General features: G+C 36.2%; 4 protein-coding genes across 14 annotated transcripts; 2 read left to right on the top strand and 2 right to left on the bottom strand.

The window, feature by feature from the left end:
- The first annotated feature begins 15,846 nt into the window (after positions 1-15,846).
- On the top strand, positions 15,847-32,618 carry LOC113112994 (regulator of G-protein signaling 17-like). Its single transcript, XM_026279062.1, has 6 exons — positions 15,847-16,063; positions 18,036-18,254; positions 21,892-22,022; positions 25,047-25,121; positions 25,360-25,591; positions 26,876-32,618. Exons 2-6 carry the CDS (start codon positions 18,252-18,254, stop codon positions 27,059-27,061), a joined length of 627 nt encoding a protein of 208 aa, XP_026134847.1. The 5' UTR covers positions 15,847-16,063; positions 18,036-18,251; the 3' UTR covers positions 27,062-32,618.
- Positions 32,619-33,807: 1,189 nt separating this feature from the next.
- On the bottom strand, positions 33,808-43,767 carry LOC113112992 (pecanex-like protein 2). Of its 10 annotated transcripts, XR_003293523.1 has the most exons (8): positions 43,463-43,767; positions 42,828-43,022; positions 42,563-42,698; positions 42,107-42,204; positions 40,786-41,428; positions 36,729-37,354; positions 35,439-35,629; positions 33,808-35,109 (listed from the first exon to the last, which is right to left on the bottom strand). XR_003293523.1 is itself a non-coding variant. In XM_026279059.1 (5 exons), exons 3-5 carry the CDS (start codon positions 37,315-37,317, stop codon positions 35,609-35,611), a joined length of 513 nt encoding a protein of 170 aa, XP_026134844.1. In that variant the 5' UTR covers positions 37,318-37,354; positions 42,948-43,022; positions 43,463-43,767; the 3' UTR covers positions 35,399-35,608. The 10 variants fall into 10 exon arrangements, 4 of the variants coding, with proteins under 4 accessions (XP_026134844.1, XP_026134843.1, XP_026134845.1 ...); XR_003293526.1 differs by lacking the exon at positions 33,808-35,109 and having other exon boundaries at positions 35,399-35,629; positions 42,563-42,727; XR_003293525.1 differs by lacking the exon at positions 33,808-35,109 and having other exon boundaries at positions 35,399-35,629; positions 40,916-41,428.
- Positions 43,768-46,212: 2,445 nt separating this feature from the next.
- On the top strand, positions 46,213-63,251 carry LOC113112990 (mitogen-activated protein kinase kinase kinase 21-like). Of its 2 annotated transcripts, XM_026279054.1 has the most exons (11): positions 46,213-47,846; positions 51,923-52,103; positions 52,686-52,834; positions 53,377-53,552; positions 54,752-54,992; positions 55,222-55,344; positions 55,725-55,829; positions 56,310-56,460; positions 56,626-56,720; positions 58,353-59,045; positions 60,669-63,251. In XM_026279054.1, exons 1-11 carry the CDS (start codon positions 47,084-47,086, stop codon positions 61,052-61,054), a joined length of 3,063 nt encoding a protein of 1,020 aa, XP_026134839.1. In that variant the 5' UTR covers positions 46,213-47,083; the 3' UTR covers positions 61,055-63,251. The 2 variants fall into 2 exon arrangements, with proteins under 2 accessions (XP_026134839.1, XP_026134840.1); XM_026279055.1 differs by lacking the exon at positions 55,725-55,829.
- Positions 63,252-63,277: 26 nt separating this feature from the next.
- Positions 63,278-65,682, bottom strand: LOC113112991 (interleukin-22 receptor subunit alpha-2-like). The gene is made up of 6 exons (XM_026279056.1): positions 65,611-65,682; positions 65,266-65,398; positions 64,974-65,152; positions 64,569-64,738; positions 64,171-64,340; positions 63,278-63,820 (listed from the first exon to the last, which is right to left on the bottom strand). Exons 1-5 carry the CDS (start codon positions 65,678-65,680, stop codon positions 64,191-64,193), a joined length of 702 nt encoding a protein of 233 aa, XP_026134841.1. The 5' UTR covers positions 65,681-65,682; the 3' UTR covers positions 63,278-63,820; positions 64,171-64,190.
- Positions 65,683-72,089: the final 6,407 nt, after the last annotated feature.

Here is a 72,089-nt window from a genome sequence, read left to right as displayed (position 1 = left end):
TGTATCTGTAACCAGAGCTGTGGGGGTTTCTGTGAAGTTCCTTTCTGGCTTGTTGTTCACACCTAAAGACAGTGGGAGGTGTTTGGGTTCTTCCTGGGGAAAAAAATGGCTGTGCAAAAGTGAGGGTTTTGACGTCTTGACAGGATCAATGTTTGTTTGATCTTTATGGTGTTGATACCTAGGCACCGACAGGCCACATGCTCCCCGTCTACAAACACATTTGAAAAGGAGGACGATGTCTGGTGTCTTTCCAGGTGAGAATTTCAAAGAGTGAGAGAGACAATTATCTAAATCATCAACTAACCAAGCCGCTGAAGAGATAAATAATTGAATGTTATCTGGAATTAATAAAATCAAACAGGCATTCCTTAATGTTAAGAAAATACTATCCATAATATGTGATGTGTAAAAGGAGTTGAAATCTCACGCTAATTTTAAAACCAACTCTAAACACACACACACACACACACACAATTGGTTTTCCATGTTCTATGGGACATCCCGTAGACGTAATGTTTTTTAGACTGTACAAATTGTATTTTGCATCACCATACACCAACCTTACACTTAAACCTACCCCTTACAGAAAATTTCTTTCATTTTAAGATTTTCAAAAACACTTCATTCTGTATGATTTATAAACTTGTTTCCTCACGGGGACAAAAACAATCCCCAAGGATTTTGGATATTGCCATCATTGTTCCCCATAACATGGGGTATACCTGAACCACACAAACACACACACACACACACACACACACACACACACACACAGTAAATCTGAGTAAACTAAATTTTATTTATGAGCAAATTCGTATTTGTTGTTTTTACTTTGTGTTATGTAAGAAATGTTTTAATTTAATAATCTAACCTGTAGTATGTGTACTGTAAATGAACAAATATACATTTAGCTTAAACTCAGTAAAATAATTACACCTACCATTTTAAACATGTTTAAAAGATTACACATTGTGTGTCACTAAAGCAAGGCACACTGTCTATTGTCTTAAAAAATGTTTAAATAACCTGATGACCAGCATTGTTTCTTTAGATCATTTATGCACACAAGTGCTTTTTTCGCACGAGTAGAAAACTCTTTGGATGTGTTTGGCAAAAACATCATTTCTACATCTTAAATGCATGACTGAACTTTTCTCATTCGACAGAAATACTTTTCTAATTATTTACCCGGCCTATAACACTTGGTGTAAATGTTCTTACCTAGAACAGAAAACATACACTTTGACTATTTGACTATTTTGTAGGCATCATGTAATGTTAAATGGTTTACAAAAAAAAATTTAGCACCAGCAGCTGTGATTTTCAAAATGAAAGAAATGTACAAGCTAAGGATGTTTCAACTATTATCATCATTTCCTTTTGACTCTGATAAACTGGTAATGAATTTTCTATGCAAGTGACACGATATACAGTTCTCATACTATTTGTGTAGATAGCTGTGCTAAAACATTTATGACTATTTTTGCATGCCAGCAGATTATGTCAAGGGTGTTTCACATCTAAGAATCACAATGTTTTTTAAATGACATTTTTCTTACACCTCAAGATTTAGCCATATCAAGATTTTGGACGGCCGTTCACAATTTGTTTGTTGGACTGTACGTTTTTAGGTGATCTCTGTGTGGTGTCATCATAATAGGAATAAATGAAAATTAAGAACTTAAGTTACAGTTTTTTCTCTTCGAGATATTTCTTTTAGTGCAACTTTGTGTCTGTCCAAAAAGTGTGATCACATGAAGCATCGACACAACAAAAATTAAGTCTAGCTGTTTTACACTTAAAACTATTACAACCTAAACAAATGAAACGGTTCCACTGAAAGATGCCCACTCGTTTAAGTTTGAGCATGTTAAAGTTTCCACACTCCTGTGTAGAGATAAATTTATCCATAACCTTTTGTGTATTCACGTGACCAAATCACTAAGAAAGAGAGTATAGCAAGAAAGCAAATGTTTACAATGCATATAAAATTCAGAATACAATTGTTAAAAAAAAATTATGTTGATTTGTAAATGGTATTTTTTATTAATCCACTAGATTAAGTCATCTTGTTCAGATAGCAGATGAAACTATTCACATTTTGTTTGTTTGGCCGTTTTTGTTTGAAGACTCCTGTAAGTTCATGCTAACTCTCGCGTGGGAAAGAGAGCAGGGTGAGCACATCCTATTCATTTAAGAAAAAGTATTAAACATTTGACCAAACTTTTTTATTATTTTGACAAAACACAACAACATTAAAGAATGTTATCCGTTCCTATGGCCATCTTCTTTGACTCAAATAAAGCAACATCTCTGGTGTACGCAAGCATCTACAATGTGTGTATGTGCTAAACATCTGTTTCTCCACTTCTGCCAGATTTGTTAGATGGGCTTTTGTTGTAATACAGACACATTTGAGAACTACGATGTTCTCACTTTTGTAATGGTTATAGAAAAATTCAAAAATAACTCTTGCATACGTAGCAAAACTGACTAAAAAAATCACTGAATTATGAAATGCAAAAGTGTGTACGGCATTTGACAAAACAGGATTTTAGCTGTAATGAGCACATAAGACAAAAATTGTCAAAGTGTGACTTGTAAATATATTCTATTTTATTTTATTTATTTAATTATTTTTACCAGAGATAGTCGACTGATCTGTTTACATGTTGTTTTGCAGTTTTCTGATGAAGAGTTTTCTCTGACTGTGGTCAAACATACAGTGCCTGTTCATAGGGACTTTTTACAGCATAAAAATATCGCCCCTACATCTAGAGCTCTTGTTCATATAGCTGATGATGATGTTCACATTTTTATTTGTCGTACTCGTTAGTTTCAACATTTCTACTGGACATTAAAGAGTAGGGCCTATGTGTACTCCCTTTATGTCAGAAGCTATTAACATCTACTGTGTGCTAAGAATTTCTGCTTTCTCCACTTTTGGTGGATTTGCTAGAGGGACTATGTGACCTTGTTGTAACGTGATTACGTTTAAGATCCATAAGATTGCACTAAACCCCTTGAATAGGTTATAGACATACTCTTTTATACAGGAAATGTTTCCACAACAGAAATATGTATCAGAATAACAAATACCTAATAGTGAAATCCTCTCTTCTAAACTATTGTGAAACTTTAATGTTGATCCGGCCCACCAGCCGTGTATCTTTTTCATTGTTTTTTAGATAAAGACTATTCTCAGAGTTTGGTAAACAGGCAAAAACATGAACAAAATGTAGTACAAGATGATTAAATGATTGTCAAGAGACTGTTTAAACTGAGATTGTGATGCACTTTAGAGCTTTTTCTGGTCTACCAGTGTCACAAAGACACAAAATTTCAATCAACTTGAAAATGAGTCCTGCCATTTTCTGTTCTGACTGTTACACTTAATACAAAACCATCTATTACACTTAAAGTTAGACATTAAAAGTCATGGATGCCACAGGAACTATTTCCTTTCTCTGTTTCTCTAAACATCACACTAAATAAACCAGAGATCACATGTAGAAAGAATTCATTGAAAGGGGCATGTTTTAGTCCATTTTAGATGGTCTGCACCAACACATGTTTTAGATGTTTTAGGTATTCATCAGGTTTGATTCGGGAAACACACACAACTGGAACTGAGTGTTGTCATGACTGTCTTTATAATTGATCTACTTTTACTTTTAAAACAACACAGTGTGAAATTATGGTCTTCGACAGCATGGGCCCCTGAAATGTTGTAGTATATCTTTGTTTTCTCAAAATATCTAAACATTTATCTATCTTAAAATATTAGTTATTACGTGTTTACAAAGTTGTCATGTCCGACGTTTACATTTTAAGAACATCTGATATAGTTATCATCTTTTAAATTTTATAACGTATATTTCATCAAACCTTGACGCCTGAAAAACGGGTTTAGCATCAGTCCACATTTCAGTTGTTAGCCAGAAAATGCAAGTGAGCCGATATTTCATTACTGAGATTATCTACATGATGTGAAACTAGCTCACAGTTACATTAGAGTTTTGGGGTTCTAGTTTATGTTGAATAGTGTTTTGTTACTGTTCCACATGTTTAACACCACATTACTCCATTGTGAACATATGTACTGTATAAAAGGTTTTTCACTGTAGTAGTCCAACTCTGAAACCAGACCAAACAAAAATGAGCTTGAGCCTTAGTTGAAGCAGAATTAAAATGTTTTCTTTTTATCTTTCCATGATTTGTGCGTGTTGTTCTGAACCACGGTTTCATTTTAAACATCACAATCGTATTGTATTGTCCCGCATGATTGTAAAGAGTTTTGTGTGTGTCAGTCTCTGGATTTTTTTTTTTTTTTGCAAACAGAAACTGCTGTAATGTTAGCGAGCTCTTTGTGTTGTCTGCTTTACTGTGTTTATATACGTCAGATTTCTTTAAATTTGCTCGATTAAAGTATTTAACACAGTTTTGGGTAATGTGAGTGTGTGTGAATATAGAGGATCTTTACAAATATTTTTTCTTGAAATATCCATCTAACACTCTGAATCGAGACTGCTTCTTTTAAATATAACATTAACACATTTTTCATGAGTACAGACCCATTGTTTCATAAACCACAAAAGATTAAAATGTGATTCAACTTTTTATTTCAACAATAGATTTTTGAATATACATTCATACATTGAAATAGTGAAGAAAATGGTCAAATTGGCATTACTAACAACCAGTAATAATGACATTACAGATGGTCAAGCCAGAAAAGAAAATCTCTACAGGCCAGCATGTTTTGTTCTAGTATGTAGTTGACGTAAGTTTGAACAATCTCACATGTCATGGAACCATAATTTTTTTGAAACCAACAATGTACATAAATCTGTTACACATGTACACAGACAGAGAACCTCATTAATGTCCATCTCATCGTCACATTCAGACATCACATCCAGAATTTTTCTAGTCGTTACACAGACTGATTCTTTACTGGTAATAAACATACTAGTCAAATCAGGCCATGGGTTATTTTCAGGCTTCTTACAACATTCATTTCATTCTTAAGATTTTTTACACACTTGGTATCCCCGGTACAATCATGATTTGGATTCTCTATGACAGCATGCATCAGTTTGATCATTTGTTCTCGGTAATGCTGTTTAAACATAGTGTCTATGTAGTCTGTTACATGACACGCTTCCCCGGGGTGCAGTCGCACTTCATCTGATCATCCGTAGCGGCGCCAGAACTCCAGTTGCAATCCATCTGCTTTTGCCCTGCGTCAGACATCCTTTTCAGAATTTAATTCAAGAGATAGACTTTGTACCCTAATCAATATACTGTAGAATGCTGTCACCATTTCCCAGAATCTGGACTGACTGTATTAATCCACGACGATCCAGGCCTTGTGCAATTTCAGTTTCAATTTCTGGTTTATGGTTCAGATCCGTCGAAGCCTTATTATTTGAAAAATTAGAGAGTGCATCAGTTTCAGACAAATTTGATTGTTGAAGCTGATTCTGTCAGTCCATGTAGATAATGTTTTGATCAACAAGATGTTGCAGTAGCTCCGTTGACCGTGCTGTAAAAACCCTTGTTCGCAGATCTAGGAAAACCTTCGATAACTGCAGAGTTTATGAGGTCAGCCGCTCACAGGGGATGAAGACTAGCCATAGTCACGAAAAAGTAGTGGTGGATCTTCTGTACATTTAAACAAAATAAAATGGGTGGTCTTGTTTCTACGTTTCAAATGTTGCTTGGTTGGTTGTTGAGATGGGGGTGTTGCACTCTAAAAGTGGAGGAGGGTGAAGGGGCCTAATTAGGGATGTGTTTTGACCGGCAAAGCCTAGCTTATGTCACCAAAGAGAATTCTGTCATTTTCACTGGAAGATATTTTGATTATAGATTACGAGGTTTATTAGGATTTTTGTTAAGACACTTGTTTCAAGTAACAGTAATGTATTGTGGCTTGGGAAAACTTAATCCAACAGCCATTTATTAAACATAGAGCAGGGAACACATAGAAGGGTGAGTAAACACTGAAAAAGAAACATTACAACATCATTGTTCAGGTTTGTTATACCGAATACACTATTATCTGACTGATCATTCGGTTTTAAAATAAATTTAAATTGACTGAAACAGCTTGTTTATCATTGAAAAAATTGTGTTCAACATGGGTATGTCACATTGCTCAAAATATAGTCTCTTTTTGCAGCATTCGTAAGGGTTGACCTCAGGAAGAGGCCAGTCACGATCAGACTCATCAGAGTCAAAGTTTGTTTCAAAGTCCTCCCGACGTTTATTTATCTGCATGAGATAATTCTGGTCATGAAGCGTTTTGTTCCAATAGGATGCTATAGATATGTAGTCTGGTGGCTTTCTTGCATAGTACCGCATACCAGGCATTGTACCATCCCATTGGAAAATGTACCAGATGTTTTCATCCATATTAAAGTTTCTCCAAATTTGATTGTAGAAGTATGCCCAGTCTACGGCGGTCAAAAGCAGGTAGGTGCATTCGGATGTATATTCTTCATAAGATTCCAAAACGTAGAGCTTCACAATCTGCAACTCTGTCAAACACAAATCTCCCCACACGATCATATGACACAGTGAAATCTTGTTTCACAATATCTTCATCTTCACTGAGAACTTTTCTTATGCTCTTCCCTTGATTTTTTCCTTGGTACAAAAGTCAGCTCCTCTCTCATTTCAGCAGAACTTCTTGGCGGTGTTACACACATCATTCTTCTAGATGTTTCAGGACTGTTTGGAGCAGCGGCCGCCATTGTGACAGGAGCATGCAGAAAGTCTTCTGTGGTTAACTATATGCCCCTAAAGCTTTTTTAAGTATCACACTTGGAAAGTAGGTAGGACCCCACAAGTGTGAAACAAACAAGGATGTGACACCTTCATTAGTCATAAAACATTGGATGCTTTAGCACATTCAGTGAGATTATTTTCTCTTAAACAATGTATGTTTTCCTTGCGAACAAAGCATTCAAATTATCTTTCTAATAAATCTAAAGCACACTGTTGCAAGGTACTTTTGTTTACACCTTAAGTTTGTGATGATCACTAATATAATTTAATAATGTACAAATCGGCCGAGAACTATAATTATCATGAATGTGTTAATGTTATATTTAAAAGAAGCAGTCTTGGTTCAGAGTGTTAGATGGATATTTCAAGAAAAAATATTTGTAAAGATCCTCTATATTCACACACACTCACATTACCCAAAACTGTGTTAAATACTTTAATCGAGCAAATTTAAAGAAATCTGACGTATATAAACACAGTAAAGCAGACAACACAAAGAGCTCGCTAACATTACAGCAGTTCTGTTTGCAAAAAAAAAAAAAATCCAGAGACTGACACACACAAAACTCTTTACAATCATGCGGGACAATACAATACGATTGTGATGTTTAAAATGAAACCGTGGTTCAGAACAACACGCACAAATCATGGAAAGATAAAAAGAAAACATTTTAATTCTGCTTCAACTAAGGCTCAAGCTCATTTTTGTTTGGTCTGGTTTCAGAGTTGGACTACTACAGTGAAAAACCTTTTATACAGTACATATGTTCACAATGGAGTAATGTGGTGTTAAACATGTGGAACAGTAACAAAACACTATTCAACATAAACTAGAACCCCAAAACTCTAATGTAACTGTGAGCTAGTTTCACATCATGTAGATAATCTCAGTAATGAAATATCGGCTCACTTGCATTTTCTGGCTAACAACTGAAATGTGGACTGATGCTAAACCCGTTTTTCAGGCGTCAAGGTTTGATGAAATATACGTTATAAAATTTAAAAGATGATAAACTATATCAGATGTTCTTAAAAATGTAAACGTCGGACATGACAACTTTGTAAACACGTAATAACTAATATTTTAAGATAGATAAATGTTTAGATATTTTGAGAAAACAAAGATATACTACAACATTTCAGGGGCCCATGCTGTCGAAGACCATAATTTCACACTGTGTTGTTTTAAAAGTAAAAGTAGATCAATTATAAAGACATGACAAAACTTAGTTCCAGTTGTGTGTGTTTCCCGAATCAAACCTGATGAATACCTAAAACATCTAAAACATGTGTTGGTGCAGACCATCTAAAATGGACTAAAACATGCCCCTTTCAATGAATTCTTTCTACATGTGATCTCTGGTTTATTTAGTGTGATGTTTAGAGAAACAGAGAAAGGAAATAGTTCCTGTGGCATCCATGACTTTTAATGTCTAACTTTAAGTGTAATAGATGGTTTTGTATTAAGTGTAACAGTCAGAACAGAAAATGGCAGGACTCATTTTCAAGTTGATTGAAAATTTTGTGTCTTTGTGACACTGGTAGACCAGAAAAAGCTCTAAAGTGCATCACAATCTCAGTTTAAACAGTCTCTTGACAATCATTTAATCATCTTGTACTACATTTTGTTCATGTTTTTGCCTGTTTACCAAACTCTGAGAATAGTCTTTATCTAAAAAACAATGAAAAAGATACACGGCTGGTGGGCCGGATCAACATTAAAAGTTTTCACAATAGTTTAGAAGAGAGGATTTCACTATTAGGTATTTGTTATTCTGATACATATTTCTGTTGTGGAAACATTTCCTGTATAAAAGAGTATGTCTATAACCTATTCAAGGGGGTTTAGTGCAATCTTATGGATCTTAAACGTAATCACGTTACAACAAGGTCACATAGTCCCTCTAGCAAATCCACCAAAAGTGGAGAAAGCAGAAAATTCTTAGCACACAGTAGATGTTAATGCTTCTGACATAAAGGGAGTACACATAGGCCTACTCTTTAATGTCCAGTAGAAATGTTGAAACTAACGAGTACGACAAATAAAAATGTGAACATCATCATCAGCTATATGAACAAGAGCTCTAGATGTAGGGGCGATATTTTTATGCTGTAAAAAGTCCTATGAACAGGCACTGTATGTTTGACCACAGTCAGAGAAAACTCTTCATCAGAAAACTGCAAAACAACATGTAAACAGATCAGTCGACTATCTCTGGTAAAAATAATTAAATAAATAAAATAAAATAGAATATATTTACAAGTCACACTTTGACAATTTTTGTCTTATGTGCTCATTACAGCTAAAATCCTGTTTTGTCAAATGCCGTACACACTTTTGCATTTCATAATTCAGTGATTTTTTTAGTCAGTTTTGCTACGTATGCAAGAGTTATTTTTGAATTTTTCTATAACCATTACAAAAGTGAGAACATCATAGTTCTCAAATGTGTCTGTATTACAACAAAAGCCCATCTAACAAATCTGGCAGAAGTGGAGAAACAGATGTTTAGCACATACACACATTGTAGATGCTTGCGTACACCAGAGATGTTGCTTTATTTGAGTCAAAGAAGATGGCCATAGGAACGGATAACATTCTTTAATGTTGTTGTGTTTTGTCAAAATAATAAAAAAGTTTGGTCAAATGTTTAATACTTTTTCTTAAATGAATAGGATGTGCTCACCCTGCTCTCTTTCCCACGCGAGAGTTAGCATGAACTTACAGGAGTATTCAAACAAAAACGGCCAAACAAACAAAATGTGAATAGTTTCATCTGCTATCTGAACAAGATGACTTAATCTAGTGGATTAATAAAAAATACCATTTAACAAATCAACATAATTTTTTTTTAACAATTGTATTCTAAATTTTATATGCATTGTAAACATTTGCTTTCTTGCTATACTCTCTTTCTTAGTGATTTGGTCACGTGAATACACAAAAGGTTATGGATAAAATTTATCTCTACACAGGAGCGTGGAAACTTTAACATGCTCAAACTTAAACGAGTGGGCATCTTTCAGTGGAACCGTTTCATTTGTTTAGGTTGTAATAGTTTTAAGTGTAAAACAGCTAAACAGCTTTTTGTTGTGTCGATGCTTCATGTGATCACACTTTTTGGACAGACACAAAGTTGCACTAAAAGAAATATCTCGAAGAGAAAAACTGTAACTTAAGTTCTTAATTTTCATTTATTCCTATTATAATGACACCACACAGAGATCACCTAAAAACGTACAGTCCAACAAACAAATTGTGAACGTCCGTCCAAAATCTTGATATGGCTAAATCTTGAGGTGTAAGAAAAATGTCATTTAAAAAACATTGTGATTCTTAGATGTGAAACACCCTTGACATAATCTGCTGGCATGCAAAAATAGTCATAAATGTTTTAGCACAGCTATCTACACAAATAGTATGAGAACTGTATATCGTGTCACTTGCATAGAAAATTCATTACCAGTTTATCAGAGTCAAAAGGAAATGATGATAATAGTTGAAACATCCTTAGCTTGTACATTTCTTTCATTTTGAAAATCACAGCTGCTGATGCTAAATTTTTTTTGTAAACCATTTAACATTACATGATGCCTACAAAATAGTCAAATAGTCAAAGTGTATGTTTTCTGTTCTAGGTAAGAACATTTACACCAAGTGTTATAGGCCGGGTAAATAATTAGAAAATAGTATTTCTGTCGAATGAGAAAAGTTCAGTCATGCATTTAAGATGTAGAAATGATGTTTGCCAAACACATCCAAAGAGTTTTCTACTCGTGCGAAAAAAGCACTTGTGTGCGTAAATGATCTAAAGAAACAATGCTGGTCATCAGGTTATTTAAACATTTTTTAAGACAATAGACAGTGTGCCTTGCTTTAGTGACACACAATGTGTAATCTTTTAGACATGTTTAAAATGGTAGGTGTAATTATTTTACTGAGTTTAAGCTAAATGTATATTTGTTCATTTACAGTACACATACTACAGGTTAGATTATTAAATTAAAACATTTCTTACATAACACAAAGTAAAAACAACAAATACGAATTTGCTCATAAATAAAATTTAGTTTACTCAGATTTACTGTGTGTGTGTGTGTGTGTGTGTGTGTGTGTGTGTGTGTGTGTTTGTGTGGTTCAGGTATACCCCATGTTATGGGGAACAATGATGGCAATATCCAAAATCCTTGGGGATTGTTTTTGTCCCCGTGAGGAAACAAGTTTATAAAGCATACAGAATGAAGTGTTTTTGAAAATCTTAAAATGAAAGAAATTTTCTGTAAGGGGTAGGTTTAAGTGTAAGGTTGGTATATGGTGATGCAAAATACAATTTGTACAGTCTAAAAAACATTACGTCTACGGGATGTCCCATAGAACATGGAAAACCAATGTGTGTGTGTGTGTGTGTGTGTTTAGAGTTGGTTTTAAAATTAGCGTGAGATTTCAACTCCTTTTACACATTACATATTAAGGATAGTATTTTCTTAACATTAAGGAATGCCCGTTTGATTTTATTAATTCCAGATAACATTCAATTATTTATCTCTTCAGCGACTTGGTTAGTTGATGATTTAGATAATGGTCTCTCTCACTCTTTGAAATTCTCACCTGGAAAGACACCAGACATCGTCCTCGTTTTCAAATGTGTTTGTAGACGGGGAACATGTGGCCTGTCGGTGCCTAGGTATCAACACCATAAAGATTAAACAAACATTGATCCTGTCAAGACGTCAAAACCCTCACTTTTGCACAGCCATTTTTTTCCCCCAGGAAGAACCCAAACACCTCCCACTGTCTTTAGGTGTGAACAACAAGCCAGAAAGGAACTTCACAGAAACCCCCACAGCTCTGGTTACAGATACAACCATCATAAGAAACCCCCCCACTGCTCTGGTAACAGATACAACCATCATATATCCAGTAATAAACACAACACAAGTCAAATCTGAGATCTCTTTGATCTTTTGATTTACACACCTCTGCCATGTCAATCAAGGGTCACAGGACCCAGTGGCATGGCAACCGCTTTGACTGACAGGCCATATAGTCATAAATCAATCCAAACTGACCATGCACACTTCTGACTACCTGTCAATCTACACGGACTGTACGGCCATAAATCAGGCCATAAATCAGGGTAATAAATCATCAAGACTTGAGATAAAGTGTATGATAGGACTACTCATATTGTCAAAAAATCTGAGAAAGGTCTATAAAGTTGTGATGGCCGATTATCGCTCTTTCATCTCTGGAGACTTCATGAAGATCTGAAGTTGTTTTTCATTCATTTACATATGATTTCTTTTTTTTTTTTTTCAGAAAAACATGACACCCCTCCCCCTTCCCCCCAATTTATTCTTATTGCTGTCTAGGGGAAACAGCAGAGATATTAAAGACATCTCAAGTGTGTTGGTTATTTCCTATGGGTAGTGATTTAGCGATTGTTTCTTTAAATGAGGGGAATATGAAACATCATTCACTAGGTTAATGGCAGATTATTCAATGACTTACCAAACAAACTTAAATTAAAAATTAAAATCTGTGGCACAATTAACCTGTCTTAGATTGCTAGTGAACATACATGTAACATAGCTGCAGTGCAATTATGGTACAAGTTTAAGCAAAACAAGTGACTTATTAGTTGCCATAATTTTATGTATTTCAGGTCAGTGCTTGATTATTTATTTATTTATTTGTTTATTTATTTACAAATGTGTGGCAGTACACTGATTGCTGAGGAGGGATTTTTATTCATGTAACATTTGACATAAATGTAAAATATGAAATGTGAATGTAAAAATGAATATGATATAGGGGGCAACTCAAGGGTGGACTAAAAGGGTTAAATAAAAATAAAATGATGTATTATGTATCAAACAGGCACTGTTACAGCTACAAAAATACAAACCATGTGCCAAGGACGAAGGTCATTCTATGTACTTTTTTGGATTAAACTTAAACCTGTTGCAATGAGTGACTCTTAGAGAAATCTCTCCGGATCAGTGATTAATGTTCTCTACAACCGTTTAAACAAGGCCTTTTCAGAGGTGATAAATGTCAAAGTGATATTTCTTCCAAAGGACTTTGATACTGCATTCTGTGTAATAATGAGCATTTGACATTTCAGATGTAAATGCTTTGATCTTAATAAGCAGCAAGAGACCTTCTTCATCAAAACATGAGAAAAACACAAAACTGTTTTTTCACCAATTGGACTGAAATGCCATCTCTAGACAAGCCTTCAGCATTGTCTGAATTCCTTTTGTTTCCTCAAGTAGACCAAGTTCTTGTGCATAAAAGATGATGAATGAAGCCATGAAAATTGGTTCTTCTATGGCATCACAGCAAAACTCCCTTCATTTTATACATTATATGTATATACATTGTATAATTATAAATTCACAAGTGATTTATATGTAATGACTCTTTGGTCCTTTCTATTCATTGAACACCTGCTGGTCTTTCTGTAATAGAACTGTTGAAATAATGAGGTGGTTAAAGCCAAAGGGCCTGATCATAGCTGAAGTATGTACAGGATACATTTTGCAAGCCTTTTCTTAAATCAGTGCTTGTGATGTTTTAATCAGCTGTTTGAACTGACGGCACCCATTCACTGCATGGAACCATTGGTGAGCAAATGATGCAATGCTACCTTCCTCAAAATGAAGAAACAAACTCATTTAAGTGTTGGATGGCCTGAAGGCAAGTAAATATAAAATATGCATAAATTAATTGATTTGTTTATTGTTTGGCCAAACTATTTTGGACTATTCTCAAGGTCAGTCGAATTGAGGTGTGGGGTCAGCGTGGAGCTCAAATAGAATTACATGCAAATGTGTGAATTATTCATTAGGGGTTCACATACAAGGAATTACACAGGCACCCAGAATATTTCCCAGTTGTTCCAACCTGTGTACGTTAATTCAAATATGTGTTCTTGTCACATTTCTGTTCTCTCCAAAAGAATGCTTACTTGTGCTGCAAGTCAAGTGGTAAGTCAAATACTAAACCTCTCAAGTGTTAATAGAAATACTAATATAATGGCAAACATTGGTCTTATACTCTTGCACTGCTAGATACACCTGCTTAGATGACTCAAGAATTAAGAAGGAACATTTTGCTGAAGCATTTAAGGACAAAACCATGACAGCAACGAACCACAGGACTCAATGTATCCAGGCAGCTGTACTGTTTAATGTTTAGTAGAGGTGTGATCCAGAAGTATTTTTAATATACTGCAGATCAGACCTTTTATTTAAACAGGCTTATGATGATACATGACTCCATGACCAAGGATTGACCACAGAACCAAGCAACGTGGAAACATAACCTGCTTGCTTTTATCTTTTGTTTACATTTTATTGTATGCTTTATTATCTGATGTCATTTATTGGCATGATATAATGCTATCTGCTCTACAATAAAATAACGGAAAATAAGGACATCAGAGATAGAGAGAGAGAGAGAGAGAGAGAAAGAGATGAATTGAACAGCTATTAATACTGGAAATTATCTTCATCATCTTTTCACTGGTGCAAGATGGGGACAAGCTATAGCTGCAAGGCATATGTGGGCTTCCTGTATTTTTATTTTTTTTTAATCATACAGCAGAGGAGTGATTCAGTTATTGTTTTATAAAACGATTACTGGTTTATACAATGCAGATCTAATAGCAGGAAGCTTAATTTTTCCCATGTTGTGGGATTAGAAATTATGTATCATTATGACTTTTTTTTAAGTATTTTATTCACATATTGTTGTTAATTATAAGAATATTATTAGAAAAGTCAGAATAATTTAACAATAGAAAACATCAATGATTTAATGGCTCTCATTCTGAAGAATTCTGTGTATCTTTCTCATTATTTTCTATAACTATTGTCGTTAATCAAACACTTCTCAGCATAATAACCACTAAAAAGAGATGTAGTGCATCTCCACCTCACAGGCATGATAAAGAGAAGTATCCGTTTGATAGAGGTGGTCACTTAAGGCTTATTCTATGACCAGAGTGCTGTGGTCTCAGTGCCTCCTAGTGGATATCAAAGTGTTGCAATGGTGATTTGTAGCAACACCACTCTATCTGGTCTATGAAAAATGCATTAAAAACATTCATCTTGAATATTCATGTCTAAACATTGTCTTTGTTCTTAGCTTTTGTGTGTGTGTACAGACATAATTATAATGAAGGATTATACAGTCCTCTATAATTTTCTGATTTGTATGTATCTTGGCAACTCATCTCTTACTGAATTTTGAAATGGCAAAGAAATGTGTCAAGTGTCAGGAGAAAAAAACAACAACAACAACACAAAACAAATATAATGCAAAAGCATATGTTTCTTTTTATTTGTTGCTTACTTCTTTTTTAACATTTGTGATATTCAAAAATACATCTAACTAGGCAAAATGTATGTATTTTATTTCAGTGCTGGTTGTGATTATTTTCTTCATTGCATCTTTGTTGTTCAATAATAGCTTTGCATGATAAACAGGCCTCAAAATATAAAATACAGTAGGATTCATTTACATCAACATTAAAATAATTAAACCGTAAGACAACATTTTGATGAAATTCTACAGTATTGCAGCAAGTTATTTTCTATATTGTAGGTCTATACTTTTATTTTATTTTTATTAATACTACTATGAACTTATTTGTGCATTTTTATTGGTGCTTTAGAAATAATATTGTATGAAAATTGGGTATATGCAAACATTTGTAAATAAAGTGACTGAAATAAAAAACAAACAAATAAATGTTCTGCCTCTAAAAAATGGAAAAAAAATATATATTGACGGATTCTTTGCTAATTTGTAATATTACTGATTTTAAGTATTATTTTAAATAGTAACTATTACAATTTACTCCAAATGTTTGAAGTAAACCACCACTGTCACAATTTGAAAATTGTTGACAAAGTTTTACAGTGACTCAGAGAGCCTTTTCATGTAGGCTATGCGTTGTGTACGTATGTTTATTAGTGCAGGCAGTTTTTGTGAGATAGCGAATCTCAGCCTGTCACTGCACCTCTGCCTCTGCACCCTGCCCGCTCTCCGCAGACCGCGCTCCGTGAGCTGACAGCTCCGCCGCGCATGCGCAGGGCGTCTCCACTGGCTCGCTCGGTGCTGAAGTTGGGCGGATGGACGGAAAACACCGCTGATGGAGATTAAACGGCAGCATGCAATCTCAACGCGCGATACCCCCGATATCCGCATAAACACGTGTAACGACACCCGCTTAGAAGACTGACATCTAGAACAAAAGCGGTAAGGCGACACACGCTCTTTAACGGTCTCGGAGGTCCCCGCTAGCTCGCCAGCTAACGCGCTAGCCGTTGCTTCCTTGCGCTTAGAGAATCAAAGAGCCGCTGTGAAAACAGAATAAAGTGGCAGTTACATTTCGCCCGCCTAAAACAGCGCGGCTTTTGGGAACAGTTTTCCCATTTATTTTCAAATGTACCACGATGTCTTGTGATTAACACGGTTTGGGCTTTACCTGCGATGACTTTCGTTAAGATGCTGGCTGTGTCGCAAAACCCAGCGAGCTGCCTAAATAGACAGCCTTTTTCGGACGATACTTGGCGGTTGAGATTTTCCAACAGCATTTATAACGCTCGCCCGCGTTTAAACGATCATTAATGTTCCAATGATGCCTAAACATGCTGTCTAGGTAAGATCCTCACTAGGTTTTGACAACTGCAGCGGAGAATGAAGGCGAATAACGGGATCACAGCCGTCTATATGTACATATCACGAAACATTGTGTTATAATGATAATTATCAGTTATTCAATCATCAAAAGTTAAACTATTGCTTTTGGTCCAAATGTACCTTTTATATTTACCTCTATGGCAGCCAACCATTTCTTTGCTATTGACTTTGTTAAATATATATATATATATATATATATATATATATATATATATATATATATATATATATATATATATATATAAATAAATATATAGAGTTTCCTTCCGGAGCAGGACTGATTGCTCGACCATTCATCATCACACAAGTTGTGAAGTTCCTCCCAGTCACTTGTGCTTCTGAAACAATCTGTTTCATGTGGGGAACATTTCATTTTGTGTGTCAAATAAGATGACTTGTCAGTAATTAATCCATTCATTAAAACCATTAGTGAACCACTCTTTACAAGTGAAATGCACAGTTTGTAACTTTTGTAAAATATCTATATATATTTTTAAAAAAAATTGACTATTGACCACTTACATACACTGAAAATAAAAGCCAGTAAATTGATATACTTCCGTATACTTTATATTAACGATCTGCTTGGGTTCTTCACATTTTGCTGTGATATAATGTAAGACTACGGTAGTATTGCAGTGTATTGCTTTGCACAATTATTACATTTTTCACTTGTCGATAATGCCTGGTTAAAAGCATTAGTTTGAAGGGTTAATGAGATTAGAATAGTATTACCAGTGTCACATAGTAAAGGCAGACGTGTAATCTGCATTTTGGAAGTACTTATACAGTACTTTTTAGAAATGCATATTATTAAATTGAAGTTACGTTTTTATGAATTTTATGGGGACAATAGCACTGCATAATGCAATCATTCCAAAGTGTAATGTCTTATAATTCTCCTCTAAAGACTTACATTTTTTAGTTAACAGTTTCTAATAAACGTATCTAGTTATTATTGAAAGAAAAGCTAATTAGCACTATTTAATTAATAAGCTATTTGATTTTCATCAGTACATGCAATAATTAATTTCAAGTAGTGATGAAACGGAAGCAGCTAAGAGAAGTCAGTCATTTTCAATGGAAGGTTCAGTTGTGGCATGATTACATTATGCATCAAGATGACGTAACATTACATATGTATGGATGAGTTGTTCACATGAGATCTTTAACATGCATTTAGAAAATAGATTGGATGAATTTGTATTTTATTCTGACTACAGGGTTTTTGGTGTTATTAATAAAAGTGTGCTTCCTTTTTGCTTCATTTTGTGAAATAGCACATTATTATTCGTATGTCAAACACTAATTAAATAAGAATTAGAATATAAGAAGTCCAGAAGTAATCAGATTAGACGGAGTGCAGTCCAAAAGATTTAGTTTCAGAAGTGATCTACCGAGCACTAACTGAGAATTACCATTAATCTTTTGGTTTGGAGTAAACATAGTTTATTCATGCTTATTAGTATTTATAGCCCTAGATTAAAGCAGTTCTGATGTTTTCTTTCTGGTTTGATTTATTTTCCAGATGTCTTATCCTGGATCATTTAGCCCTTGACTCAAGGAAAGGGTTTGCCTGCAGATACCAGGTGTTTGAAACCTACCTCTGGCATTCTCCATCAGGCATGATAAGAGAAGATACAAGAGGCCACATTTTGTTTTCCAGCACACTGCCTGTCTCTACGTTTGACAATACAGTCATGATTTTCTTACCTGGTCTTCGGATGGATCGCTGCTAATTTGCATGGTAAGTTAGGGGTGGTCCTCTCCTAGATTGATTGCAATTGCGTTGATGATGTGGAAAATCACAAGACATGTTTGCCGAGCAGTGATGTGATGCAGCGCAAGGTGAGAAATGTGGGCGAAGCGGGCCCCTGTGTGATTATGGCATGGATCAGAACTGCAGTGTGACATGTTTCTTGAGCTAGGCTTTGTGGGTAACGGCTCTAGGAGGCTTCTGTTGTGCAGCCAGCCAAGGCCTATGCTATGCATCACTTGCTGTCCTGGAATGTGTATGGGGAAGTGCACAAGGGTACAAGACTCACAGCGGAAGAACAGGGTTAGAGGCATCTGAGCATGCTCACACGCAGAGGCATTTTCACACACTGCAATGTAATTCACCAGTGCAGAATGCATTTTAAGCGGGGAAGTGAGCACTCAAATGCTTGTTGTTAGAAATATATACAATTAAAGAAACCTGTTCTGTTATTTTGAATTTAAAAAATGGGTTCAAACTTTCAAAAGCGTTTGTAATCCATTCAGCAGTCATTACTTGAACAGAAAAAGATTTCTTTAAGGATGTGCAGTGTGTGTGGAAAGCTATTTATTGACATAAATTATTTCATGGGTCTCTGGAATACTAAATCTGACTGGTAAATTTTGTGCATTTTCCAGAACAGTACTATATCACTGCCTATAGCTGATGAAATGTAATTAAAGGGAGAGTCCCCCCCCCCCAAAATAAAAATCCTTTCTCTTGTGGAACACAAAATAAGATATTTTGAAGAATGCTGATAGCAAAACAGTTTTTGTGAACCTTGACTTTTATTGTATGGACAAAACCACTGAAACATTTTCATTATATCTTCTTTATGTTCAACAGATCATACAGACTTAAAACAACATGAGTAAACGAACTGGCAACTTTACATGAAATGCACAAAAAATATCTTAAAACAGAGCATGTTAATTATCTGTGACTGTGACAAGACTCTATCTGACACAAGGTTAATTAGCCAATGGGGCACAGGTATTGGTTGTTTTGTTGGCTATTAATCTCAAAATAGCCACATATCATCTCATACAGGTCTGTTGCTAGTTTTTAGTGGCCTGACTTTTTTCAGCTTAACATTTTATAAAATAATAGCCTATGATTTCCTGTGAAATCAGACTGGTTGTGTAATTGTTTTTTCCTCGGTACAACTTCTTGTTTTACATGTTGTGCAAATGTGATTCTTGTGAGTTGTTGGTCAATGCTCTAGATGTGAACAAGGGATGACTCAGTGTTTTGCATCAGGATGCATGATTTCCATCGCCTGGCACTGAATAACTGATGGTGGTTTTGTTTTGCATATTTGGTTTATATGGCTCCATTAGCGTAAACTCTCAAAGGGTGTTCACATTACATCCTAGACAAACTGAGCTTTCATCACCGGTTTGCAGGGCCATTAATCACAGCACTTGAATTTAGAGGTAGGTTTCTGTTTCAAGGTCTTTGTTTTACTATAATTTACCTAAATATTCAGAGTATTTATATTTTGGCATCAGTAATGTTGAGTTAATATTGATACTATGTAATGAGGCTAAGAAAACAGTACACTACTGGTTACCCTAGTACAAGCACTATATTAATACAAATTTTTTTTTTACAAAATGTTTACTTTTATATTTAATAATAATAATTCTTTACATTTATATTGTGCTTTTCTAAGCACTCAAAGCGCTGTGCAGTGTGCTTTATTTATTTATTTTAGAGTGCAAATGATGTGTAGCATATTTAATGCTGTCCTTTCTTACATAAAAATGGGCTGTTATATGGTTTTGTCCTTTATCACAGCAATGCATTTCAGTCAGCAGTGGATCTTTAAATTATGCACCACAAATTGCGACAAAAAGTCAGCCAACCAAATGCCCCGTGATTATGGGATATTTACCAATACCATACTGGGAAACTATCATTTGATACCGTCTCAGAACTCCAGCTTGTCTGTTTAGTGCCCAGACTGTTTGTCCCCAAATATTTGGATCAGATATCTAGGTGATGTGATATGGTTTTTGTGCTGCCAAACCCTGCCAAACGATCAGTTTACAGAAAGCTTTTGCAAAAATGAACACATTTGTTGAGGTCATGGTGTGAGGCATCATGTTTACTAGGGTTTCCAAAGTTTATTCCACATAATTGATTTGCAGTTCGCTCAAACAACTTGTAGAGCTTAAAGCCATTCGTTGAATAGAGTAATGAGGCAAGTCTCATTCAAGTCCCATAAAGGCCACAAACACTTGAAGTGGTGCAGGGGTTAAATGAATAGTTAAAGGGTTAGTTCACCCAAATAGCAAAATTATGCAATTAATAACTTACCCTCATGTTTTTCCAAACCTGTAAGACCTCATCAGGGCTTCATTTTTAACATTAGTTAATTCATTGGTTAACAAACTGCAAATGACAAATTTTTCTGAACATAGGTATTCCAATATTTAATATTTAAATATTTTATTAAAATGTAAAGTTGCAACTGTATTAGTTAATGAGCTAACATGAACTATGACTTGGTTTTTTTTTTAACAAAGATGAATAACTTCTGTAGCAAATGTAACTATGGTGAATGTTAATGGTTAACTAATGAGATTGTAAAGTGATACCTATGGGTCCTAATAGTTCTTATGCACTTTAATCTGTGTAAAACTTTTAACTTTATACTGTATATTTTTCTTTATTGTTTTATTTTATTTAAATTTTCAGTTATTTTTGTCATTAGAAAAAAGTTATTTAACCTACTATATTATAGTATACTATATTTTGAGCACTTTTTAAAACTATATTTCAATACCATTATAATACCGTTTACCATAATAAAAGCATGAGCAATTAATCGCAACAGGACAAGTTGATACCGGCATATGTCTAATACATAAATGTACTAGGGAGCTCCTAAATGTTGACAAAAATCACTTTTAGCATATATAAAATGTATAATTTTTCTTTTTACAATAAATTGGACTTTAATATGGATGACTCATTTAGTCTAATTTTCATTGACAATAAACTTTTTTTTTATCTAATTAGTTTTCCGTATAATTTTGTTTTGATGAGTTTGTATGGTTTTTTTATTTATTTATTTTACATATTTTAAGAAACAGGAAGTGACAGCCATTGCATTTTTACAAACCATGTTCTTACTAAAAGAAACATTGCATTTGCTCATGTGTTAGAACATGTGAGATCCCATACTACCACTGCCTGTTTGTGTTCAGCCCCACCAGCATCTCTCACCCTCTTACATTTCACTAATTAAGCATCTTGCTAGAGGAATGAATGTCTAGTCTGAAGAGGGGATTTCTGTACTTTCTGTCTGTCTGTCTGTCTGCCTCTCTCTCTCTCTCTTGTTTCAGTCTCTACAGACACCATCTCACGTGCATTTTAGTAGATCTCAGCTGAATATGCATCTGACAGTAGAATAGGAAACAGTCCAACAAGCTCAGATACTGAACATCCTTATGATCCTTTAACTCTACCATAAATCCCTCCCTTGGAATCTCAAAATAATTAATAATCTCTTTTGGTCTTACTTTAGATTTAGAAACATCTGTAGTTAACAAGACACTCCAGCTAACACAGTTCCCAAGCCCCCACTGCTTTATTTCTAATCGGATATGTCTGTCCACAGCCGCAGAGTGTGAGTGGAGTTGAAATGAGGAAAAGGCAGCAGGGACGCATTGAAGGACCCCCACAGGCACCTGGTCACCCGAGGCCCAACACCTGCTGTCTGTGCTGGTGTGGATGCTGCAAATGCCTCTGGTACACCCCATCCTTCATTATGTTCTGCTGTAAACATGTACTTGCATGGTATATGGCTATTTGCTTAACAATGAGTTTTACATTAAGTAGCACACATTTTTTTGTATTTTATCACCATTACCTGGCTCAGGTACATTACCGTTAAAAAGTTTGGGGTTGGTAAGATTTTTTTATGCGTTTTTGATTACATTTGATCAAGAATACATTAACAACAGTAATATTGTGAAATATTTTTATAAAGATTTATATTTCTTATTTTTTATCAATATTGAAAATAGTTGCAGCTTAATATTTTTGTGAAAACAATCCTTTTTATTAGGATTATTTTACATTGATTTGAAATAGAAACCTTTTGTAACATTATAAATGCCTTGCTGTCACTTCACATTTATTTGTATAGTGCTTTTCACGATATACATCGTTGCAAAGCAGCTTCACAGTAAATTAAAGTTTCTACATTACATTTAGTTGTTTATTAGTGGGGACTACAGTATGTCAAGGTGATGCCAAATGGCAAAAATGTAAATTGCTTTTAGAGTTTTAACTAACAATAGCTAGGTCCTTAATGACATCCGACTGACATAATTTTTAAATGGCATAAACACCAGTATGTGAATTCTGCAGTGTTTCATAATATTACTTGGTTAGTCTCACTTTTAAAAATTTCCATCGTCCATCGCCCATTTATTTGATGATTACTGACTATGAGTGCGCTTTTAAGCATGCCCATAAATTTAGGTGTAAAAAACAATAGATGTGTATATGTAGATGCCATATTAGTGGCTGTTTCTGTGGGCCACTATACGTAAGCTGTTCACCATATTGGAATGGTCAAAGCAGACCTGTGAACTGTGCCATAAGTGCAGCTGAACAGTTCTGCATTCAAATACACCCAATAGGATTAAGCTTGCCGCAAAGCACCGGCAAAAGTAATTACCATAATTGTGACGGGGGAAATAGTAATTATTTACTAATAAACTAGTGTTTTCTGAGTGCGTCGCAACAATGAAGTTGCCGATCCTGACTTGCCATCTCCTCATTAGAAGCGCATCTTTACAGATTATGATTATAATTAGGTTTTGTTTTTGATTTGTTTCGTTAAGTAGTCATTTAAAACTTTCTATAAATATATATTTAGCATGTCTGTGAGGCAAGTTTTCAGATACAGAAAGCGCATCTTGTTTGTTTTCTTTATTTTATAAAAGCACAACATAGTTGATATTGTGAGTGCACACAAATAAAAGTAGACCTTTAGCAGTTACGAATGATGTATTACTCTTAACATTATGAGCAAAAATGCAAGTTATCACACTGGCTTCTCCATGTCCTGAAGTGTCTCTGCACAAACTATTGGATATAAGCGCACATTTATCTAGGTTTAACGTTTAAACATTGTTATATGCTTGAACTCTTTTATATCTGTAGATTTTGTTTTAGGCAAGTCGTGATGATTTGAGAAGGCTTAATTGTTCAAACGTAGGCTCACCGTCTGCCCCTGACCTCTTGGTTGTTACTCAAAAAAAAAAAAAAAAAAATTTAACAAACAAAAAATGCTCTAAATGTTTTTCTAAATTAACGTAATAAAAACACTAAATGAAACGAAATATAATCACTTTGCTATTACATACAAAACTGAACTATTTTAATTGCTGAAACAATAGTATAAGCTGTTTAGGGACTGTTTAGCTGTTCAAATCAGACACTAGAACATCCCTTCATTCAGATACAGTGGACATAGGCCAAGTCTGGAATATTTTGCTACTAGAGAGAGTGTGGCCAACTGGTTTAGCCAAGGCCAAAGATCAAGAAGGCCAAAGATCAAGAAGGCCAAACTACTGGAGTTGGCCATCTGAGGGGCATGTGACTGTAATGGAGGATAGTACATAATTGAGCCATGAGATGTTCAGTTTGAAGCCTTTAAAACACTTAATTTATCTTTAAATTTAAGTTTAAATTTCAGCTCAGTGAAGCACTTTAAGCTTCAACCCTTTTATAGTAAGTTACCTTTCTTGTAGAATTCATTTTCATCAGCTGTCCCCCTATTTTATTTTTAAATTTAATAAAAATTGTAATTTTATCTACAAACAAACACATCGTGTGTTTTTATTTATTTATTTATTATTAGAAACAAATTCAGGCTGTTTTTACTCTTTAAAAAAAAAATTGAATAAGTGTTCCTTAAAGGGTTAAATTAGCTTGTAAAAATATGAAGAGAAAAAAAAGCAGTTTAAGTTTGAGGTTGGGCCATTGAACAAAGAAAGATTGGAAAGGCTATAACACAGCTTGCAGGGGGACTATAAATAACATGAATAAATACAAATATTGCATGAAATAAAGAAAACATTGAGGAGGCAGTACAAACCCTGCTCAGTAACCTCGGGTTTCCACAGCCATCCCCCACTACACACTGCCATTATCTGCTCAGTAAATGGCTATTTCTGTCCCACATCACATGCAAAACGGCTGTGTAGTACGTTATATATTTAGAGTCTTGTCAGCTTGTCGAACCCCATGGCTAACAAACACAATTATACTTGCTCTACAGAAACTTGGATTGAGAAACACAGTGGGTGTTCACTTGTAATTTGTAGCTTAGTTTCAATAAATGCTCTTTTTAGACTAGAGGAGGAATTTTAGTATTTAGTACTTGTAGTACTTTAGTACTTGTATTATGTTTAGATAAGTTTTTCCAAGTAACACTGAATTAAATTAGAAGTTTTGGCGTAGAACAACTGAAATAGTATTTTCTAGTAAATCTTTTTTTTTATTACAACTTTAACGTTTGGGCCATTCAAATGTTTGATAACCACTGCCATAGGTTATAATATGTTTACATTTTATATCATCTTTTATTTCAAAAGAAAAATGTGTTTTTTCCATGAATGGTTATGTACTGGAATAGCACTTGTTAGTTTCCAGTCTCTAGTTTTACCATAGCTGTATAACCTTGCATGAAGATCAACGCAATATGTTTCAAATGCCACAGAGACTTTGCTGTGTCTAACACTTCTCTTCTCACCCTAGGAATGAAGACAGAAGGGAACGCTCAGAGAGGCAAACATGTACAAAGATGGATAGCATAGAAGCGACAGAGGAACAGTGAGTCTGTTATAAAGATATATATATACATACATATATATATATATATATATATATATATATATATATATATATATATATATATATATATATATATATATATATATATATATATATATATTTATATATTTATATTTATATCCTGTTATAATGAGTAACATTTTCTTAAAATTAAGTAAAAAATAAAGTTATTTTGTATGGGTGGTTCCTGCTTATTTTCATTGTCTCCCATTTGAAGGCATCCCACACTGGATGAGGTGATTGCCTGGTCACGGAGCTTTGAGATGATGATGCGCTCTCCAGAGGGGAGGGATGTTTTCCGGGAGTTCTTGCGGTCCGAGTACAGCGAAGAAAACCTGATGTTCTGGATGGCCTGTGAGGAACTGAAGAAAGAAACCAACTCATCTGCTATCGATGAAAAAGCCAGGATCATTTATGAAGACTACGTCTCCATTCTTTCGCCAAAAGAGGTTAGAATACAGTGTGCGTACGAATAAACAATGCTGTCTGTGGCTGCAATACATTCAGAAATATAAGATAGTCTTATTAAATTCATAATTCATCTAAAAATGACCAAAACAAAAGATATTCTCAAGCATTTTTGTGCAGGAGCAGTCTCTGAATAGTTTTAAAACTAGCTTTTATTATTATTGGGTGCATATGGGTGTGTTTTTTTCCTATATACAACTTTAGTCAGATGACAAGCATTAAGCTTCTGTTTTGCTGAGTTTTTTCCCCTTGGAGCAACATTGTGCTGATTTTTTTTTCTGTACAATATTTAATGCAAAGCTTTAAGATAATGATTGTTCGTTGATATTCATATTTAAGATAAGCTTTTTTTGCATTCTTTTTATATTTTTTATGCCATCTCTCAATAAAAATATGATTTAATGTTTGCTAAAGATAATAATAATAATTATTTATTACATTTATATAGCACTTATCTAAGCACTCATCACACTTTTCTTTATCTATGTTTCCATCCAAAGATGCAAATTTAACTTATGCGCAAAACTGGAATATCGCATAAAACATTTGCGAATAAAGCACCATTTCTGTCCAATGAGATAGAGAACAAAATCGTCACTTCCTGATAAACTGGCACTAAATAATTTGCTCAGACATTTCAGAACAACGAAACAACATATAGATGCTATGAACGAGATCGGTCCACTGGTTAGTCAAGTTGTTCTCATATTACAAAGTCACATGACTTTTTCAATGCGCATGGTGGAATTTATTCAGTAAATGTGTTTCCATCATAGTTTATGCACATTTTTTCTTATCGGACAAGAAATTTATCCTACTCAGTTGTGCGCATACGTTTTTTATGCGCATTTTTTGAATTTATGCACATCTCACCGTTTCCATCCAGTGGTTTTTTACGCGATGATCCAAAATGCGCATAAAAATAGGTGGATGGAAACGTATTGTGAGGGGGGGTCTCCTCATCCATCACCAGATGTGATTTGTGATGTTGTTCAAAGGTTTTTTTGCTGTACATCTTTTTTGTTGTTGCATGTTTTCTTCAATAAAAAAAAATACATTAGTCTGAATTAAAAAATAAATACATTTTTGCATACAATATTTCACACAAAGCTTGAAGATTGTTGTTCTTCGAAGATCGAAGTTGTTCTCATTAAAATGGAAATTTAAAAACAAAAAATTCTCTAAGTGGTCTAAATTAAATATAAGCAGTGTTTTTAGATCTTTATGTAAAGTTGTTGATCTTTATGTTTGTTGTCGGTCGGCAGGTCAGCTTGGATTCACGGGTGAGGGAAGTCATCAACCAAAGCCTGGACGAACCCAGCGGTACGATGTATGAGGAGGCCCAGCTTCAGATCTACACCCTCATGCACAGAGACTCCTTCCCCCGATTTCTCAACTCATCTGTTTACAGGGATCTCCTTAACAGCAAGAGGGCCTGCTTAGACACCTAGGTTTCAGCAAGAACATTTGTGACAAAAAAGCCCCAAGGTGCCACTCTTGAAAGGTGTGATGTTTCTTATTTCAAGAGTGAGTAGTTAAGCAATTCTGAGCATCCGCTAGTGACCCTGAAGTTCAGTTCTGTTTAAGTGCCAATATGAGCTGCTCAGGCAACCGTGACACAGAGAAAACGTGTAGGAAAACTGACAGATCCGTACTTCCTACTCTCAACTTCCTTGTCTTTTTTTTCATCCTCCTGTTTTGTCTCTTTTGACTCCTCAAATGTCCTTTCTATTCCTGTTTAGCTCACGTGTTCTCTTTATCTCTCTATGTTCTTTCTACCTGATCCTTTCCATCTTTTATGCCTCCCATATCTGAGGACAGCTGAAAAGTGTTATTAATATTTTTTAAAGAACATCAAAAAACAAATGGATAAGCGGTAGATGTTAAACTAGAAAACCTTTGCATGAAACAAGGTTATGGAATTTACTCCAGTTTGACATTTAAGCCCCGGACTACAATGTTTTTTTTTTTTAATGCTGTCATGGGGAGAGAACATTGTAAAGCTCTCGTAAGAGAAGGGAAAATTAGCTGTGCCAATTGTTTTGTAAAAGAGAAGCTGGGAAGCGTAATCGCCGTCTTGCCGTCCAAACTCTTTCTTTGCGTGTCGACAGTTCTTTAACTGGGAAACATAAGGGCTAGCTAGTGTTGTGATTGGGCAGCTAAATGAATCATGAACATTTCTTTCTCTCTGCAAAAATCACAATGCCTCGACAATGAGTAAGGGCACAAAAGCTGCTGATGCTGGTGACGACACAGTTTATTGTGTAAGCCCCTCCCAGTCCGTAACTAACAGAGAGAAGCACAGGTACTGTATGTCATGGGCTGTAAGCTTCGCTGGATTGACCGAGAATTGCTTGAAAATCACTCACCAACGTTCTGGAGGTTCTTAAAAGAGCTTCGAATTGTCTTACACATTAAAGAAATGTATTTTATTAAACAAAAGTGTAGTGAACACTATGCCTTGTTTTTGAGAGTTACACTAGATCTATATCAAATAACTGTGATCGCCGAGACCTGCTCGATGAGGTGGTGCGACCGAGTCGGATCCAACAGGGAAACGTTTCTCTGCCTTCGAGGAGCGCTCATTCTCACGCCTCGGAAAAGCGCAGGTCATTGAAAAACGAAAAACAAGTCAGTCTTTTTTACGATACTTTTTTTTCCAGCATGCGTTACTTCTGTTGTGTCATGTACTGTACACATTGCAATACTCCACCCAGATAGGATGTGAACCTCTGCAGGAAGCTTATGAAAGATGATTTCCTTTAGAGGTTTAGACGTGAGTCCCTTAAGAATGACAGCTTTTCAGATCCGTGTTGCAGGATTCAAACTTGTTCTATTTTCTAGACGTTTATTGTGCTATTGCAATCGCAGCAGCCAGTGCATGAAAACACGATATTTAAAATACTGGTGTGTTAAACCACTTTCTCACCTTTTAGCGGAGTAATTCAAGAGTGAATTGCATTTAAACCAACGTTTTTTGGTCACCATACCCAACCTCAAAGTGGAATTTTCCCTGAACTCTTGTGCCAATGAATGATCGTGTTGTGTTGTTGTTGGGCTTTCTTACTGGTGCTCTGAGAGTTAAGTGCCATTCACTCTGCAGGTTTACCACATTAAAATGAAGACCTTTGGCACTTTTCAGAGTGCATAGTTATCCTTCTTTGAAGTATTTGTGTGTTTGAGCATCAGTCAATGTGAGGAGGTCCTTCATTTATGCTGTTTTAGAAACCGGATAGGTGTTACCTAGTAGTTTACTTACTGAAGCGGCGAACCATCATGGGAAGCTTGGCTTTCCCACGTTTCTTAAACAAAATTATTACATTTTTATTGTTTGTTTTAAAAGAAAAAAGTTATGTCATTAAAGAAATGAGCAATAAATAAAAATTGTTTTGCTCTTAAAAAAAAAAAAAAGACTCATAGACATTTACCAAACTATCTTTGAGGGGGGGAATCAGAGGTTGACGAAATTGACACACACTTACTGATAAATGTCAATGGAAAATAATGTGACTGCATGACTACTTCAGTCTGTACATGTCAGTGATCCAGGACGTCCCACATCATAGAGGTCATTGAAACTACTAGACAGGAAACAAAGTGAATATATGATTATTTTTAATGGGTCACTTTAAAGCAGATATGGACAAATAAAGAAGAAAAAGGAAGATAATCATGATGTGTTCATTTAAGTGATGAGAAATTTGTATCATACTGTACCTCTGAAGTGTATCACTCAAAGGTATAAGTTCTTATTATTGACAAAAAAAATTGGAGGGAAATAAAGAATGGAAATTGGTGCAGTATTATGATACTGTATTTTACTGCAGACTGAATCATTGAATAAAAACTATAAACGTCATAAAAAACTATCAGTATCACAGACAAAAGGTATTTATCAAAGTATCATTCTGTAAATGACAAAAAAATATTTTCACCCCATTATTAATTAGATTGCAGATTATACAAGAGCGTGCAATGTCCCATTTGGTCCCATTTACAGTAAACCATCATTTTGAGAGTAGTTATCTGTTTTATTTCAATGCCTCAACTTCATTTTTGCTGCTAATGTTTGATCCGATTTCGAGAGTTCAGGAGTTTTTCACTTGATGGCTGTCACAGTGATGGCTAACAGCTGTTGATAATGATTTTATAAGCATGGTATGACTAAGAAAAATATTCTTTCTTGCCAAAAGGCTCCTTTTCTAAGCAAAAGAAGTGGACCCTGTGCCATGTGATTATAGGAGCGCCGTCCATCCACATGGACGAGGTCTCGTTTTAATTGGATTTCCACTACCTCTCGTTATGCTTCTTTAGTTTTTTCCTCATCTAGTTGTTAATGTTTATTTTGATCTACTTGAAGCCTAATACTGTAACTGAGATCTATACCGAGGGTTTACTAAGAAGAGTAGCATTTGGTTTGTTTGTTGAATTCCTTTCAGCATAATTCTGATATATACTCACAAAGAATTCAGGAAACATACTATTTAAGGGCTAATCCCATATTGCCTATGCAAATATCTTAATTGTCATATTGGAATAATTAGTGACTGAGGAATGTTTTCCTGAAATTGGGTGGAACACTGGTTTACATTTGCCCTTTTCTGATATTCCTTAGTCTCTTCGCTCACATAATATGTAATATATAATATATCCTTCTTGATGAAAAAAGCTACTCGATTAAGACTGAAATAAATCTGTGTTGTATCTACTGTGGGTTGACAGTTCACTATTGATGTAAACTGCATATTGAATGTAAGGTACTGTGCATGCTAAAGTTTATTTGTTCAAGTGATGGAAAACTCTGGGCTTTGGAGCCGCACTAGGCAGGAGGGAAGTAATTGAATTATTTGTGGATGAAGCAAGTGTCTATTCTTGTTTTTAAGGGTGCTTCAGTCTTTTTTTGCAAAGGTTGAGGGGCTACTTAGGGCACTTTAAACACGCTTTTCACGAACAAGAATATCTACCTCTTGGTTCTCTTCTCTCCATATGCTTAATATAGAAGAGCGAGCCTTGAAAAACAACGTAGCGTGCACACATTTCAATTGTCTTGACTTGGTTTAGAGCCACAGGTGCTTTTTAGGGAGTAAATTTTAACTCATTCTTATGGATTAAACTTCTTATACTTTAGTTATGTTGCTTTTCATCCTGTTTTAACAAAAGATTGATAATTTATGCCCAAGCTAAGACACATTTGCTGTTTAAAGAAAATTTCTCATTTATTTCAGTAACTGTTAGAGCATATGCTTGCGTTATGTGATATATATATACGGATTGCTGTAATTACAGAAAAAGTGTTAACAGCACTGAGTAGTACTTGATCGATAGCATTACTACTGTGCTACATGCTTCACAATTATTCATTGTAAGCACATGAAATATGCTCTTTACATTCATCAGTGCCATTGATTTGAAGGGTCATGTATGGTAACCTGAATTAGGGTAAACTGAATTTGAATGACCCTATGAATATATATGAATATTGCAAGGAGAAAGGCTTCATACATCAGCTTTTATTTCATTAAATCTTTTTTCACTATCACATGGAACTGGAAAGAGATCAGGTAACATTTTTCATTAAAAATCTGTTGCCTGACTTTTAAATCATAATTCATACTTCATTTATTGTGGTGTTACTAAAAGTGTTGTCTTTATATCAGTTCACAATTACATTCCAGTCGTTTTCAAGATAAATTATACTAAATACTAAATTATTTAATTTCGACATCTTATTGCTAAAATATTGTGTATCACAAATTTATTAACTTGATATATATTTTAACAAAACATAGTTTAGCTGCTCCAATAACACAAACAAGCTGCCAGTTGCAATTGTCAAAATTTCAATGCGATTTAAAAAATGTTATAAGGGACATAGAAGCCCTGTGTACATTTATGTTGTGATGAAAATGAAGAATTATCAACTGCTATAATTTCATGGCATGTTTCATATAGACTCTGGAGCCAAACTGACTTCTGTATCACAGTTTATCACAGTCACCCCGAAGTGCCTTGAATGTTTAGGCCATGATCTATGATTTATAGCTATTATCCCAAGAGAAGATGTTTGTCTTTTAAAAGCCTGTGCTCTTCTCTAGGACTGAATGCATGATGCACGCTGTAAAATGTTAAAGGAAGGAAAATGTTAAAGGCAAGATCATTGCAAATAAGTGTGAACTGATAGTATTTCAGCATTTTTAGCCTTTCAGCTTGTGTCATTGTCCTCTGCTCAAAACAACAACATTATTCTTTTAACCCATCATCATCTTGATTACAAGTTGTGATTATACAAGTGTTTGGTGCTTATTATGTGTTAAATCATGAAATAACAAATCTTTCGTCCCATTGTCACAATATTTTCTTTCTTACGCAATACAGACTTGACCTGTTTTGTTTCTCCTAAGATCAGACACAGATCAGGCCTTCACTGAAGGCGTTCTTTAGAGCTGTGCCATGATGCGAGTCCTAATAAATCACCTATTTTAATATAAACTCTTTTAAAATGAGCATTCAATCATATTTGTCTTGTTTTTAATACCGGAGGAACAACTATAAAGCCTTTGTAGATTATAACTCATAAAAGAAAAAAATGGTATTTTATATTTGGCATGCATTTGCTATTTAAAATAGCTTAGTCAACACAATACTGTAAGTATATATAGAAGTACTGCAATCTGGCGACAGTAACACTGAATCTCTAGGAGGAGTTTTAGAAATGGACATATATATTGGAAATATTTGAAGTTTCTTTATAAGTGATCATATTTAAATATGGTATTCTGTGCTGAACTCTCAAAACTTTGGTAAAATGACTGAAATTCGACTTATAGTAATGAAAATAGTTTACTGTAAATTGATGCGGTTCAGTTCAGGAAAGCCAGTACTTGTTTATTAACAATTGAGCCCAGGCGGATGGGCATCATTCCGATCACATGTACTCCTGCATGAACAATATAAAAACAGAGAACAAATGTATTTGTAGACATCAAATAAAGTGACTTATATGACCAATATGGGGCTGCTTCTGTCTGTCTAACACATGGTAACATACTGTACTAAATGGCAAAATAGCAGTGTCATTTGTGAAAAGTGAATTTATATTCACCTCTTAGTCTACGATGGCTTGTGCAAAGTTTAAACTGAAAGCATCTCCTGACATTGTAGCAATAGTGGTTTAACATTTGTTTAAACGCATAGATCACAGGAATGACATGACAAATAATTGACTTTAGCTACTAACATGCATGAGAACTGTACTAAAGTCTTATCACATTCTCCTTGGAGGATTCCTATGAGCTCTGATGGTTCCTTTTGGAAGATCTCCACATCAGGCTATTCACTTAATTTTTTTTTTTTTTTTTTTTTTTGGTTGCAATGTGTTTAACTATTTTTGTCTTTACTCCCCAGACAACAATATTATAAATCTCTGAAGTGCATTGAAAGTACCGGCATTCCTGTATTTTCTGGAACGGTCGCATAATGTGCCAAAATTATTAAACAAACACTTAGATTTATGAAGACAAACTGTCCAGACACAAATTCCTCAAAAAGTCATGGGTATCATATCTATTCTGTGAACTCCACTTTATAATAGCGTGAGGTAAAGTTTTGCGCTCATTAACAGCAGACTGACACAAACTGATTGGTCTTGTAAAACAGCTGAAACATGTTATTAGGAAAAAAAAGGAAATCATAATTTTCAATGATAAGTTTAAAGTCATTGACACGTTTTAATTATAATGTTAAATGTGTTTTGTTTGGTTTCTAAATGGGTGTTCAAAATGCTAGTTATATTCATTTTATAACATAAAAAGAAACATTGGTTTTAGACTAGTAAATCTTTCCAAATCCAGCAAAAGATTTGATAAAATACAAAACAGCTTGGAGACAACTATTATTAATATTTTCCATGTTTTGAGTAATAGTAAAATCATCAAAACTATATGAAATAACACAAAATAAAGGATGATCATTTGTTCTCATCAATTAAAATAAAATAGTAATAATTAATAATTAAAATATTGCTTTGGGAAAGACATTCATACATAGGAACAATGTCTATTTATTTACAACAATTTTTAATGATTTAATCATAAGATTTTAGATAAAAACGGCTCATGAGAAAAACATCTGTCAGATGTGATGGTATAACACATACATACACACACACACACACATATATATATAATAAAATGAAAAAGGACAAAATTCAGATTCTTTTAAAACTTTTTTTATTCAAATTGTGTTCATGGTAGTGCATCTCCCTATTTATGGGAGCATTATACCCCATCACATAATAAATATACTGGAAGCCCCTTGTTTCCCATAGTATAAATGCGCATTTTGCTTTTATCAACTATATTTCCAGATCCATGAAATTCCTCCATCCTCATTTTACTTCTTGGAAGAATTATTGAATAAATTTGAGCTTGCCATACTCAGGGATGTAAAGATCATTTACAACAATCGTCCATGGGTCAATTCATCATCTCATTAATGGTGAAACATCAGAGGAAAAAGTGCATATAACGTTTCAAAGAGTGAACACGGCCATTTTTGGTTGTTGTTGTTTTTTTAGTTCATCTAGAGAAATAACATTTTTCTTGTCACTGCTTTTAATGCATCAGTAACCAGTTCAGAATCCTTGTAGTGCTTGTATGTTAATATATACCAATGACACATCTGGATCATAACATGTTTCAAAACAGCACTGTGCAAGTAAAGTACTGTGTAACATCCCTGACACTTTCTTTAGTTACGTGATCTTACATTACTTAGGCAACAGTATAAAAATAATCAGTGCTGTCAGTGATGGTGTTCATGAAGTGCACGCAATCAAAGTGCAAATGTAAATACTTGTAGCCATCAGATTCCACCATTTAACCTCAGAGATAGTAACAAGCTTTTGCCAACCCTCTACATTGTGAGTAAATCACTCGTATATGCGATTGAATGATGTCTAATATAAGCCAGTGGCTAATAAATTCTCAGAATTTACTCGCCAGTGTTTGAGTTGGAGGCTGAGTAAAGGTTTAGAACAGATATATTATCACTTGCCAAACACTCTCTGACTGAGCGCTTCAGAGTTTCACTCTCTGTCAAACGATTTGTTTGTGTTTGTGTATCTATGGCATTATTTTACTGACAAATGTCGAGAACGCATTATTAGCGTACGTTAAACTCCAAGTATAGGTCTCTGCAGGAAAGTAATGGGAGTTACTAGATCAAGGTGTTTTTACACCATGAGACCTGATTGGTTGATGTAATAGTGACGTTAGGTTTAGGGGTGGGGTTGGATTCAGAAACACCCAGCAGTTTGAAAACACCCACATGGTGATAAACGCCCACTTTTGCTCTGCAGAGACCTAAGTCTCTTGTGTGAAGGCGCACACCTCACGCTTCCTCTCATGTGCGAAGTGGGCAGAACTTATGCGCAAACGGCAGTCTCATTGGCTGGGGCTCACTTACTATCGTCCCTGTTTTGATTTCAGCAAATCAGTTCCTGTGAATGGACACAGCCTGATTAATATTCATGAATCCAGCAGCTCGTTAATCCTTAGTGCAGGAACACTGAAGGACCAACAAAGCACCACCACCAGTCCTAAATTCAGTTAAAATGTCTACACATTCATACATGGTTACCAAGTTAATTATAATTACTAAAGTTCTATCATTAAATAGTGCTTGATAATCCAGATATCATATTATAATGCTTGACTGACTAATGTTAAGAGTGTTCTTTCAGGTATTTAAAAAGCTGTGACATTTTAAAAACATATACAGCATGAGTGTTTTTTTTTGGGGGGGGGGGGTCTTTTCCCTTATACTTACATTTGTACTCATGGCAGATTTTTAGTTTTTCAAAAAGACATCTGTAATGTACATGACTTGAGGGCTTAGGAGTTGGACCATGCTGGGCTGTTGTGGTCTCATGTCGTCTTGGCACTTGTCTGTGCTGTGGACCTTGGGTTCTGTGGCAATGGTGGAGCATCTATGCTCTCCTACGCCTCTGATGTCCACTGCTGCTTATTTGTGATATAAAATAGACATTAAATATAAAAGAAAAATGGGTTGAAAGGAGAAAGGAAAAAAAGAGGTGATTAGGTGCATTCAGGATCCAAAATGATCTAAAAAAAGATGAGAAACCCTACTAAAGAAAATATTTTTTCTCAACTGTTTTAACCCCAGACTATAGTTATATCTACCACTCAAAGGTTTTGGGTCAGTAAGATATTTAAATGATTTGAAAGAAGTTTCTTATGTCTCATTTATTTGATTAAAGTAGAACCAGTGATACTTTGAAATATTTGTACAATTTGAAATAACTGTTTTCTGTTTTAATACATTTGAAAATGTAATTTGTGATGGTAAAGCTGAATTTTTACCAGCCATTACTCCAATCTTCAGTGTCACGTGATGCTTCAGAAACCTTTTGTAACATTATAAATGTCTTTTACTGTCACTTTTTATTATTTAAATTCATCATTTCTGAATAAGTATTAATTTCTTAAAAATTTAAATAAAAACTGACCACAAACTTGTGAATAGTAGTTTATTATAAAAATTAATCGATGCAAACAAAAATATGAAACTGACACTAGCTCATTACTGTTTATTACAAATGTCAAATAATGATCTTTTTAGGGACACAGGTACATTACTTAATAATAAGAAATAAAAAAAAATTTAAATGCAGATGGACGGTGGATATGAAATATTTACTGTCTGGTACAATTATTATTATTTTTTTCAATTGAAATTCATTTTGGGACCCTGGGTGCAGAGTTAAATTAGGCAAAGAAATGAAAGAACACTGCAAATTAATGTGATCAATCTGAATGATTAATCTGAAATGTTATAGTGTGAAGTGTTATAAATATCCTTTTTTTCAAAGTTATAAATAATTTTGAAGTGTTTTTTTTTTTTTTTCACTAGCCTCTGCTTCATATGTCTAGTTTGACTATAAAAACCTTAAAATGGGAAATTAGCATGTGATGAAATTTTATAAAAACCCTCTGTATTTCACCTGGAGGCTACTAACGGTCTGTTTCTTGAAGATACTTTAACAACAATTTTTTTTTTGTAAATCATTGTAAAAACACCTCAAAGACATCATATCACCTGCATTGCATGACTCGAGTGACAGGACGGGCCTAGGACGATGTTGTCAGAACTTGAGGACTGCGTATCTCTGGTGTTCCCCCTCTCAGCTGCAGAGAGGCCTGAGATGACCAAGCCGCTGGAGCAGCTCCGCTTGCCAACAGCAGGCTCAGTGTGGAGCTGGAGGAAGACGCCTGGCTGGAGCCAGAGCCAGAGGCCCTGTTGTGGATAAACGAGGCACCTGGGAAAAGACGGAGGCAATGGAGGAGGTGTTGAAGGACAGCTGGCTGTTGGAGCCGTGCTGGCTGTCCAGGATGGGACTCGATCAGCTGGTGACAGGGGGCCGTTGGCCCTGAGGTTGCACTGGGCGACTGCGATACTCCCGGTGAGCTGTGGGGAAAATACCATTTGATATTAACTAATATGTTAATTTTCTTACAGACTTTAGGACTGTAAACTGTACAGATTTATATAGTATGTTCTGAACTCCGTGGTGTCTGGACTGGGAGCTGCTTTGGCGGCCGTGAAAAAGGCTTCGGCTCTGGGATGTGGCGGAGTTATGATTCTGACTTAAGGAGGAACCAGCACAATCCACATCCTCCATGTTCATGCCACTGTTACAGCTGGTAAAGTTATCTTTCCTCTCCCTAGAAACAGAGAAGGCCTGTTAAAGGAATAGTTAACCCAAAAATGTTCAAACAGCTAATTAAAACATCACAATAATTCATAAGTAATCCACACAACTCCAGTCCATCAGTTAATGTCTTGGGAGCTGTGTGTTTTTAATAAATCCATCATTAAGGCATTTGAACTTTAAACCATCGCTTCTGGACAAAATATGAGTCCATAATCCATAGTAATACTTCCTCCCCCTGTTGTCCGCTCACATCAAAATCCACCAACAGACTTGTTTAGAACTTTTTTAAACTGTTTTAGCTTGATTTCTGCATATTTCTCTTCTGATTCAGGTTAGACCGATTTTTATGACTGAAAAAAGCATAACGGATAGAGCACTCATCCTTTGGCTGGAAGCAACATTTGTAGTTTGAAAAAGCCTTGGTGGATTTGTTTCTAAAAAAGCTTTTCACTTTAAGAAGTTAACTGATGGATTTGATTGGATTGTGAGTTATAACTAGGCATTTATCAGCTGTTTGGAATCTCATTCTCACGACACCCATTCACTGCAGAGGATTCATTGGTACAGTAGATAAGTGATATAATGCTAAATTTCTCTAAATCTGTAGTGGGGAAGTCATGGCCTAATGGGGTGAGAGTTTGACTCCTAACCCTAAGGTTGTGGGCTTGAGTCTCAGGTCGGCAATACCGTGACTGAGGTGCCCTTGAGCAAGGCACCGAACCCCCAACTGCTCCCTGGGTGCCGCAGAATAAATGGCTGCCCACTGCTCCGGGTGTGTGTTCATGGTGTGTGTGCACTTTGGATGGGTTAAATTCTAATCTAAAAAATCTATTCACTAAATCTATTCAGATGAAGAAACAAACCCATCTACATCTTAGATGGCCTGATGAAACAAACCCATCTACATCTTAGATAGCCTGAGGGTAGGTACATTTTCAGCAAATTTTCATTTTTGTGTGAATTAATTATAGGAGGTGGTGAGTGGGGCCACAAACATGGGGTGACCCAGGGGCTGGTCGCAGGAAGAGTTGATCATGTTTCACAAAGCATGCTTTGAGTTCTGGATGCTTCCAGGCTCAGGATTACGGTTCCAGAGGAAGATGAGCTCCTGCTGCTGATCAGCCCACAGCCCTCACACACATTCTGTATTTATCTGAATGCAAAAAAGAGTTTTGCTTCTGTTGTATACATTATAAATGCCTTCATTGCCACTTTAGATACGTGTACTTTCTGAATAAACTTATGAATTAATAAAATGTTACTCCAAACGTTACTCTCTTGGTGTTTTATATGTATCTAATAATATATAGTTTTAGATATGTAAAATAGTTTTTCTCTCTTGCCTTTATTACTTTGAAGCTGAGATGTAGTTTGTACAGCACAGTGTTAATTTCGTTGACTAAATATTTTCGTCATTATTTTCGTCACGAATATATTTTTGCCGACGAAAACGAAACGAAAACTAAAATAGAAGGCACTGATGGAGACTAAAACTATGACTAAATTGATTGACATTATCGTCAACGAATAAAGGACGAGACGAAAATAGACTGTGACGAAAATCAAATCAGCAGACGGGAGAGATGCGAGGAATGAGCAAAAGAACTGGCAAAACAGAACAGACTGCATGAGAGAAGAGAACCAATCAGAGCCTGACTTATTGAGACGTGAAGCGAAGGTTTTCAGTTTTTATGAGCTCCCGGGAAGTCGGCATTCGAAGAGGTGATAGGGACTTTAAGCAACAGCCTCTGGTGGAACGGCAACGCCATTCTGGCGTTCTATTGCGCCTGCGCGAATTTAACTGCTACTTTCTGACGTTCTAATTTAACGGTCTACTACGGGAGAACAGCTGATTTGCCAGAGTCGCTACAACGTGAGAGGTTAGGTAAATAAATGTTATGTTTTTAGACTTATTTACATCATACAATATTAAAAACTCCTCTTCTGACAAAAGATTGTCATTTAACGCCAAAAGCAATCCTTCTCTTGCTTTTTTAAATTATATATTTTTTTGGATCTCAATAAATGAATTAATGCTGCGTTGCGCTGTTCTGTTTTACCGTTGCTTAGTGACTTTTACGTTCTTGGCTACAGCGGTGTGACGGCAAACTTCCGGTCGCTGTAGCCGTTCCATTCGCAGCTGTTGCTTAAAGTCCCTACTGTCTAAAAGAGCATGTCCACAGCTCACTTCACGTTTGACGACGAACAAAACAAAACAAAGTGTAAAGCACGCAGAGCGCTCATTCGTGGCAAGAACACAACCAATTTGAAAAGACATTTACAGACGAGCCACCCGGACATTTTCTCAAATGTAATTTTACAACGATGTTCTTTTGTTTATTGAGCTAAGCAAAATTGGAATAGTGCAGTGCGTAGATGTTGTAGCATTAAATATTACGAACTGAAAAGTACTGTAAAATAGCCCCTTCTTCAAATTAGATGCGAGCACAATACTAATACGTAATATCATGATAAATACATTTGATTAATACTAATGTTTAGTATATTTTATAATGTTCTACTTGTTGACAATATCACAAATATTTCTATATTAGTCATGTGAAACATGAATGTTCACATCCTATCCTTATACATACAAATCTAGCAATATTGTAGTATTTAAAACATACAATATTGCTAGACAAATGAATACCTTATAAAATCTTGTTACTTTTTTTATCCACCTAGCTGCCAACTTATTAAATATTTACTTTAAATGTATGCACTTATTGTTCAGCTCAGCTGTAAGCTTTAAGGTCCTGGACCTAACGTTATTTTTCTTTTATTGATGGTCAATTGGCAGCTAGTTATTGTTTACATTATCATGACAGTGTTTGTTGCTGCATAAAAGCTTTTGAATCGAAATAAAGACACAGTTGTGTTGAAATAAAGTTGAATTTGTGTTTTATATATTTTGGTTAAGTTTGTTTCCTATACCAGCTGTAAAAAATTGTCTAGTAAATCTGTTATTGATTTTAGTCTTATTTTAGTCGACTAAAATACCAAGCAATTTTAGTCGACTAAAATACCAAGCAATTTTAGTCGACTAAAATACCAAGCAATTTTAGTCGACTAAAATAAGACTAAAATTAAAACAAATCAGATGACTAAAACTTGACTAAAACTAAAAAGAATTATAGTCAAAAGACTAAGACTAAAACTAAATTAAAATTTCGTGTCAAAATTAACACTGGTACAGCATGATGATCTCGTAATCATCCATCATGTGTCTGAGCGTGAGCAGGGTGTCTCGACTGGACAGTACTGCTCTTCTCCAGGCGGGGTCGCTCGTGTGACATATCACTAGACTGGTATCAATAGTTGCTTATGGCCTCGTAAAACATGGCAGATTGTACTGAGCTTATCTTTAGCTCTATGGCTAATGAGGATAGCATCTCATCTATTAACGATACCGAGTCCCTTAGCAATGTTATTGCTCACTTGGGGGCTCAGATTGGGCATCTCAAGTTCATTGATCCCAAATTCTTTGTATTCCTGAGCAATGTCAGATGTTCGGACTTGTCCTGAACAGAGCTCTCTCCTGCAAAAGGTGTATCTTCTTTTTCATCACCTGCAGAGGGTTCCTCCACTTCGTGAGGCAAATCGAAGGTGATGACAGGAATTTTAACAGGACAGTATTCTCCCTGGTTGGACTGAGCTGACTCTAAGATGCGCTGTTTGACGGACTCATTCAGTTTTCAGCTGCCGTCTGTGGGTCACAGCTCATTGTGATAAGGATCTTAACCGTATCACTCTTGTCCAGGTGGGCCGAGGGACTCGAGTTGTCAACAAGCACCACAGCAATTTCATCTGAGCAATAATTCTCCTCAGGCAATTCTCCATCGTTGGCATCTCGTGTGATTTGTAGAGAGGTATTATTGTTGTTGGGGGTTTGTCTTTTCCTCTACACTGTCTTCTTCATTCACAGGGGAAGGTGGTTGATCATCCTCAGCATTATCCCTGTGGGCTGAAGGAATCTGCTCTCCCTGCAGGAGTGGGGCAGACTCGTCAGTGTTGGGACTGAACACATCCTCAGGGGTGAGTCGCTCCTCCGCCTCTGGCATAGATCTTTCATCACTCTGACCTGTAAAAGCCAGTCAGTATACAAACAGCACGTTTATAATGTCAAATAGACAACTAATTGAATTCAATAGCTACCAGATGATTAACCCCATAGGTTGATGTCACAATGGTTCAACCAAAAATGTTAAAATTATTTTGTTACATAAGACTTCAGTTAATCTTTGAGACACAAATTAAAATGTTTACTGAAACTGAACAACTGGTTACTAAAGGTTTCTGATTCTTCATTGAAAGTCCAAGTATCCAAAACGTCCAAGGAGTCAAGGAATAGATTTTACATCTAATTAATGATTGACACACATATAACATTTAGAAAACACAGAAGCTTGAACATGTTTTTGTTCTAACATATGATGCATGCACAAGGCTTTTTATAACATTTTTGGATCTTCTAAGTTTTGGTGACCAGGACTTTCAATGAATGACAGTCAGTGATTATTATTATTTTATTTTATTTATTTGGGCTTTTAAAGATTTTTGGGTGAAAAATGAATAAAACCCCAAACCAAAGTTAATCTGATCTGATCTGATCAGTTCTTAGTTTTTTTTTTAAATAAAATTACATTATTTTTTAATATCTAAACTTAGTATGTCACATGAACAACTTACACTTTCTCATAAAATTAAATAACATTTTCTAAAGCATGTCTCTGTGTTTTAGATGCAGTCAGAGACTCACAATGTAAGTGTAATGCTGTGCTTGGGATGTCTGACAAAGATGTCTGACAGCTCTTTTTGAGAGGTCCTGGCAGGATATCACACTCAGCATGCATGCAACTGAGGCAAGATAGAAAGTAGTTAAGTTATTCCTCAGTTCATATGCAAGGCTCTGTGACAGAAACCTACAGTGATATATCTGCAAAGCATGTTCCAAGAATTGTGAGGACCTCATGCACTGCAGTGAAACCAGGCCATTCATATCATTAAAGCTGGTACCTACCCTCTATATTCTTCAGCTCATCAGATGTTGGACACTCCTTCACAGTTTTTTAAAGCAGGGTAACAAAGCAGTTATGCTGCTTATGTGTTACTGTTATACTAATTACTATAAACATATTTGTGACATTCTGTAAAAATACATGTTGCTGTTAGTGTAAATAATTATGGTACATAGTTTTATGAAAATATTACTCACTCCAATCAGTCCAGGGTCTGTTTCAGGCTGTTTTATTACTTTTATTACTTTTACTTTTAGCACTTTTATTACTGAACTTGGCCTGTTTTGGGTCAATACAGATATGGCAACACTGTCAGGAACTGTGCTGCTCTTCCTGTAGATTAAAATGATTCAGACTTTAGCCTGGTCACAAGACAAATATATCAGTTGAGTACACATGCTTTAAGGACACTGTAAAATAACAATGAAATCTAAATATGGCACAAATGATTTTGGATCTTACCAATGGAAGACAGGAATTAGATGCATTGCTTTTCTTGTCTACACATTTGCTAATGTCAGCCACACTATTCTGGGCTATAATGTCGCCCTGATCAAACATCAGATGGAGGTGATAATTTACCATCTTAATGACAATGAAGAAAACTGTCACTGAGGTGCAGTAGATGCTGAGGGTAGTAGTGGTGGGTGGAAGAGCCTGGCGAAGGAAGAGGCACATTTAAGATAGATAAATCAGCTATGAAATATCATTTTAGATGTGTGGGTTTGTTATTATTATAATTATCATCTCTTTTTTGTAATTTCTTGACCACTGACATATTTGCATATTTTCTACTGTAAATACAAAACAGTCAGCTATAAAATATAATTTTAGATGTGTGGGTTTGTTATTATTATAATTATCATCTCTTTTTTGTAATTTCTTGACCACTGACATATTTGCATATTTTCTACTGTAAATACAAAACAGTGCTTTGACACATGCAGTCTGCCATGCGTTCATCACCTGTACAGAAGAAAAATGCGACATTGCTAGCACCAAACAAACAACAAAAATGTTTTGTATAAGGTTTCTGCAGCTGAATGATTCATATCTGCAAAACACATATCGGTGGTCTGCGGCATTGTATCACTCACCAAATAAAGAGATAATGGAAGCATGAGCAAAAAACATCCATAAATGCCGGTGAAATGAATTGTTGAATTTATTCTGTTCTGGATCATGATCCGCCGGTCAGTGAAGCACAGACTCCCCGCTGCCATCCTCGACTCGACGCCCCTGCGCGCGATTACATATTTGCAGAAGCTGCAATCTACATCCTTCCTCGAAGCCATTTAACTTTCTTTTTCATCGTCCACGCATTGGTTGCTTATTTCCAAGCATAAGGGGATTCATTTTGTGCGGTGAAAGCAGGCGGCAAGGAACTCGACCGGAAGTTGAAGTCGGGTGGGGGCTGCCATCTTTTAGCAGAACTTCACTTGCGTTAGCATTCCCATTGACTCCCATTCATTTTGGCGTCACTTTGACAGCGAATAACTTTACATCTGAGGCGTTTAAAGACTCTGTTTGTCCATTATTTATTTCTAAAGATACATGACAATGTATAAAGGGCTCCATTACCTTCTATGTTACATTATGGCCCCGTATAAACAGTTTTTGTAAAAAATAGGCTAACGATTGCGTCATAACCACTCGGCTCTCTGTCGCATTACCGTACAGACAGGAGGAGAAGCTCGCAGGCAATTAACTTAATATGGCGTACTGGCGTTACATTTTAAAATACTATACAAAATAATTAATCAGAATACTTACTCCTGCTCACTCACGACAAAGAACTCCCCGCTCAAGCTCGCCGTCTCTGCAAGATTAACGATGGCAGTTTGCACGCACAGCTACTAGAAGATTTACATCTGTCAGACAGGTTGCTGACGTCGTCAAGCTTCGTTTGAGTCTGCGCGTCAGAAACGGAAGTGCTAAAAAACGCTAAAACTGGGCTTCACTTGTCTCAATTGAGTTCCAATGGGGTCGCTGTGTCCATTTCTTTTACTGTCTATGGGTGAAAGGCGCCTAGCAGCATCGTCCTGCGCCAGCTTGAAATGAGCGGAGAGGAGAGAGAGGAGAGTGGAAAGGACTGATTCAAAGTGAAGCTCTGCTGCTGAGCGCGACGCGCGCCCTCCACTGGTGCCAACTCTCGTGAGACAACTAAGCAACTGCAGCTTCAAAACCAAGCATTGTTTTACTAATTAAAACATTATTTAATAATTTATTACCATCAATATTATTCATCAATTATTTATTACCAATAAATGATCCTGCAACATATTAAAATGAAACCACTATTTTATTTGAAAAGCAATATATATATATATATATATATATATATATATATATATATATATATATATATATATATATCAGCAATCAAAGTGGGATGGCTTACACTATCCACTCTTCTCAGATCGCCTGAGAAAAATAGCATTGGAGAATTGTAAAAAGAAGAAAAAGACAAAAGCTTTAAGGGGGACCTATGACAGGGGTGAATTGCCCTAAAGTGGGACACTGCCTAATGTGGGACACTTAAGGTTTCGTGTTTGTAGCTAACCCATAAATACATGAATGCCAGTGAAACTCTGGGTTAACAAAGCTGGGGACACATCCTGTTTTTTTTTTTTTTATATATAGTATTAGTTGTGGATTTATTGTTTTGGTTACACATCGCAATATGTCACAGAAATCGGAAATGCGAAAAATGTCCCACATTAGGGCAATTCACTAGCCACATATTTATAGCCAAAGTAAATATATTCAACACATGTATCAACTGTTATTATCATTACGATCCTACTTCTTTTTCATTATAGCCTGTGGTAATGATTTTTTTTTTTAAACACTGTAAAAAAATTAAATATTAATAAATAAATGAATTACCTTATAAAGAAAGGTCCCTCCTATAATAAGGCTGATGATACATGGGGCAACTTTCTGAGCAATTGTGCCAGGCAACTTTTATTGAGCATTGTTTTGCATGGGCACTTTCCCATTAAGAAATGATAACAAATTTCTATATGGATACTTTAGATCAGTCGTCAGCCCTGGGTCTCACCTGATTGCTCTTTGGCGGCAACATTAGCCAAAGTTGCCCGGCAACATTGCTCAAAAAGTTGCCCTGTGTGTCGTCAGCCTAAGTCTACTATCGCTTGGATTGCCTACACAGTGTCACACGCCTCACGTTGAACATGATTTTTCTTTGCCAGACTTTCCTAACAATCAACCATGTTTTTTTTTTTGTTTTTTTTTATAAAAAAAGTATAGGACAGCTCCTTCAACTTTACTATTTATGTGTATATATATATATACACAACCTTCATTGGTAGCAGGCAAATAACGTTAAAATTATATAAACATAAATGTATAAAATATACGTTTCTCAAAAATATTTCTGACACATCTAAAATAAGCATTAGTTATTGGTAATAGGGAATGCCTACTGCATGGTATAGGTAACAAAAAATACACGTATATATTCACGAATATATTCATCATAATGAGATAAGGCATTTGGAATGTGCTTTTGGGAATGTTGTATATGTTTGTCTTTTTATATTTATTTAAGTGTAACATTACAGGTGTATGCCTTTAAACTATATACAAACATGTTTAACAAGACCAGTCAGGCGCATACTTTTATATTAACCTATTACTAACTGTATGTTATAAAGTGTAGGGTAAAGCAGGCTGATTTAGCCAATTGCCTATAAATCTCAAATACTAGCATAACACCGCAGAAAAGAAAAGTTCCTAGTTCCCAGTTTTGTTTGAGTGTCACGTGAACTCCTGCAACCAATCAATTTGCACCTCTTCCTTCTCTCCTCTAGGGTCAGTCGAGTCGGAGGAGCGGACAAGCGATGGCGGTTCTCTCATAGACTTCACCAAGCAAAGTTTTGGCTTCTCTGAAAAGGTCTTTGAATCGACGCGAGAGGGGAAAAGCCGTCAATTTTTTGGAGTACTGTTGAATGTCTGAAAAGCGCACTTGACTGACTCTGCTGCGTTTACTGCTGTGCGCGCGCGAGGTGTCCTTGGCGAAGGCATAATTTTGGGAGCCGCAGTTACTAGTTTGTGAACTTCGGAGAGAGAGCTAACGCGTTAGCACCGCTCTTTAGCCCGCTCGTGTAAAGTGTTTCAACTAAGTTAGCCAGAGACTGTCTATGGGGAGGATTTATACATGTAGACGCGCAAGTTAATTAGCAACTTATCTTAGTCAGTGAAATAAATCGTCTGTATATTTAGCTTGATTCATTCGCTTGGGATGAGCAGGTACTTTGCACCTGTAGCCTCACGGGTTGAAAACTCTGGAATTTCCCGGTTTGGTATGTTGTTTACCATTATTTTTTCAAACGTTCAATTAGTTTGTACTTCTGGCTGCGCTGAAATCGACAGACTGATAATGTAGCATTTACTCTAAAAAGTCAACTAAAGAATTAGCGTCGCAAATATTCCGGCTAATGCTGATGTCCCAGCTTCAGAGACACTTCGCACTCCCAGACTGGTTATCTGGCTTACGTGCAAACAAAGCGATGCGTCTCTTAACCTCTATTAAGCCGGATTTAACCTGATCCAGTAATGATATAAAGTGACCTAGCTGGGGATCTAAGTAACTTTTTTTTGTGTGCACGTGTCATTGTGGAATACGACCACTGGACTAGTTTACTTAGATTTGACATCACGGCACCCTATGGTGCTCCGGCAGGCACCGAGACATGGATGTTACCCAGGCCGTTTTCCCAAACGGTGAGGGGCGCCTGAGCCTCCAAGACCATGTCTGGACGGAGTCCTCCAGCTCGGGGGCTTGGGCTCACTCTGCCCCCGTGTGTCCCCGCTCGCTCTGGACCGCGGTGTTTGACTACGAGGCCAGCGGGGAGGACGAGCTCAGCCTGCGGCGAGGAGACGTGGTGGAGGTCCTGTCTAAGGACGCAGCCATATCGGGAGACGAAGGCTGGTGGACTGGGAAGATCAACCATCGCGTGGGCATCTTCCCATCTAATTATGTTACTTACCAACCAGTCATTTATAGAGCGGTAGGGACTCGCAAGAGTGACCCGTCCGCCCCTGTCCGGATACCGTTCTCTGAACTTGTTCTACAAGAAATCATCGGCGTCGGTGGGTTTGGCAAAGTCTACCGGGGGACCTGGAAGGACCAGGAGGTCGCAGTGAAGGCAGCTCGACAGGACCCCGACGAGGACATTAAAGCGACTGCAGACAGTGTTAAACAAGAAGCTAAACTTTTCTCGATGCTTCAACATCCTAATATTATTAAACTAGAAGGGGTGTGCTTGGAGGAACCTAACCTGTGTCTGGTCATGGAGTATGCCCGAGGAGGGACTCTGAACCGCGCTTTGACGGGCAGAAGGATCCCCCCTCATATCCTCGTGAACTGGGCCGTCCAGATCGCCAGAGGCATGCAGTATCTCCATGAGGAGACCGTGGTTCCCATTATTCACCGAGACCTCAAATCCAGCAACAGTAAGAGAATTAATTACTACACACACACTCATTAATGCCTTCTTATCTTGACCAAGAATTGCAGGTATTTGCTCTACTGTAGAAACACACACGAGGTTGTCACATTGGTATTTCCTTTGGCAATTAAAACGTTAATCATTAATCGTTTACAAAGCTTATCATTAGAACATCAACCTTTTTTCCATATAAGCCTGTATGTGTTTGGATCCTAAAGGAGGGAGGGGGCACCACGTGCTCATACTTATAACATGGGTCATCTAGGAATATTCTGGAAATATTTAATGCCACCTGAGTGTAGTGTAGGGAACTGTGGACTCTTGTCTTCTAGATAAAAGCAATATGTTTCTTAAAGGAAACCACTAGCTGGTGAAATCTAAACCCAGAAGAAAAGCTATAAAATTGATGGATGTTCTGAGATTGAATGGAGCCTTTGTAGTTAATGTTAAAGACACTGGATCCTTCCCAGTCCTTATTTGCTCATCTTAGAGTACAACCTAAGTTGCAAGTTTTTAAATATTTAATTAACTTCTATGCTTACTCTGTTTCTTAACCCTTCCTGTTGTTGCTTGTACTGTTCTAGACAATCTTTAAATCTTGGCAACCTTTTCTCCTGTTGTTGACACTCCAAGATTAATTGTTTGTTGTATTACTCATTTCTAAAGCTTTATATAAAAGCAACTGCTAACTGAATAAATGTTAATTTATATTGTAGCAAAATTAATGCATTATCACAATGCTCTTAATATAATGTTGGATTTAAGTCTGCATGCATAACTGTCCACTCACGTAAATTTATACTATATAACTGCCTGGTTGTTTTAGGTTATTGTTATATTTAATAATTGTTTAACAAACATACTACATATAACACATATAGCTTTATGTGTTTATATCGAATGTATTATTATATTATATATGTTTGAAAACTGCACCTGCGCTTCAACAGTGGATTTGAGTCGTGTGCTTTAGCAGAGTTCTTGGCTTAGAGTTGCACAGTCAACAAATGATAAACCACTGGCTATCTTCAAGCTTTTCAAAAGAACTGTAGGAATGATTTCTACTGTAAGCCTGGGCAGGTTGTGAAGTTAAGAGGTTGGAGTTTGAACAGCTGGTGTCCTCCTTGAGAAACTGCTAACAAGGTTCAGAGAAATCAGATCTGGAAATATGTCTCCAAAAAGGAGTACTAAGTCTGAATATAAATATATTATAGTGTTTGAAATCCCACACACAGATATATAATATATAATATATATAGTTAGTATTGTCATGTATAACCTCGCTTTACATCTGTTTATTGAGAGAGTTTCTTTCATGTAAATGGTGATATTTGCCCTTTCTCTAAAAAGAATACTATAGCTGCAAGGGATACTGCATGACAATGAGATTGTCCTATCATGTTTCTTAGTCCTAGATGTAGTTGGGAAAGACCCTAATGCTTTTCTGCCTCGGTTATGCAATACATTGGTTAACCTATACCTAAAAGAGGCATTTCTGATGTTGTGCTTAAAAGTTAAGTAACTTGTCTAACTAATACTCACAAAAACCTGTACTCTTAATATAGTCTTCAGATAGATTTGATCAGCTGGTAACATTGACCTGATCATGTAAATTTATGCAGCAGCTTTATTCCATGAATTTATGAACAAGCGGTTTCTATTATACAAGGCCATTCAAAAAGCTCATCAATGCTGCATTAATTTGATACAATACAATTAAAAATTAATATTGTGAATTTGAAATGTTCAAAATGACAGTTTTGTTTTTGTTTTAATATATTTTCAAATTTAATTATTATTCTTGAGGACAAAGCTGATTTTTCAGCAGCCAATCATTAAGTCTTCAGTAATTTTGTAAAAAACTTTGAATGATAGTGCAGTTGTTTTATCGGTCTGCTAATGTGTCAGTTTCTCTGTTAAATTAGCAGAGTATATCCAGAACAATAAAATAGACTGCATACCACTATCAACAATAGACTCGATGTGGCACCCTGCCCCCGTTCAGCGTGGCAGTGCTACTGTTAACGCAGCTCAGTTTGTTCATCTCTCCACAGGACTGTGACAAACAACACTGGCAGCTTGCTGACCTTAATTGAAAAAATAACGTGTGTTTGCTCAGTTCTGCACTCAAGACACCCACCCATCGTGATCTAGACCCTTTCTGCTGTGTTCTTAAGGGGGATTCTTTGCCCATTCAGGTCGCAGTACATTGTTTTGCAGGTTAAAGGTACAGGGTAAACTTTTAGGGAGCCACAAACAGCGAAGTCAAATAGTAGTCTCTCAAAAAGTAAGACATGGAATCAGATTTGGTTTGTGCCCACTCTTGCTTATCTGATTAGTGATTATCTTTAAGATATAGCAAATAGTGAGTGAAATGATGTTTTTGTGCCCTAATCTTTTAATACCTCACTCAAAGGAATGTCGCTAACGAGGGGGCAAAAGCTTAACATAAGTTTGCACAATGGAATGGTCAAGCACCGGTTGCTAGGTGACTGCCACCCTGAGAATGCTCCGACTCCTGGGCTGAAAGGCTTATTTTCATTATTTTTAATCTCCTCAATGGCTGCTGTTTTCTCTCCAAGACAGGGAGCTTCCCCTGATTGGGGGCAAGGAATATTGCTGAACTGTAGCCAGCTGCCCCTGCGAAACTCGGCACTGTGCCACACTTCAAAACTCAGTTTTGTAATTTCAGGCACATTAAGTGAAACGTTAAGGAATTACAAGCATGTGTGCTTTCCAAAACACACATACACACATCTCTCTCTGACTGACAGCTTCGAGAACAATGGCCTTGTTTGAGGGATAGAGACTCCGAGAGAGACTGTAGTGAACATTCTACAGGCAGTGGTTATTGTCTCATGATCTAAAGATGATTTTCTGGCCCATAAAACGGACACCATAGAAATCTGAACAGTGAAAAGACGTAAGAGAACTGGGGGCAAATCAGAGCAGGATTGTTGTGAACTGGTGGTACTATATATCATATATTTTAATTCAGGTTCACAGAAAAGAGTGGATGTTCTTTAGTAATAAGACAGCATTCACATCCAACTAACTAGTTTACTGCAATGTATAAGATATTAATGCTGATTGTGTAATAGGTTATGTAGAGTTATTCCATTCATTTTTAAGCAGTTGTTTACTGTTGTGTTGTTACTTCATGGAAAGCAAACCTAAAAGTGCACAGAAACCAAAAGCTAAGATTAAATTGAAAGCATCAAACAGGTGAAACCTGTTCGAAATGGAATCCCAATTGTCATGTTTGGCCCAAAATGTTTAATTTATGTATTTTACCTGAGAACTTTCTAACAAGCAGGTCTTTTATCTTTTTCTGATTGGATGGCTTTCTCTGGCTTATTGCATTAATAAATAAACATTGTTATTTCTGTACCACTGAACAGGTGAAAATGTTACATTAACAATTTGAGACAGTTATACTAAATGTCTTACATTGCAACAGGTCAACTGTAGTCAAGGCCATTCCTCACCACTGTATGCTGAGTAAAGACTGGGAATGGCAGAAAGTGTAATGAAATGTGTCCTCTAATAAAAATACTAAGTTACCCCTTCTTGTCATGAAAGGGAGTCAAGGTAAGATTAATCAGACATGTAGTTATCAACCGATGGTCTTCCTATTTATTACTTTGATTAAATCGGATAAATGTCAAGGACGGAACTGGTGAAAAATAATCCTACTCCTCCAGACCTCAGGACATACCTCACTTCAAAGCAAGCTGGCCTACATTCCCATGTTGTTTGTCATTTGGTACGAGACTGTATTGTAAACTAGAGCGACTTGTATGTCACTCTGAGTTCTTCATGTAGGCTTGTGTCCTTGAAGATTTCACTTCATGATGAAATAGTGGAAATATGAGCATCCACTTAGCATTTCTATATTATTGTTCATTGACAAAAAAGGCTTGCACATTGAAAACATTCCCATCATACCAAAAAGTGGCTGATCTGAAGTGCCAGTCACTTCTTATTTCAGTTCAGTTTGTCACTGCTGACTTTTACAATTAATTTAGAACTAATATAGTCCAAATAAATAAACATTTTCCTGTCTTTTTTTAATTTCAGTTTTATTACTTGAAACAATTGAGAATGATGACATTGGTCGAAAAACCCTGAAGATCACTGACTTTGGCCTGGCCCGTGAGTGGCACAAAACAACCAAAATGAGTGCAGCTGGCACTTATTCCTGGATGGCTCCTGAGGTCATCAAGTGCTCTCTGTTTTCCAAAGGGAGTGATGTCTGGAGGTAAGCTGTTATTTTAACTTAATTGCAGTGTTGAGAACAAAGCCTGTTATTGTCCTGAATTAGTTACTTCAGGTTAGACAATCACTCAGGCGTCATATGCGCACTACCAGCTTTTCAAAAATGCAAAATTGTGTCTTTAGCTTGCTAGCTCCAAATTGTATTGGAAGTGTTCCAAATCAGTCACTGGGGAGAATAAGAATCTTTAGGTCAGTTTAAACTAGTACTTGAATTTGAAGACGTTCCCACGCCACTTTGGTCAGACATTGCTTACAGTATGCCAACACATGACTGGTTTCACTTCTCTCGTCTTTCTTTCCTGACATTGCTAGAACATAGTTTTTTTCCTTGCTTTGCTTTTTAATTATCGTTAGGTTAAGAAGAGAACTCGAGTCATTTTAGAAATATTTAGCAATTATAAATGTATATATTATAAATGTTTTCTTTGGGATGAGTTCGCCTACTTTCATAATAGGAACAGACCATACATAGAAACACAGCTGCTGTTCATTCAGCCTCTTTGTGTGATTAATACCAACCCACACCACACTGACACTTCCTTAATGCATTCTATCCTCTGTCCAGCTATGGAGTCCTCCTTTGGGAATTACTGACTGGAGAGGTTCCTTACCGTGGCATTGACGGTTTGGCAGTTGCCTATGGAGTGGCTGTTAACAAATTAACCCTTCCCATTCCATCTACCTGTCCCGAGCCATTTGCCAGGCTCATGGAGGGTAGGTCTGTTGGTAGTTCACTGATGGTGCTACTTTGGTTATCCAGTGGTTCACTATTTGTTATTAACAAGCTATGGCATTTTTTGATGTTTGAGCACTGATGCCGTGGGTTGCTTGTGGGTGTTCACTCTAAAGTTATTAGCAGTCTGCATATCACAGATGATCTAGATTTAATTCTAATTTGACTAGTTACTAGTTTTCTTGTCGCTAATGAAGTAACATTCTGCTGTCGTTATAGAGAATACAGCAGTGCTGGTTCATTAAAACATCCAGATGAACAGTCTGTTAAAGTATAGTTTAAACTGGCTCCTACTGCCAAGGAATTCTCATTTGATTGAGAAAATTATATATTTTTTTCTGTAATGAGCATTATGCAAAGAAACCTGTCATGCCACTGGACATGCCTACATTGCCTAAATCAGCAGTTCTCTATTGAAATGAATGGGATCATGCTACTGTGTGTCGCTGGCCCCACTGCACTCAGCAATGACAGTTCATTGAAATGATGACCTACAGGATTCTAACATATTTTGTGATCATAGAATGCTGGGACCAGGATCCGCACATCCGTCCGTCCTTTGCTTCCATCTTGGAGCAGCTGACTGCCATCGAGGAGGCTGTGATGGCCACCATGCCGCAGGACTCCTTCCACTCAATGCAGGAGGACTGGAGAGTGGAGATTCAAGAAATGTTTGATGAGCTACGCACTAAAGAAAAGGTCAGTTGATCAAGATTTCGTTTGCTTGTCTATTTCTGAACTTGTTTTACATTATCTTTCTGGTTTTGATTTCTATGCCAAACACTGCACAGACTGTTTTGTAATAAGACAGTGGACCTATTTAGTTTTTTTGGTTCAGATTTGAACTTATCCTCTTAAACCCATTTATTACCAATGAAATGTCCTTAAGCGTTTGATAAAGTTAATATGATAAGCTGCTTCCAGTCCTAGCAGCTTGCTGTGTTGAAAGGATTTGCCATTGGTTGTTCAAGAATGCTCTTTCCTGCAAGTCAGCTAAAACCTCATGTAGAAACTCTGCATTTTGTTACGCGTACATTCTTGATCAGTGAATTTTTCCACTGCTGTAAGTAAAGTTTTCTCACAAAAATATTTTAATTTTTTCGTAATGCGCAGAACTTTTCCTTCCTACTAAATAAACAAATTGTTCATTCATTAATTAATTGTCTAAATCATTCAAGTGCGTTTCTTGGCAGACTGCCCCAAAGCTTCTTACAGAAGTTATTCATAAGAGATTTGGTAAAACGGCTTTACCCCATGTGGCCGGAAAACTGTTTTGATGAATTCTTAACAATTTTGCCTGCAAGTTTTATATATGTGGTTATTCTGCTCAAAGGATTTGGAGAAATAAACTAACTCCACCATGAAAGTGATTGATTTCCATTGCCGTATTAAAGTTTAAAGTGTAAGTTACAGAAAAAAGTGAAATGTAGAGAACGAGAGAACAAGCAGTTCTTAAGTATTTATTTACTAGCTCATAAATAGTGCTGCTGTTGTGTGAATAACTCACTCACAGGTCTCGTATTATAGTCATGTTTGTGGTGCTCAAGGGTAAACCCAAGAAAAGAAGATTTGAAATGAGCTGTTCAAGGCAGATATGAATCTGAGCTCAGTCCTCCAAGGCCAAAGGAAGTGAAACTGCCATTCATACCATTGATGTCTTTTTAAACTTGTAGACACAGTGGAATCACAACATGAGAACTGTTCAGTTTTGCTTCCCTAGGCAGTGATTCAGTCTATCAAAAACCTTGTTCATAGTTTGTTTGGTCATAATTTCAAGAAATTGGTCAATCGAAAATGAAATTCTGTTATTATTCCCCACCATTATGTCATGTTTGGATAAACTGTTTCTAGATTCTTCACCAAATGTACTTGATCATGAATGTTCTTCACGATAACAGGAGCTCCGTTCACGTGAGGAGGAGCTGACGCGAGCAGCCCTTCAGCAGAAGTCTCAAGAAGAGCTGTTGAAGAGGAGGGAACAGCAGCTGGCCGAGCGGGAAATTAATGTGCTTGAGCGCGAGCTCAACATCCTCATATTCCAACTCAACAAGGACAAGCCCAATGTTAAAAAACGAAAGGGCAAGTTCAAACGCAGTCGCCTCAAGCTCAAAGATGGCAACCGCATCAGCTTACCCTCAGGTTAGAGCTCTTTAGCATGAATATTACATTAATGTTTCTCAGTAAAATGTTTATCATGACTGATAGATTTTCTCTTGTAGTATTAGAGTTGTGAAGTAAGTTGATGTTATTGTAAATTGTATTAAATGTTATTGTAAATTGTGGCTGACGAAAATAATAGTAGAAAATACCAATTAGTTTGTTTAAAGTTTAAATACTAATAAAGGATAACCTTATTTGTGTTCAACAGATTTTCAGCATAAAATCACAGTTCAGGCTTCTCCGACTATGGACAAGAGAAGAAGCCTCAACAGCACCAACTCCAGCCCTCCCAGCAGCCCTACACTGATCCCTCGCCTCAGAGCCATTCAGTGTAAGTGCCCACTCTTTTCACACATTCATACAGCGTCTGCTAGATTGATATTTTCCAATACTTTTGAGATTTGGGGTTAAAAAACCATCAGACATATTGCTGTTTGCATATAGATGTTTAAAGTTTTAGCCATTTAACTTCTTTAAAAAAACTGAAAAAGAAACTGAAATTGAAACCAACACCATTGTCTTAATTTATTATCAAGATTGGCCCATATCCCTTCTGTTTAAATGTTTGCCAGTTTCAATACAGTAAAACAAAATCATGCACACTAATCAATTCATTTGTGAACAGCTCAGTGTGACGAAAAAATCTATCCAGGTCATTGCCATTCTGAATCTTATGTTTGTTGCACGTTTGTAACATTTTCTTCCCATCAGTGAGCCACCCAAGTGACACTAGCCGAAGGGGCAGTATGTTTGTGTATCACCAGGATGTGGATATCACAAGCGAGTGTAAACCTCCTAGTGGGTTTAGGAAGAAAGGCAAGGAAACTGTGGTCCTGTGAGACAAAGCCACCCCATCTAACTGTGTGTTGGTGTGATTCCTGATCACTACTGCTCTGGCTTCACAGCATCTCTGTTTGTTTTGGTGACTTTGGGATACAAATGGTTTTCATAACACATTGCTTGATGATTTAGAATTTTAACGGTTTGTAATGAGTTTGCTTTGACTGCCTTTGGGGATCATGTATAATTTGGTAGACCTTGAGCTGGTGCTTCAATAGTTTAAGGTCAACCCAATGTTCTTCCTGAAGCTCCATTAACAATTTTCAAGAATGATTATAATGATCTAACACTTGTTCACCAGTGATAATTGACTAAAAAAGCTGTTCCGCTAATCTGCTGTGAAGGACTAATATATTGAATCTCAGTCTGTGTTGTGATAAATTGGGAATGGCGGTTAAGAAATGTTCTGTTAGTATTAGCAATTCTGTTTCATTTTCTATGCATCTTCATCTCTAGTGACCTTGGATGAGAGCAACAGGACATGGGGTCGAAGCACCAATTACAAACCCGAGGAGTTTGAAGATGTTAAGAAAGGGTTTAAGAAGAAGGGCCGCACTTGGGGACCAAGCTCTGTGCAGACCAAGGAAAGAGGAAATTGTGCTGAAAGGTTAGAAGTGGTGTTTATTTTTTTGTGACAAAAATATTATCTTTTTCTTGTGTGTGATATAAACGTGTAATGTATGTTACCTTTTTTAACGATTCAGTAAATCTATGATTCAATGTGTTCTAATGGGTTATAAATTGTGGGTGTCACTGTCATTTTTTTCTTCAGAGTTCGACCTCTTTCAGATGGAAGCAGTCCTTGGTCCACTAGTCTTATGAAGGCCCAGAAATCTGTTCCTTTGGCTGCATTATTTGCAGAGCAGGGTATGTAAAGAAGGCTCATCTTCTATTTATTTTTTCCATGTATTCCATTTTCATCGCTGTTTTTATATCTTATATCTGTGTTACAAACAAATGACATTAATGTTGCTTTATTCGAAACAGCCCCATACCCTCATTCACTATTCCCTACATTAGTCCACTAATCTAGTCCAGTTGAATGTTGTGAGTGAGTGAGTAAATCTGAATGCTGAGTCCACCAGAAGGGCTGCTGCTTTTGCAGAATTTGTACTTCCTGTTTAATAAACATTTGAACATTTCTAAAGCACTAAGCCTCAACCACATGAGCCAACTCGATAAATATAAATGACACCCAAATAGAAGATTTGGAAAAGACTAACCATTTTTATATATATAAATGGTTAGTCTTTTCCAAATCTTCTATTGAAGAGATCGAGAGAGAGAGAGAGAGAGAGAGAGATAGTAATTAACACATCTAGTTAACATTTATAGTTATAATTAATATTTAACTGAAATGTTGGAAGGGCATGTAACGGAACAGATTTTTAAAATAAAAACAATATAAAAAAGAAATTTGGTCCTGTCTGTTCTTTAATTCCAGAAATGATGTCTGTTGCCATTTTACGTAGTCATGTCGCCAGAAGTTAAGTAATCACTGTCCTTTCATTTGTGTACATGATATACTGGTATACAGTAGGGAGCTGATTGAGATGCACCCTGTATGATATTACGCTGTACTCCTATTGGATCAGTGGTTTGGAAAGTGAATGGATGGATGATTCAGCTGCAGGTGCCATCTTCAGGCGAGATGCTGGAATTCATTTGGCACAACCCTCACAGTGCATCTTGTGTTTTGCCTTTCTGTAGCCATTAAATGTGTACACCGGTTGTACACTCGTTACTGAGGTGCATTATGGGTTTGACTTAATGCACTCAGTAACATCCCCTATGGTTTCAGACCCCACAAAATGTCTGTCCCCAAAGTAGTGCTATGTTTAAAGATGTGAGGGAGATTTCAGCTGTGTCATGGCACCCATTTATGTACAACCTTCTGCGTTATTTTGGTGGAACACAGCCATTTTCTATCTTCGGACGTTTACTACTTCTCTGATTTAATTTAATCTCTAATTTAATCTGATTTCTTCTGATTTAACTTAAAATATGCACAATTACAAAATCTGCACTTTTTAGATTCTGCCTCGTTTCTATCTAATATTGTTGTTTTTCTTTCTTTTATTTTAAAGCCTGTTTAAGTTTAAAAACCTTTTTCAAAAGTCTGTTATGCTCCTTGAGGCAACATTTATTTTACAAAAATAAATAAATAGTAAAAATATAGTAAAAAAAAAGTCCTGTTAAGTGTTATTTGAATATACAATATTTTAAAATGTAATTTATTCCTTCTTTATTCCTGGCAAAGCTGAGTTTTCAGCAGTCATTACTCCTGTCTTCAGTTTCACGTGATCCTTCAGAAATGATTCTAATATGCTGAATTTTTTTTATTATTATTATTGTTGTACTGCTGAATTTTTTGTGAAAAGTGTTTATTTTTTACATCCCTTTTGATCAGTGTAATGTGTCTTCGCTGAATCCTTTTTTTTTTTTTTCTTTTTTTTTTTTCTGTTAACTTTGTTAACGTGTTTTATGTTGTTTTCCCAGGAACCAATAAAGGTGAAGTATGCTCTGCTGATGGATCTGACAACAAACCAAAGCAACTGAAGTTCCCCAACCAGGTATATATTGATCTACCTCTGTGGAAAGATGAACAGGGGGAGAGCCAGGGGCCGGCTGGTGAAGGTGAGAGCCAGGAAGACCCAACAACATCCACGAGTTCCACCAGCACCACACCGCAGCACACACCCACCAACAGCCTGAAGCGCACCACCACACGCCGGCGCACAGACACTGTTCTCTATGGCTGTGCCTCCATCCTTGCATCTGTCGCCCTCGGCTTCGACCTGCGAGAGGTTTGTAAGAGTGCTGCTACTGAGGAATCAGAGCTACGTGAGGAGAAGAAAAAACGAGAGGGCCTGTTTCAACGGGCCACCCGTTTCCGCCGCAGCACCAGCCCCCCCGGTGGCCGCACACACAAGGATGAGGTTACCGCAGGAACCGTAAACCTACTCGCCATGTCATCGATTTCTGAGTGCAACTCCACCAAGTGCCTCCTGCAGTCAGATTTTGAGGGGTCTGGGTATAACCCAATGAACGAGACTCCAGCTAGCAATTCCCAGACACATCAGCATACAGACACTAGTGATGTTCTTCCCTCAGCCCCTGTACAAGATCATACTTCTGGATCCAACTCTCGACTTAGGAGAAAGAAGTCAAGCCCTGCTGTGTGTCAGACCAGTGAGTGATCTTTTAAAATTCTATACTATTTTATCACAATAATTTCTAAAATAAAATATATAATCGATCATTTTAAATGATACAAGTAAATATAGACATCGTAACATTTATAATTTACACTATGAAAAATTTGTGTTTTAGATTACTTTGAATGGTTTTTAATAGAGATGAACCGATCGACCGGCCAGTGACCAGAATTAGCTGATTTTCTGCGTGATCGGCCTGGACCGGTGACTGGCCGGTCAGTCTGCTAATTCGGAGCTGGTCCGTTTTGACATCACACCTATGCGTACAGGCACATGTTAACATGTCATCAGCATGGAAGTTCTTCACTGTGAGTGAAGAGGATAAATTTGTCAATTTGTAATATGTCTAGGGCCAAAGTAAACAGTTGGAGAACCACAGGGCTCGATTAATGCTTGTCTGGGACAAGTAGATTTTTTACAATCCCAGTGAGAGAGAACTTCACTTGTCCGACCGGACCATAAGCCTGATTACAACGCCAATAACAAAAATAACCAGGGAAGCACTGAAACGTGGCCACCAAAAATTTCGTGCAAGAATGATTTTATTGCAATCGGTGTAAGCGGCGACCGATAATGTATTCATGTTGTGCCAGATGAGGCTCGTGTAGCATGAATGAGAAACTCATCCAGAAATCAAAATGAGAGCAACAGCAAACACATTATAGACACCCAATGCGGTAGAAAAATATTTATAATATATAATATAGGTTAACAACATTACACAAACAAGATGTTTTCCAGAATATCAACATGATTGCAATGTGAATCTAATTTTATACAATAGTAATTATATCAAAAAGTAGTTAAAATTAAGTAAAATTTAGATTCATTAGGTTTCACAAATGAAAATAGCTTCAATCAAAGCCACAGCAGTGTGTCTCCAAGCAGCACACAGTGGTGGTGTACTGAATGAATCCTCATTTTTGAGCGAAGCAGTATGTCAATGATTCAGTGACTCATTCATAATGACACTTGCTTTGTGAATGTGTTTATGGCACCTCAGCTTCATCAATCAGTCTGTGTAAATGCATCTAATGCCACTTCAGATGCAGCTTCTGTTTCCTGCAGTAGAAAGATGGAGTATGTTGATAAGGATTTCATTTGAACAGTTTTTTTTATTATTCTAATTGAATTAATTGAAACAATGTAAACATTTGATTTGAAAGATGACACATTTTTATAAGATTAGGGGAAAAAATTACATTTTCTACACGTAGTGGGAAATATCTGTTTTGTTAAATACAGCAACTCCTTTTCAGTTTGCTGTTAGTTCTACTTCTTTCCAGTAACCAAGCATTTTTTGAGAGTTAAGTGAGAGAACATCTGTAACGTAGTCCAGATTGGGGGAATTGTAATGTTTAATTTCTTTATGTAAATAATTTTTGCATTGAACTTTTTTTTGTTTGTATATGATGTCAATAGTTCTTAGAATGAAAATCGGAAACAGCAAAATGCATTTAATTTACGCTGTTGATTTAAGGGATTAAAAAAAATGTATAGGAGGAGGTTTTGCTCTGCTCATTACTGAATTAACTCATGACAGTGAAGTTTTGTTTTCAAATATTGTTTATTAATGATGTTACTTTCTTTGCTTTAGTTAATGGCAACAGTAACTTCCAGGCCAGTCCACCTGATTCCTCCACCACTTCCCTGAAAAAGAAGGCTGACAGAGAGCCTGCTCAAGAGAAGCAAGCCCCCGGGGAACCAGTATCTAGACCCAGGCCGCTTTCCCTTAGAAGCAAACCTCACTCCTGGGGTCTTCTAAAGAACCGCAATAAGAGCTATTCTCTCGGGCACTACTCTGGGGGGAAGAGTGCCCAAAACCTGGACATGGTCCTCCCCTCAGAGGTCAAAATGGGCTGCTCTTTGCTGGATATGGACACAGAGGGTCAAAAACGAGACTGCACAGTTCCCCTCTGTCGAATACAGAGCTCACCAAGTAGACTATCTGTCTTTGCACTGGAGAATGAGTTTTTATCCTGAAATAAGCTGCATCTGGAACAATCTTACGTTTGTCTTGAATCTGTCTGTTCAACATGACATGAAGTTGTTTTTTTTCCCCAAGATTAACATCATGGCCTTTGATCATTATTTGAGCCAATGCTGCTGGAGATATTCTGTGGTACTTGTTTTATTTATATGCTGTTTACTTTGGTTTGTAATTTAATATGAAGTGAATGATCGGCATTCCACTGAATTTACAGTTAGAATTGCTGGTTTGTAGTTTTTACAAAGTGACTTGATTTGTAAACCTGATCAGCAAGATCTCGGAGTCTTGTTAGAAGCTACTGATTTTAAAGTGTTCAGGCATTTTTGTTATTTGATTTCATATCACGTAATGTCATATGAATGGCATAAACGGGGCCCACAGCGTTTATAAAAATAATAATAATTGTACAGATGAAGTGGAATAGCTAATTTAGCTAACAGAACTAGTTTGCTAGCTCAAACAGTCCTTTCAAGTTCCCTACATACAGTAGTTCATTATTTTTCCTGTACAAATGCATTACATTTTCAGGGTTTTGTCTTTTATGATTCCTGGTGGTCAGCATAATTTCTTTCTGATCATTTTTTTAGAATATTGTTTTTTCCTAAAGTTATATTGGATAGCCAACTCCTGGATTCTCTCCTTTTATAGCTTTAAGTCAGATTAATTTGATCTAATTATGTCTTTTAGAAGTGTACATGCCTATAGCTTTTTAGTTTGCATAACTCAAATAAAAAGCTATATATAGATGTTTAATCACACTGCCAAATAGTGATAAATTAATTAGCTTTATTGTTAGTGTCTATCAATATTGCTATTATTTTACAAATCATTCCAGTCCATACAAACTCTAAAAAATATATTTAACTAATAAATTTAAGTACCAGGATGCTACTTAAAAACTGATATCGACTGAGTAGCTTGTTTTTGAGTTTTACGCTGCTGTAGGTTCTCTAAAACTTCAAAACAGAAATTAAAAATGATAACTGATAATATGACTTGAAATCAAGATTTGGTGTACCGTTCCTTAAAATATACTTCAGCTTGAACTGTCTGTAAGTGATTTAAACTGTTTCTGCAAAACCCAAATGCCTTTTTAGCCGTCATTCTATGTATTACAACTCTTTTCCTAATCATTACCCTGTATAAAAGACTGAATTATTAGCTTGTTCATTGTTTATTGTGGACTCCAGTATCTTGCATTTTCATTTTCTGTCTTCGTGTCGCTTAAGATATTGTTTTGTATCTTCGAGATTGAGAACATGCTTAACTGAACAAATTAAAACTGTGTGGTTGTAGGGTGTCAAATGGAAGAGTACTGTACTCTTAGCTTGTTGGAGAGATGTGATTAAGAAACAACTCAGTATTGAAATGCTTGTTATAGTAAGGAGTCTAATTACTGTAATTATATCATTCAGGATAAATGTATTGTCTGTTCAGAAATAATCACAGGTATTCCCACTGACTGTTGTGATGTTTTAAAGGAAGAACAAAATATGTTTTGTAGCACTGGAATTTTTGAGTCATGTAATGATGGTTGTTCATTACATTTATGCTGTTATTGTGTTAAGACATAATGATCACTGTTAGTTTAGATATGCAACTGCACATTAGGATTCATAAGAACAAAGGACTTGGAGAGACAATGTGGTGCCTCCTTTTTATGTCTTGCAATGATCATTACTAGTTGAAGTAACAATAATATGATGCCTGTTTTTGAAGAATTCATGTGGTGTTATTGTCTAAGCACAATCATTTATCTTATTATGGGAGAGCTGCAGAGATCAAACCTTTTTTTTTTTAGAGCAGTTTTATTTGGACCGGTTCCGAAATGTGAAGGACACAGATGTGTGAATGACAGAAAACCTTTAGAGAAAGCCACAGATGATTTCTGTTTTCACCAAAGTTGAAGTCTTGGATTGTGAAATGACTTTGAAAGATTGTTACATGGTACACAGTGCACTGCTGAGAGTTTTACTGGTTTGCTTGTGTCCGCTGTATTGAGCTCTGTTTTTATCCTGTGTTTTACTCATGTGACCAGTTTAAATTTGTTAAAAACTGTTCTGTTCGGATGTGGATTGTTTTGTTTTTTTGCTCCAGGAGGGCTCAAAAAAAAAAGGGCTGAGCCCAGAATCATCTCATAGATGTATATCAAAAATTCTACTATTTTACTGTACACAAGAGACCAATAAATACTTTATACAACATTTTAGCATTTCTTTTATAATTTATTTAGTTTAGCAATTCATTTGTTGCATTTCAACACTGTGTCACAATATTAAATTCTGTTTGGTGTTCAGTTCTCAGCCCTAAAGCCGTTATTAGTTCATGTTTTTATTTTCATCATTCATTAGCCTTAATGCTGAAGTGTGCATGTAACTTAATACTAAATATCTTCAAGTAAGCCATTAGTTGATTTTCCTGAGAAAAACACAGACACACACACACACAAAAAAAAAACACTTTCCGCTGCTGCTGACTCAAACCAGTGGTGTGATTTAAGGGCGGCACTATCTCTTTGTTCATCTAATGAAATATGAGAGTGTTCAGGAAACCTGTATGTAAACAGTCATTGTTTTGGCTGATGGTGCTAGCGGTGCAGAAATTACACACTTAAGCTATAATATAACCTAAATACAAAGCCAGGCTTATACTCAGTTTTATAGTAAACATGACCTTGGTGAAAAATTGCAGACATTCCACTATGTAGTGTGTATGTGTGTAATTTTTATCTTGAACAAAGGTCCAGAAGCAGCCTCACCCTGCAGGCAGAGAAAACACAAATGTTACAATCGAAACCAGAAAGAATATGAATACTCTAAAAATACACGTGTGGCTTGTAAGTGGAAGAAGAGCACACTCAAAAGTTCTCAGAACTGAAACTCTAAGCAAATAGACAATCAGTCTAATTTATCCCTAAGGTGATTGGAACTTGATCTGAGGGTGTCTCAAGAGTGCAATCTCTGTCTCGGATAACAAGTAGCATGTCTGTGCTCACTTTGTCTACCAACCATCAATGCCCGGGAGGGAACATGGAGAAAGGACAATGGTGGAACCATCATTTGTCTCAGTTGTTTCCCTTACTAAAGAAAGCATATCACGTAAGGCTTACCTGTGGGAGACACTAAGCCCTCAATGAGTGCTGATGCAGGTGCTGGGACTCCGTAAGCTTTTGCGGCCTGAGCGAGGAGTAACGGAAACAGCCTGAAGGCAGTAGGTGGTTTTCGGACGTAGCCCCTCTATCACAAGCTCCTTGGAGCAACTGTCTGTTTCATAAACTTCCTATTTGGGAAAGATGGGACTGGTGAAGGTTTAGCATACTGAATTTGAGGAGTTTATCATAATGTCCATAATTTTAGGACATATGCTGCCAGACAGTTATTTTGGAAAAACAATAGCCAAATGAAGTGCAAATTGCTCTTATGCATGTGCTATTTCTTTAAATCTATATTTTCACATACATTTACTATACACATTGAACTTGACCGTTTCTCAGTAAGGGTTTCTGACCTCCTCAACATCATTGTGCATTAGGTATATTCTAAATGTCAGTTTCTGCAGTTTTGTCACTCGTATCCTAGAGCCATTTTGTCCTCGCAGAGGTGTCCTCGGAGGTTTGATCTGAACTGAAATGATTCGTCCTGTCATGGTCACCTTTATCTGCGGCGGACTGAAACTGGCTGTAATTTAGAGGAAGTTATTTGGTGAGAAGTTCCACAGGAAGAAAAAATATACATTAATTGTGCTCTTATGCCATCAGAGTCACACTGTGTAATCTTTCTTCCTCTTTGATTGGCACATCTATTTAAAAATCAACCATATGTAAATTGAAGATGATTTCAAATGTAGACAAATGTGCTGAATTCTAAGCTTTACTGAAGGACAATTCAAATGAAAATGATACAGTATACTCACTTTCCCACTGCGGGTAAAACCTGTGGCTAAGGACCCAAGATGAGAAGCCCTCAGAGGAGAACGAGCGGACCCTGGCATAGTACCATTCTCTGGGATCTGACGTTGCCTGGCTCAAGTCACACTCCAGCAACCGAATGCCTTGACAGTCCTCAGAATTAGTCCACTCTTTATCTCCATATCTATAACCAAGAGAAAATTCACCAATATGAAACGCTGCGGATTCATTTTTGGGTGTTGCCGATTTTGGCAAATTAATTTCTAAACATAATTTTCATTCTTTATGCACACTTACATTTTAGACTGAACAAAATATGTCAGGTTCTTGACAGCTTTTTGTGGATGTTTCCAGTGTAAGACATTTCTAAAGTCCAAAGAATGGAACTTTACTTCAAGGGGAGCCAAATCCTCCTGCAGAGAGGGGCTGCCTTAAAGATAGCACAAATGACACTTTACATGGGAATACTGCACATGTGGACGTTCATTGCTTACATGCAGGCTGCCAGTGGCCAAGTAAAGAACTCGAATTGAAGCTAAATAACTGTTTGTATCAAAGTGTATAATTTAACAGATAATATCAGAAATATTAACATGGTGCCATCATCGAATTTCAGTGCAAGAAACAAGCTATTAAACTTACAGTCTGCCCAACAGAGAAGGATAATCGCAAAAGAAAGTTCCAGGCTTTGACGTCCAGTCAGCGCATACATGTTAACAGATCAATGAGTCTGCTGGTTCCACTCTGAGCCCTTTTAAACTGTACCACTTCTCCCTTTTTTTTCAGGTGCACCTGCACATGTCTGCACACGCCATATATCATATATCTTCCAAATTTCATTCTGGTTTTATACACAATTTAATTTAGATTATTATAAATAAATAACATAATTTCTAATAAATCCACAGAATTTAACTTAGGGCTATTCAATTAGTTTCATTTGATGTCCGGATTATGGAATTGAATGAAATTAGAAATTAAATTGAAATGCATATTCAGCAGTAAAATTAATTAATATTACCAACAGTAACATCTATAAAAGGATAACATTAGATAAAGGTAGTATATTTTGAATATGTGTTTGATGGCATCGTTTTACTAAGTATCTTATTATTCATTGTAAGCTAGTACTTTTGATTCAGCACTGCTAGTGATGTTTCTATTTTCCCTCAATTTCAGTCATAAATTAAAGCTGCAAGCAGCGATGAACGGGCCCTCGCACCCGGGCTCACCGGCAGTGAGTGGCTTTAGTTAATAGGTGAACGGTGGGAAATATGCGTTTAAACTCATAAATATAAGTAGAATATATCAATGTTTATTCCATATATGTGCCAATCTTCCTGTTGCCAGCAGGTGGCGCTATCATTATAATGGAATATTGGCCTTCAGATGTGTTCAGGGCAGGACCCTTATCACACAAGTGAAGTTTGGGCAAGATCGGACATTTTATGCCGGAGTTATAACAACATCCTATTTCATGGCGAAACATCGAAATTTGTCAGTCCGCCATAGACACGCCCTTTAACGAAACCTCAAGATCTTCGCAATTTAAGATCGCAACAGGCTTTAGATTACACTGACCAAGTTGGGTGTTGATCTGAATAAATCTCTAGGAGGAGTTTGTTAAAGTACAACCCCTGAAAATGGCCAAAACAACACAAATTTTGCAGAGAAAATTCTAAATAACTGACTTCCTGTTGGGATTCGGATTTCGTACCAAGAGACTTTTTCATAGATATTGGTGTGTTACATGTGTGTACCGATTTTTGTACATGTACGTGAAACATAGCTCGAGGCGCACTACGTTTAAAGTGAATACGCACTCCGTTGAAAGTGTATAGGTGGCGCTATCGAGCCATTTTGCCACACTCGATGGAATATTGGCCTTCAGATCTGTTTAGGCCAGGACCCTTATTACACAAGTGAAGTTTGGGCAAGATCGGACATTTTATGCCTGAGTTATAACATGTTTTATTCCCATTGCGAGACATCGAACTTCATCACGGCGCCATGGACACACCTTTTAACAAAAACTCAAGATCTTCACAACTAAACATCACACAGGTCTTTAGATTAGACTGACCACAAAAAAGACATTTATATCATAAAATTTCTAGGAGTAGTTTGTCGCAGTGTAAAATATGTAACTTCCTGTTGCCAATAGGTGGCGCTATGACTATAACTGAATATTGGCATGTAGATCTGTTCAGGACAAGAGTCTTATCCAACATGTGAAGTTTGGGGCAGATTGGACATTGTATGTCTGAGTTACAGCAACTTCCTTTTTCATGGCGAAACATCGAAATTTGTCAGGCCGCCATGGACCTGCCCTTTAACGAAACCTCAAGTCCTTCGCAATTTATTATCGCAAAGGGCTTTAGATTACACTGACCAAGTTTGGTGTTGATCTGAATAAATCTCTAGGAGGAGTTCTTTAAAGTACAACCCCTGAAAATGGCAAAAACAACACCAATTTGAAGGGAAAATTCAAAATAACCGACTTCCTGTTGGGATCCGGATTTCGTACCAAGAGACTTTTTTGTAGGTATTGGAGTGTTACATGTGTGTACCAATTTTTGTACATGTATGTGAGACATAGCTCGAGGCAGACTCCGTTGAAAGTGTATAGGTGGCGCTATCGAGCCATTCTGCCATACCCGGTGGGATATTGGCCCGCAGATCTGTTCAGGTCAGGACTCTTATCACACATGTGAAGTTTGGGGAAGATCGGACATTTATGCCTGAGTTATAACATCTTTTATTAACATGGCGAGACATCGAAATTCGCCATGGTGCCGTGGACACGCCTTTTAACGAAAACTCAAGATCTTCACAACTGAACATCGCACAGGCCTTTAGATTAGACTGACCACAAAAAATACATTGATGTCAAAAATTTCTAAGAGTAGTTCATCACAGCGTAAAATATGACACTTCCTGTTGCCAATAGGTGGCGCTATGACTATAACGGAATTAGGGCATGTCAATCTGTTCAGATTCAGAGTTTCATCAAACATGTGAAGTTTGGGGCAGATTGGACATTGTATGTGTGAGTTATAGCAACTTCATTTTTTGTGGCGAATCATCGAAATTCGCCAGGCCGCCACGGACACGCCCTGCAACGAAAACTCAAGATCTTCGCAATTTAACATCGCAAAGGCCTTTAGATTAGTCACACCAAATTTGGTGTTGATTTGAGGAAATCTCTAGGAGGAGTTAGTTAAAATACAACACATGGAAATGACCAAAATTACACAAAATTTGCTCATAATATTAAAAATAACCGACTTCCTGTTGGGTTTAGAATTTCGGTCCAAGAGTCTTTTTTCTAGGTATTGGTGTGTTACATATGTGTGCCAATTTTCGTGCATGTACGTGAAACATAGCTGGAAGGCTGTTGATTTTCTTAGTATAGGTGGCGCTGTCGAGCCATTTTGCCACACCCTCTTCTGAATCCTATATCAGACGAAAATTTTCACCAGGTTTGACGCGTGTGCAAAGTTTCATGACTTTTTGAGCATGTTAAAGCCCTCAAAAATGTGATTCATTCGGGAGAAGAAGAAGAAGAATAATAATAATAAATATAGCTGCAAGCAGCGATGGCGGGCTCAAGCCACCAATGCCATCGCCACCCCGGTGCATCAGGTAAACTGTGCCCAGCGGGCACATGCATTCACAATATCCCTCTGGCAGTGAGGTTTTAAAGGATACGGCAGTTAAAGGGTTAATCCGAATCATCTAGACTTTAAAATCACATTCACAGAACAATATATATATTAGTAACACTGTACAATAAGATTTCATTTATAAACATTATGTTAACATGAACAATATTTATATAGCATTCATTCATGTCAGTTAATATTCCAAACTTAAACATGAAAACATTGTTTTATTGTGATTTTTTTCCAAGTACATTTTACCAATTCCAAACCATATAAATCTTAATAACTACCATTATTTTTTATTTAATCATTTATGAGTGCTATACAATAGTCCAGGAAAGCTGGAAGAGAAAAACTCCTTATATTCATGTGTGCAGAATTATTAGGCATGTTTTCTTTTACAGATGAAATGCGCTAAAATAGACTTTTAACTCAAACTGTAAGGTCGAAAATTATGAAATACCCATGAGAAATATCAAACACAAATGCAATACAGAAATGGATAAGTTAAGACTTGACCATTGTACAAAAAATACTGACTGGGTCATGAGGTCAGAAAAGAAGAAGAAAAAAGCAGGTCAAGAAGAACTGACAAAAAGAATTGCAAAATAATTAGTAATTAATGTGAAGATTAATTTTTAGTCAATTCTGCAAGACAGACTTTCAGGAAAGGAGGTGGAATAAAATAAGCTCTTCAATCTTAATCCTGGATTCTGGAAGATATATTCCTCAAACCATCGAACAAGAGGAGGTGGTGCTGGTCCTTCACGAGTCACTCTAATCTGTGCATAAAGCCTATATATAAAGACTTAATATATAGTATTTCACAATACTTCATGGTATTCTAATTAAATCATTTTTTGGAATCTTAAGTCTCTCAGAGTCCGACACCGAGTAATTCTGGAGACTCCAGGAAAGTGGCAGTTCTGTAAAATGTTGGCGCTGGAGACTAAATGCTCCCTGATAGTTTCACACCTAATTCACTTAACACACACACACACACACATTACCCACAGTGACAGTGGGACTGAGTGACATCAGATGTATGATAGTTTTTTTTTTAATTTTCTATCATCCATATAGTGTTGTATAGTCATGAAACTATTGTCATGAGACCAGTCATTCTGAGGAAATATGCCTCAGAATGACTGGTCTTCTATGTGTACATTTTTTTTTTTTAAAGTGTTTAGAAGCTGCACTTTAAAAAAATAAAAAGACATTTACTGGTTCCTTTTTTACTATTATTTCAAAAAACATCACGGCAAAACCATTCAAGCTATCCAAAATTCATTCACACCTATTCTGTAAGATTAATTCTTTAAACAGTGGTAAAAGAGGATGTGGTGCTGATCCTTCAAGAGTCACTCAAAACGTATCTGTCCATAAAGCCTATACAGAATTATTCTTAATATACAGTTCAAAATACTTCAGCTTGTTATTCTAATTAAGTGAGGGTCATTTTATCAGTAAAATATATACAATTCATTTTGTTTTGAAAGATTTCTATAAATGATTTAAATCATACTCGTTTCTACAATAATTATTTAAAAGTAATCCTATAGGTCCCTCTGGTGGCCATTATAGGTACTAAGAATTGCAAGCTTGATTTATAAGTTATGATAGTTTAAATTTTATGCTGGCTCTTGAAAGTGATAAAGCTATGAAACTTACTGTGCTTCCTTCAAATGAGGACTTCTACTTATATAAAAAATTATGAAGATTTAGAATGAAAAATTGTAAAGATATAGTAAAATAACTATTGTATTTTTTTATGTTACTTTAATAAATCTCTATGGCAACACCATTTAAGCTATCCTAAACCCATTCACAATTTAATATCTCAGTATATTGGCATCATGTTGAAAAAGGAGTATGGAGTAGTATGAGTAGGAGTATGAATTCATTTGCAGGCTTTATCATAAATCCACAATAAAATTTCTGAGTTCTGTATCAATCTGTGTTGTTGTTTGTTTATTTTTATCTTTTATTTTCATAGGAAGATAACTTACTCTCATTTTTAATAAATGTGCTTATAAACCAAGGACAAGCTATTTATAGCTGTATTTATAAACTGCTTACTACTGACTATTAATATTGGGACAAGGCTTTATAAAGCATGAACTGACTATTTAATAATGAGTGCAGTTATTATAAAGTGTTATCAATGAATTTGCTAATGTTAACAAATTAGACATTATTTTACAGTGTTATCAAATCCTTAAATGACTCATAAGCATTTGTGAAAGTTCTGCTTGTATTACAGCTTAGTATTGATCTGTGAGCTGAACAGATTTACTGTTACATCCATGAGATTATGTAAATTAAAATAAATATAATGTCACAGGATGTCATAGGTCAGTATCAAATGAGTTTGAAATTATTATTTGCAGCACAAATAAGGTTTTTTTAGGATTTTTAAAAATCCCTAAAACTGTCAGAAAAAGGTTAAGGCCTAAGCTATTTCTATGTGAGTGGCTAATTTTATTTTTGTTTTTATAATTGTAATACACAAACTATGAAATTATACAAAATGTATAAAAAGATAAATAAATAAATACGCACACATTAAAAAAGCAGCCAAGTCGAATGAGTTTCCTTTTTTATATAGATTAAAATTGAAGACAGAAGCAAGTGGTAAATGTGGTCACTTTAATATTCAAATCCAGTAGATCCAGTTTATGTTCACGTGGCTGTTTTCGTTTATAGTCGCCAAGCTATTATGTGTTTTGAAATAATCTTGTCCGTGATGTGTTCGTTCGTACGACGAAGCCAGAATCCTGCAGCTCGAGAGATATGTTATTCTGCCAGTCGCGCTTTCAAATAGTCTTGCACACTTAAACAGGTCACAAACACCTGCATTTAGCTCTTGTTGTGTTACAATGGGTTTATTGTGTGCATTTGTGGTAATATTTTATTTAAAAAAGCTCTTAAACAAGAATAAATTCGTTTGTTTTGAGCTGGACACTGTACGCGCTGATCGGAGGCGGTGATTTCAGATAGGCAGCTGCAAATATTTCATTTTCACACAAACAGTTCAAAAACATCTTAATTTAGCTCTTGGTGTGTTCTAATTGGTTGATTATGTGATATCGCTGTAATAATTTATTTTTAAAGCTTTAAACAGGAATAAATTCGTTTTCTCTGAGCTCTTTACTCCAGATGCTCGTGATCACAGCGGTGATTCATCTCTCCTATTTCTCACGTATCTCTGGCCAGAAATAATTTATCCATGAGCCCTGAACCGGTAATAATCAGATATGTTGGTTTAGCTTGTCAGTGTGAATTAAATCTAAGTATTTGTTTGTATTTTTAACGGATTTAAAAGTGAATGTAAAAGTTCGGGAATTGAACCTGTAGGGGCGCAATTTCTCTCAGACAATGGAAGTCTAAGCACACCACACTCAAACAGAGGGACAGAGTGAGATGAGATGTCTGACAGTTTTTTAATTTTCTGTT

This window comes from Carassius auratus, chromosome 13, assembly GCF_003368295.1.
Source record: "Carassius auratus strain Wakin chromosome 13, ASM336829v1, whole genome shotgun sequence".
NCBI classification, from domain to species: domain Eukaryota; kingdom Metazoa; phylum Chordata; class Actinopteri; order Cypriniformes; family Cyprinidae; genus Carassius; species Carassius auratus.
Note: the sequence above shows the minus strand (reverse complement) of the source record. Positions and strands in the feature narration are given on the sequence as shown.

What these genes read in the sequence shown, in the direction of transcription:
- LOC113112994 (XM_026279062.1), top strand. An exon ending in ATAGAAGCGACAGAGGAACA is followed by an intron (nt 25,122 to 25,359) that starts GTGAGTCTGTTA and finishes TCCCATTTGAAG; the next exon opens with GCATCCCACACTGGATGAGG. An exon ending in CCATTCTTTCGCCAAAAGAG is followed by an intron (nt 25,592 to 26,875) that starts GTTAGAATACAG and finishes GTCGGTCGGCAG; the next exon opens with GTCAGCTTGGATTCACGGGT.
- LOC113112992 (XM_026279057.1), bottom strand. Translation starts at nt 43,660, where the DNA reads ATGGCTTCGAGGAAGGATGTAGATTGCAGCTTCTGCAAATATGTAATC. An exon ending in TTCCATTATCTCTTTATTTG is followed by an intron (nt 43,023 to 43,462) that starts GTGAGTGATACA and finishes TTCCTTCGCCAG; the next exon opens with GCTCTTCCACCCACCACTAC. An exon ending in CTAATTCCTGTCTTCCATTG is followed by an intron (nt 41,429 to 42,827) that starts GTAAGATCCAAA and finishes TGGCTTTTACAG; the next exon opens with GTCAGAGTGATGAAAGATCT.
- LOC113112990 (XM_026279054.1), top strand. Translation starts at nt 47,084, where the DNA reads ATGGATGTTACCCAGGCCGTTTTCCCAAACGGTGAGGGGCGCCTGAGC. An exon ending in AAAGGGAGTGATGTCTGGAG is followed by an intron (nt 52,104 to 52,685) that starts GTAAGCTGTTAT and finishes TCCTCTGTCCAG; the next exon opens with CTATGGAGTCCTCCTTTGGG. An exon ending in TCGCCTCAGAGCCATTCAGT is followed by an intron (nt 55,345 to 55,724) that starts GTAAGTGCCCAC and finishes TCTTCCCATCAG; the next exon opens with TGAGCCACCCAAGTGACACT.
- LOC113112991 (XM_026279056.1), bottom strand. Translation starts at nt 65,680, where the DNA reads ATGTATGCGCTGACTGGACGTCAAAGCCTGGAACTTTCTTTTGCGATT. An exon ending in CCTTCTCTGTTGGGCAGACT is followed by an intron (nt 65,399 to 65,610) that starts GTAAGTTTAATA and finishes GCTATCTTTAAG; the next exon opens with GCAGCCCCTCTCTGCAGGAG. An exon ending in TATTTTGTTCAGTCTAAAAT is followed by an intron (nt 65,153 to 65,265) that starts GTAAGTGTGCAT and finishes TCTTGGTTATAG; the next exon opens with ATATGGAGATAAAGAGTGGA.